Source organism: Nilaparvata lugens, chromosome 3 (assembly GCF_014356525.2).
Source record: "Nilaparvata lugens isolate BPH chromosome 3, ASM1435652v1, whole genome shotgun sequence".
In the NCBI taxonomy this organism is placed as follows: Eukaryota; Metazoa; Arthropoda; class Insecta; order Hemiptera; family Delphacidae; genus Nilaparvata; species Nilaparvata lugens.
The window spans coordinates 74,563,378-74,635,466 of record NC_052506.1 but is presented as its reverse complement, the minus strand read 5'-3'; the positions used below and the strand labels follow the sequence as shown (position 1 = coordinate 74,635,466).

Here is a 72,089-nt window from a genome sequence, read left to right as displayed (position 1 = left end):
CACACACACACACACACACACACACAGACACAATCTTATTGTAATAATCATTATTTGAAATTGATTTGTCTCCAATTTCCATATTCAATAGATCAGAATATCTCATACAAAGTGAAATAATTTTGATGCACAGTGGCGTAAATTCATCCCCTATAACCTAATGGCTATAATTATATAATAATAATTTACATATAAAATCAATATTATTATTGAGAGTATAACACAATTTCTATTCCTGCAATCATTGAAGGAGAGTATTATTATTTCTTCCCTTGAATTCCTGGGCAATGTGTTTAAAATGTAAGTAAGTATCAAGATTCTGGAAGCATTCCCCATTTTATTCAATTCACTGTTCTTTTTCAGTATCATTTTTTTTAATGATTAAGGAGAAATTACGGGGGCAGACGCGGGCCAGGGGCCCGGAAATGTTTTTGCGGGGGGTTGGTCGAGGAGCGTTAGATATACTATACTATATAGTTGAGGAGAGTTCAAAGAAGTAAGATCATAATAAATCAACTTATTTGTAAGTTATTTGAAATCCATTAGTGTGACAAAATTCTTTAGAATTTAACAAAATAATGTCAGATTTTTAATTTCCCCGCATTAGAGATCTACTACATGAGATAATAAACTTGAAAAATCAGGAATTTGACATTACGGTATGCAGTATTATTTTATCACTGTAGACTTCGCAACCTAGTACTGTACAATATGATTAGAAATATATAATTATATTATAATAATAAATAATATATAGAAATATAATATAATTGTTTTTCACTCACCTTGAATGCAGAAAATGAAGATATAAGTGTTCGGTGTTGAAAAAGAATGTTGAACAAATAATTAAAGTACTATTGGAGAATCGATAGCGCACTGTGACTAATCTGTGTAATATTCTGAACCGTAGACCATGAACGTGAAACATGGAATGAACCGTAACTTCTGGTGCATTCAAAACTATACCCTTCCATCTCCCCCCACCCTTGCTTCAAGAATTGTTCTATACCTATTATTGAAAAGTGGTGGTCAAAATCCCAGATATATATAGCAATACACGTGAATATATAATATATTCTCATACACTGCATGTATTATATAAACTTGTGTATGTATATTATATACATGTACCATGCTTATCAGCATTTATGTTCATGTTAACTTTTAATGTTTCAAATTGTTGTTATAGCCTTATTATAATGATGATAATATTTTTCTAGTGTAATGCATAATAAATCAATAAAAATTGAAATTCACTTGAAAATGACATAGAAAGGGTTAATTTCACTATTTATCGATTAAGTATACATTATTAGCCCTAAGGACCAAGTAAAATTCATGATATAGTTATGTGAATAGAGTTATGATGGCTAGAGCAGCGCAGCTAGAGCCGGGTAGCTCGAGCCGCGCGGGAATCGTACCTAACAAGGCGAAGTGAAAAAGGAAAGGATATCCTTGATACTCTTTCCCAAGAATGGACATATACATGACCAAACTTCACTTTTCCATTTAGTGACATTCTCGCATTGAGAAAACATGCAATTGTAATAATAATTATTGTTTTGCAATATTACTTCACAATAGTCTTCTTGATAAAATTACTTCAGTTGGACGCATGAAACCAATGGAAACTGGGAGATGGGAAACTGGAACAGCAGAGTCCCCTCTCTAATCACCCCCCCAAACCATATGTTGATATTTTACCAGGTGTGTTATGAAAATATAAATTGATTTATATCTATAATCAGTTTCATTGGCAACATTGCATCAAGTCTCACTGGACTAACTCTGGAGTAGCCTACAATCATGGCCAAACATGAAACATTATAGCTCATCCATTGTACAATGCACGGAAATAGTCTAATGAGACTTGATGCAACATTAACCGCCAGTCTCTGTTAATCGTCACCCCCCCCCAGCGATTTTTTTTTTTCTATTTTTCCCCGTAATTGCTGAAAAAATGACGAACTGTTTCGAAAATTAGATATACAATTATACTGTAGTTCATATTTCATTCTTTTCTTACTGAAATAATTTGTCTTATTCACTTGAAATTTGTTTGGTTTTGTATATTGCTCTTTTAAAATCATGTTATATCTGTTATCCGTCTATTCCGTCATCCGTCACAGTCCCGATCCCAAGGGTGACGGATAACCGAGGTTTTATAACAATCTACCTGGTTACAAGATAACATTCTATTAAATCAAGACACCTAGAGGCAGGTAGAATGCTTTTCCAGGAAGAAAAACAAGTTTTTGTGACTCGCGAATTTTTAGCTAGGACAAAAATAAGAGCCATTTCATTCTATGCCAGGAATAATGTTTTGTTGGAATTAGAAAGTTATGGCTCGGTCAATAGGCTGAATTTAGTATTCATTCAGGCATAAGATCAAGGGTTGCCGGCTGATACCTGCAGATTGGGGCAAACAATAAGCAAGATTCCTTGTTGACTCCACTGTTGAAAGAAAGCTTGAAGGCAGTGACAACGTGAAGAGGCCAAGTAGAAATAGGTAACAAAAATACCAAGTAGAAGTAACAAATAATTCCAAAATGGTAGAACAGAACAGACGAGAGAGAGCGATGAGAGGGGTGAGAGGGAAGAGATAGATTGAGGGTGAAAGAGAGTATAAGTGAGAGAGATAAGGCACGCTGGACTGTAAAAGACGGAGTGAGAGCGCTTGTATGAAAAGACAGTGAGTAGAAGGGGTAGAAGGGGATCGAGTGACAGAGCGAAAGTGAGAGAGACTGAGCTTGACTAAGGAATTCTTTTGTTAATAATTGTTTTCGCCACTAGATAAGATTCTCTGGAAACAGATGTCAGCCTATTATTACAATGCCTTTTGCCAGCACAATGTAACTTTTTCTTTACTTGTTCCTGGAACAATCTATTCTTTTTTTCCTGGAAATCTATTATTTATTTGAATATTTTCAGTTTCAAGGGGACGTTTCCTCATGTTGTCTGAAATTTGAAAGCAGTGTTATAAAAGATGGAGCAAGACCAATCACTGGGGGCGCTACTAATAGCGCTTGTAATAATAATATAGCCTATTATCAAATTTTCACATAGTATACCTGGTTCTGAACTGACTGGTATAAATAGGTAGAGGAACAGTTTAGGGCATGAGCCTGTTACACTCACCATGTGTATTTTAACCACATTATAAATTATTATCCAATATAATTGGAAGAGAAAGGGAGTGGGAGAGATGAAAAAATTACAAAAAGTAACTAGGCTACTGTACTTGGAATTGATGTTATAAAATCGCACACTGTAATACAGTATTGGATTAAATCATATCATATGGAATCAAAATAATTTAATCATTAAATAATTAATTATTTAGATGAGTCCATCCCAATTGATGTTGATAATAATAATAACAATGATTAAGTTTATAATAATAGGTAGGCTTGCATTATCTTAATGTAGTGAATATCTCTGATTGATATAATTGAAATAGCTTTAAAACGGTTTGACTTATCGATGTGTGATTTATGGCTATCAATTTAAAACTGCATCAGACTGCATCTGAGCATGATCATCTTCTCATTTGAAATAATAGTACATGAATAAAAAAAACTTTTATAAAAACAACGTTTTTCATATGCACTAAAAAGTAGAAAATAATTTTCCTATGAGCCTGGCAGAATTCCTGAATAAATTGGTCACATTATGGTAACATACTTTATAACAATTTCCAATTCTTATAAAACGAAAAACGTTGGGCGCATTTTGTATTATTATTATGAATGTTCATTTTATAATCATATAAATATGAGATTTATATGAGGTAATACTAAACTACTGTTTATTTCTGACAATATATTAATTCTATAAATTATCTATGATAATTATTAATATAATTTAACATATGATTATATTATTTATAAATCACTAATTGTGATTGTAAATTAATCATTTTCATAGTAACTTATGAATATATTTAATTCATTTAAAGTAAAATTTTATTTCTGCAAAATTATGTAACAATATGTATTTGAAGAATTATTGTAGAAATCATGATTTTAATGTTCATTTATATGAAAAATTTTGAATTCGTTAATGATGATTACTATTATTGCATATGATTATATCAAATGATTTCTAATGTTCACAATTCAATTCCGTGAAACTGTATTAACTGAATATTATGTCAACTGAATAAATATAAATAAATTTCATTTTATAGAAATGTGAGCGTATTAGAAAGATCTTGATGTTTGAGTACATGCGCCCAACGTTTTTCGTTTTATAAGAATTGGAAATTGTTATAAAGTATGTTACCATAATGTGACCAATTTATTCAGGAATTCTGCCAGGCTCATAGGAAAATTATTTTCTACTTTTTAGTGCATATGAAAAACGTTGTTTTTATAAAAGTTTTTTTATTCATGTACTATTATTTTCTACTTTTTAGTTTTGTTCGTTATAAATTTGTAATCGTAAAATTTTATTGAAGAACCTCGATGAACAATGCAGATATTCTTAAAATTTTGCGTTCGAGATTTAAAGACAAATCAAAGTGTACTCATTATCTAATGAAACTAGATGTCAATAACGTTCTTTTAATGCTTTTACAATAGTTATTTTGGATGCAAAATCATTAAATGTTTTGGTTGGCAATGAGACTCACCGAGGCAGAAATAGTTGAGTGGTTGAACGGGGAAAAATTGGGGGAAAATGACGGCATTCCTTGAAACAGCCTTAAGACTCCGAAACGATCCGATAGTAGAGTTTAACTATTAAGAGGTAGCCTACCGACTCTTTTCCTTTCTTGCATGTGGAGCATAACTTTATAAATAATAATGTTTAACTTTGAAATGATAACTGATCATCCTGTAAGCTACTATAATATTTTTGTAATAATTACCCGAGCTTACGCACAGGCCTATGTTGCCTATGTGAGCTCTTACATCCATCTGTAGGCTACAGGGAAATATATATGTGTAATAATTATAAATGAAGATTGTAGTCTAGTAATATAAATTAGTGTAATTCGATTCTGTAGAAATAAGTAAAGTATTCTGTAGAAAATATGTGGTAATAATATTGATTATGATGGAATGTATTTATAATAAGTGATTACAATAATTTCTTCTTCTTCTTTGCCTTTGCCTTTATCCCATTTAAATGGGGTCAGCATACCTTCTTCGTATTCTGCTTCTCCACAACACCCTGTCCAATGTTTCCTCTCTCCTCCAACCGTTCTCCTGCATGTATGCTGCTATTCTGTCTTTCCATCTCATCTTTGGTCTACCACGACCTCGCACTCCATCCAAAACCAAATCCTGCACCCTCCGCCCCACATAGGCTAATCTTCCTCCCTTCTCTGTACATGACCAAACCACCTCATCCTTGCCTCCTTCATCTTCTCACCCAGTGATTACAATTTAAATTATGTAAATTTATATCTGATGGATGAAATAAACTTGATTTGACTTGACTTGAACTTGATTTGACTCCTGGCAGACAGCCTTCCTGGCTATGCCAAGATTATGTCTTATTTTTATTAATTTTAAAATAATGTAATAATCTGATATTATTTTATTTTGTTTTGTTATTTTTTGTATAATAATTGCATTCATTGTAATATGTTTGGTGAATAAATGAAGACATTTTACTACTACAAAGGAAATGTTTTGTACCATTCCACTAACTGAGATAATAGCAATTCTTCATGGTCGGTAACCGATCTGACATGGCAAATCCATTTTGGGGTTAGCACTGTTACACATTTTACCATTGAATTGCTCACCCAAAACAAAATTTGGATTCAATTTCGTGTATCTGGGAGAGGATTGGGAATGTACGGCTCTACCCACATCTGAATTGCAGGCTTAATATTACCACATTTATATATAAGTTATGTATCAGCTCTATACAATTTTGCTTTAAATAGTTCACATCAATCCCATTATCTGTCCACATATTCTCTGCTGAGGCATATCGGAACTGTTTCTTCAGCTTTAGTAAATATACCCAATTGAATCTATCCTCCTTACCGCGCCAGTTGTGCTACCATAAAATCATAGGCCTAACACTTTTTTTGGTATCTTTCATTGGACATCTCCAGTTTTTTTAAAATTTATTGTTACAATTGCGACTTGATAGCAAGTATTTTAAGCAAAGGTGATGATGATGATGAGTGAGTGAATGATGATGTTTGATGTTTACCTACATTGTGAATATACGGATACAGTAGGCTATACGGATCAACCAATTATTCTCTGCCTTTTACAGAAAACAATAAGAGCCAGTTCAAACCTAGGGCTGCTTTCACATTGGTGTATTTTGTCGTTTTGTTGCATTATTAAGCCTCATGTTTTCAAATTCATCTTTATAATATCATATGCCCAATATTCAAGATTATAATAAACATATGTAGGGACAAAATTCAAAACATGAGGCTTAATACATTAATACATGCAACAAAACGACAAAATACAACAATATGAAAACAGCCTAGCTGTCTCAATACAAATTGCCAAGTCCGGAGTGATACAATATAGACTAATGAATATAGGCTACTTACGATTTCAGCTGTAAGATCATATTGTCAACTGAAAAAGGTTCAGCTCATGAAACTCTTATTTTTCTCATTCTTGTTAGATACCCTACCAGACTAACATAGATCTGCACATCATTGCTGATAAATAAAACTTTACTTTGTAATGATTATTAATAAATTTACTATTGACCATTGTTGGCCATTCATTTGTTGTTATATTATAGAAGATACATAGCAAATGAGATCAAATTTCCATTATAAATGTGGTCTTAATAGTGGATCAAATTGTTTCCTACAATTTTAGGTCAAATTGATAATTTTTGAAACAATATTGACCGAGCTTGAGTCAATTTCCCATCTTTCCAGAGGGTCTTCTTTGCTTGGACAGACTATGCCTATTTCACTGAATTTGATCCAAAGTCAAATTCAGGATCATGGTGATTAATGGGTGAATAAATGAAACGACATTGCCATTTTATTCATTATTATTTTATATTCTAGCTCTAGAATGGATAGATTATATTACAATGTTTACTAATTCACATTTTACTAATTCGCAGAGATTGAAACATAATAGATACTACTCTATTTTCACAAGAGTATATATATTGTTGATTTTTATTAGTATTCTACCTACCATATTTTAATCTTTAAACAAGACATCATCAAGTGTTTCTCGTGGACTGAAATTTCCAATATTTTAAACTACTGTAGCTTCAAATAATAATTAATGCATTTAATCTTCCATCAAGGCAGTTGAATAATTCTGAAATACAGTTCAAGCAGTCAACTTTGAAAATAATTATGATTCCCGCTTTTGAAAACAATACTGAAAATGTAGTACCAAAATGTCACCACATAAGTAGGTTAGTCTTGACCGTCCTGACATCTACCAGAAAATATCGGAATGTCAACTGTCATGGCGTCGAAGGAGTACCACTCATCAAGAAGGCATTGATGTTTTGCGCACCATAAACTATGCCACGAGAGCGCAGCACAGTAGTTGGGTCTAGTGGTAGGTTGGGTCAGATGTCAATTGGGTCAGATGGTTTTGTGATGTTTATAATATTGGGACAAATGGTATATTGGGTCAGATGTCTATTGGGTCAAGTGGTTTCGCGGCTTTTCTCGATCTAAAGAAATTGGGTCAAGTGGTAGGTTGGGTCAAATGGGAATTGGGTCAGTTGGTATGCACCCAACTAATGCTTTATCGCCTAACCAATGCTTTTTACATGACCCCAATACTAAACACGTCACGTGACCTTGGGAAGTTCCAATCCTGGTCTTCTGATTGGCTCGTAGCAGTAAACGAGATCAATTGATCCGGATCATTAAAGTGATCCGAACCTACCATCAATACTATTACAATGCGGCGCTTCCTAACAAGATGGCGGATTTTGGCGTCAGGGTATAGCCAAGTTTCCGTACTGTATGTATACTGTGGCCAAGGCATACGTGGAACGCGTCCACAAGGACGTACAACAGTATACATACAGTACGGAAACTTGGCTAGTACCCTGACGCTAAAATCCGCCATCTTGTTAGGAAGCGCCGCATTGTAATAGTATTGATGGTAGGTTCGGATCACTTTAATGATCCGGATCAATTGATCTCGTTTACTGCTACGAGCCAATCAGAAGACCAGGATTGGAACTTCCCAAGGTCACGTGACGTGTTTAGTATTGGGGTCATGTAAAAAGCATTGGTTAGGTAGGCGATTTATTACAAGATTCCATTCTGTACTTATTCTGTGCCTTGGCATTCAAAAAGCTATTCGATTTGCAGACGACACGATGATAAATTTTCCACACCATAAACAACCATGGCGTCTTTACATCGTCAAAGAAATTACAAGTTGCAGCTGCATCACTAATCTTAATGGGTAGTATTATGAAATCAAAAATAAAACGTAACAAACGACGTTGGTGGGTAAAAAGATTATATGAGAATAGATTTCAGTACGGAAATAAATTGCTACGTGACATCAGATATGAAATCGACGATCCAAACTTTATTAGGATGTCAAAAAAAGATTTTGATAATCTACTGAATTTAATTCAACCAGTTATAGATAAAAATGATACTGTAATGAGGGAAGCAATTACTTCACAAGAGCGGTTGGCCCTAACTTTGAGGCTCTTAGCATCAGGCGATTCATTTGTCATCTATTCCGAAACTCAAAACAGATTATTTCTTATATACCTAATACCAGAAGTTTGTGATGCTCTTATCAAAGCACTAAAGGACTTTAAAAAGGTGAGTACCACACTTCATAATAAGTATTGATTGTGTCCCAGTAGTAGAGCAGTCACTAGATCATGGGCGTAGATCCTTAGGGGACGCGTCCCCCCCCGCAATTTTCATGGTACGGTATAGGCTATGTCCCCCGGAAAAATTTATTGAAGTTTTCAATTATGATAGCACATTACTATTGGTTCATTTTTTGCACAAGAATTTAGTATGATCATATCATTTTAGGAGTTTGTCTATTATGTTAACCAAGTATTTTGTATCTGAAACTCTCTTCAAAGAAGGACAGTTACAAGAGTTACAATCAGAAAGATTTAAGACTTTGTTTTGAAAAATGTAATTACACATAAGAATTTATGTTGATCTTTGTAACACAGTTTTAACTATTAAGTAGAAAATGCAGCATTTTATGGTTTGTGAGTGGATAACTTTTTTATAATTATTTAGCTATCCTGCTTTGGTTGGTAATCAAAACAAACAATACAACTAATGCTGGTTTTTTAAAAAATAATTTGTATTTAGTAAAACTTAAAACCATTAACTCAGAATTTTATTTATTTACACACTAATTTACCACTGCCAAATAAGAGGATTTAAAACGGATTTGAAGTGAAATATGCTTGAAAAACATTTATTTTAATAAGCTATTTTCCAAAAAAATTTCTCGACTGGGAAGCAAGCCCCCAGACTCCCCCAATGTCAAACAGCTAACTACGCCAATGAGTCGCTACAAAGTGCTAGTGCATTATTCTGAGAGGCGCTCTGTTATTGAAAAAGTTAGCCTAAATATACATTGCAATATCCACTTTTCATTTTATGGTTACTGATTATTGAAAAACAAAAAAAATTATCAAGTATATATAATTTATTCTATTACAACACAACTATTGGTGAGTAGCTTGGAAAATAGGTTTCTTGTAATAATAAAATTAAGTATAAAGGCTATGCTAAATTTTTAAAAATTAATGTTACTTTTACATACTATTATAGTAATTCAAGTGACACTAATTATTTGAGAAAATAGAAAAATAGTTTGGACTTGATAGATTTTGGAACTGTAATTTGGACAACGAGTTTAGGAATGGTTTATTATTATGAAATCAGATCAGGCACCAAGATCATGAGCTATAAAATATTCCCTAATTCAGCATAATAAATGTTTATTTTATTTTCAGGAATAAGTCAATGATATAAAATTAAACTCAGAATAATAAATATTTATTTTTTCTCAAATAATATAATCAGATAAAATGTTTATATTCTCTATTGGCATCATTAACTTCTAATGAATTAATAAAGTAGAGTAAAACTACAATCATTTGCTGAAATACAGAAAAATGAAAGAAACATTCAGGAGAAGTTTCATTATAAAAAAATAATAAAAACAACAAAACGAAAATACAGTAATAATAATGTAATGGAAATTCAAAAAAAAAGAATAGTTTGTTTTCAGGTATGCATCATGTCACAGCCCCAAAATATCTTACTAATTTTTTTTTTTTTCAAAATGTTGTTTATTGACTTGGATAAACAACATTATATGATAATCCTATTGCGATATCAGATAGAGAATTTTCCATTATTAAACCTGCAAACTTGAAGCTGCGTTTACACCAAAGTTATTAACAAAATGTTAATAACTTAATCCTTATTGATTCTATTAGATTGAACATAACTTATCATACACATGATGAACATATATATATGTGTTTGTCAAGCAAGTTCCGTTCAATCGAATAGAATCTATAAGGATTAAGTTATCAACATTTTGTTAATAACTTTGGTGTAAACGCAGCTTCAGTCATGTAGACATAATGCACAATGGTACTGAATCAACAATATTCATATAAAACATGAAAATACTATTTATATAATACATCTATAACTATGATACAATAAAAAATACCTAGCCTATTAAAATTACAACTCCTCCTGATGGTCGATCATGAGCATTTCCTCATCAAGATCAAATGTAATTGTGTGAGGTGTTGTGGGAGAAGGAGGAGCAGACATCGTAGATGTTCTACAGTAGTTGTGGTGTAGGGTTGTAGTTGAGGTTGAGGGAGAGGGATTGTGGGATGTTAAAGGATGATTGATTGTGGAGAAAGTTGAGGGGATTGCGCAGGTTAGGAGCTTATAAGATGGTTGAACCCTCCAGTGTCAGCTTTGAATAGTACATTTAATATTTCTCTTTTCACATAAGGAAGAATGCGTTCATCATATTTTCTCATTTCATTTGCAACGTGCAGTGCAAATGAATTGAAAGCATCCTCAATAGGAACATTACTGCTTGATTTTTTCAATATTTTAAATGTCTCCATAAACATTTCATTCTGGGGGTCTGATGAAAGTTTTCTTTTTCTTTTTTGAGCTCCTTCTTCATCCATAGAATGAGACTCTTCAGTAGGCCTAATTTCAGGAGCTGGCTCTTCTACATCCAGTCTCTGAGATGCAGCTCCCTCTTCTGGATTTTCATCCTGTAAAAACAATATTACAATAATGTATTAATACAGCGATATATTTTTTTAAATTTCAGTTACCATCTTCAAGTGGAGAATGGGAATCGATATCAAAGGAGTTTGAAGAAAAATGGAATTTCCCCAATGTACTGGGGGCAACGGACGGGAAACATGTCCAGCTACGAGCACCATGGAACAGTGGCACTGAATACTACAATTACAAACATTTTTTTAGTATTGTGCTATTTGCCTTGGTTGATGCCAATTACAATTTTCTGTATGTAAATGTTGGCAGTCCTGAAAGATTCTCAGATGTGAGTGTTTTTAAAAATACTGAGCTGTATAGAAAACTAGAAAATAGGACACTTAATATCCCCAGTCCAAAACCATTACAAATTCCTTACAGAATGGAAGTTCCTTACTTCATCTTGGGTGATCAAGCTTTTGAACTTAATGACTACACTATGACACCATTTAGAGGAACTCCACATGCAGGTTCAATTGAACGAATATTCAATTATAGATTGTCCAGGGCATGCAGGGTAGTCGAAAATACCTTTGGAGTAGTCAGTTCAAAGTTTGAGGTTTTATTGAAGCCCATACGACTTGAAAAGGTCAAGATTGTAGTTTTAACTGTTGCATATTTACACAACTACCTACGAAAACAAACATCTTCAAATCAATTGTACATGCCCAGTGGAATGGTGGATAGAGAGGAAAGTGGAGAGTTAATCCCAGGAGCATGGAGACAAGGACAAATATCTGGTAGCTTTAAACCACTTGGACATACACCAAGAAGATCTGGCATTGCATCTAAAAACATTCAATTACATTTAGCCCAACACTTTTCTACAAATGGCTCAATCCCATGGCAAAACAACTATTTGTAATAAATATTGATTATAGCACAATAGCACTAATACTTAAGTAGTATGAGTACATATACTTGTTAAATATAAGTAAGTACTTGTTCAATATATTTGGATTTTTGTTAGATTTTGGATTTTACTAATACTGTAAGTTGAATTATTTTATAAATTATGGATTATTACAATACTATAGATACCATTCTTTATTCTTATGAATTAGGTACTGACAACCAACATTTGGACTCACTTTCCTCTATAGGACTAGGCTATATACCTACTAAAATTATTATTGAACAACAATAAAATTAATCAAGTAGCTTACCAATTTTTGATTTTATCAAAACACAACTAGTTTTATTAGAGCCATTTTCAAGTGGCACTAGTTGTATTTTGATAAATAATAAAAATGGTTGAATTTATTAACAAGTTATTTACTTGTTGAATTTTACTGTGTTCCAACATATCGACTAATTTAATGAAAATTAGTCCATGATTTATTACTGCATCTGAACCACAAATGAAATAAGCAAATTTTACTTGATTCCAACGTGTCCATTGTATCTTTTGGAATACTCTTGTCACCAAGAAACTGCTTGAAAAGATTGTATGCGAACTACATGCTTTTGTAAACGTCATCACCACCTGTAAATTTGAAAGATTAATGAAAATTATGTTTTATATGAGCTTTATAGTTTTTAATAATTTAATCAAATGTTATTGTAGTGCTGTGATTTTGTTGATATAAATGGAAAGAAATTAAGTGAAAAGACAAATAAAGATGAATTATTGTCCAGTTGCTGAGTATTTGGCTCAGTCTTTTTTTAGAAAATATAATAATAAAATGTATCATTATGAAAAAATGTGATGTCAGATTTTCAATACAATTAACTGTAAAATAAGTTTATATGAATTACATTTTAATGTTGTTTTGGACAAACATTCTACATTTCTATTATTTCCCTTAATTATACTTTGGATAAGAAATGTGAATTAAAGTTGTGAGTCTTTATATTCATGCATATTCATTAAATATTTCCTTGCATAAGGACAAAAGTTCATGTTGTATCACATTTTTATCAGTTTCAAAATTATAATACTTGAAAAAGTGAGTATGAAGTTGATGATTTTTTTCCTTCTCTGCATGAATGATGAAGAAATGGAAGAGTGGAGTGAAAGAGTGGAAGATTTCGTCTGAATTTCAGTTCCCCTGCTGAAACGAAGCCCCACTGGTATTTGTTGGCTGTTAATTAAGATGTACAATATAGTGTACTTTATGTAAAATTAAATGAAACAGTTTCCAGACCTTTAGCTAAAGTATATTTTTTTAAGATATGTGACAAAATACGCAAAACTTGGTTCCAAAAAACAAGTTCCCAAGGTTTGAAGCGGATTTACCATAATAAATGTACAATAAACACAACATTTTTTTTTAAAAGAAAAAAATAAATTCAGACAAAATCTTTCACTCTGTATAACTTGGTAAATAAGTATTTTTGGACCTATATTAATTGGAACGGGAACAAAAAATGGCGGATGTGAGTGCTGAGTCAAACTGCGGAGTCTGTTGTAAGATAGTTAAAGAAAATGAAAGTGCATTAAATTGTGAAGGTTTGTGTGCGAACTGGTATCATATTAAGTGTATCAACATTGTAACAATAGAATATCGAAAAATATGTGATCTTGGTGACAAAGCAGTGTGGTATTGTGAGGCGTGCAAGGGAAAGGTAAGAGATATCATATCTAAGCATGCAAAGTTTGTGTCTAAAAAGGATGAAACCAGCCGTTTGAACTCAAACAGTGACGATCATTTTATTTTAAGTGAAATTCTTGACGAGATGAGTAAAATGAATAAGGATTACTTGCAATTGAATAAGCATGTTGAACGAATTGAATCAAGTGAGGTTATGTGCAAACAGTTACATGAACATTCCCAAGTTTTACATGTTCAAGATGCGAATGAAAAAAGTGATGACGAAGTTATTTCAAACTCCCATGTTAACATTTTCTCAAGTAGAATGGAGTTGTGTGATTTGACTAATGATAATGAAGACGATGAACATACAAAATGGAAACTTGTAACTAAAGGAAAAAATAGTAATTCTAGAAAAAACACCTTATCTAAATCAATTCCAAATGTCTTTTTATCTTGTGACTCAGCTAATGTACAGGGATTGAAGAAAAATGACAGGCCTAGTGCGATCTCTACCAGGACGGACTCATATTGTGCTGCTTTATTAAAAAAGCCCAAGACTACTATTATTGGCTCCAGAAAAATTTCCCCCTCCAAACCTGGTATTCTACCCCTCAAGACAGTGGATAGGAGAAAATCAGTTTTCGTCTCTAGGCTGCACCCTGAGGTGGAGGTAGGGGAGCTTGTGAAATATCTGACTGAATCTGGTATGGATAAATCTGATTTTGACTGCTACAAACTGAACTCTAAATTCAATACCTATTCATCCTTCAAGATAGTGGTTACTGATAGGCTGCTTGAGTGTGTCATGGCTTCAGACTTCTGGACCGATGGAATTTTGGTGAAAAAATTCATTCCATCCAAGAAGCCTAGGGATCAATCAAGTGCTTTTTTAGGCCAACCAAGCCGGGCTGCCCGGGTCAAGTGACACTCATGAATGATGGGAGTAAGGCTGTTGATTCTACCATTGATGTTTCTTTCGATTTGCTTTTTTATAATGTCCAATGCCTTCGAAATAAGGTGAATGAGTTGGAATTGATTGTCAGCACGAGCAGGAGGTACAAAATACTGTGTTTGTCTGAACACTGGATGTGCCCTGAGGAGCTTAAACTTTTGAACATCTCTAACTATAAGTTAGCTGCTTTCTATAGTTGAAGTGAGTACCAGTGCGGTGGTGTGGCCATTTTCATTGATGTTGATTTGCATGCCCTATTTGCATGTGTTGATGTTACCACACATTGCATGGATAAGGCTCACGAATTTGCCTGTGTTTCTTATGAGCTTGCTAGACTGTATATTGTTCTGGTATACCGCTCCCCAGCTGGGAATTTTGAGAACTTCCTCCTCGCCCTTGAGAAACTTATTGCTGACCTTACCAGGGTAAACCCAAGCTTTGAGGTTGTGATCGGAGGTGACTTCAATGTGGATCTACTGAAGGCTGATAACAGGGCTAAAGATTTTATCAATCTCCTTCGATCCTTGGACATGTATCTGGCCAACTGGCAGCCCACTAGACTCGATGCTTGCCTGGACAATGTGGCTTCAACCCTGAGGATTGATGACTGCATTAGGTGCTCTCTCTTAAACCTTTTCCTCAGTGACCACCTGGCACTCGAATGCACAGTTGAGGTGTCCGGTCTGGTGTCTGAGCCTGTGAGGCATCAGCGGCATGTTTGGGTGAGGCCCATTACACAGTGTGGACAGCAACGTTTCCTCCAGCTCCTGGATAACATCAACTGGGACCTGCTGTTGGTTCACCCCTGTGCTGAGCTGAATTTTTCTTCATTCTTCAAAGAGTTCCTGTGCATATTCAATGGCTGTTTCCCTCTAAAGAGGATCCTCCAGGGACAAAGTAAGAGGCATGGAGTGGCCTGGGTCACAGATGGACTGCTTGATATGCGTGACCTGATGCTTGTGGCTTATGAGAAATTTCGAGCTGATAGACTTCCATCTTCAAGGAGAATCTACTCTGGCCTGAAAAAGTCTTACCAGCAGGCAGTTAGGATGGCCAGATTGCAGTTCAACTCTGCGCTTATTGACCGGTCTCCCAATAAGTGCAAGGCTGCCTGGAGTATTATCAGAGCAAGTACGGGTTCTTCAGTGCCGTCTACTATTCCTGTTTCTGCGGATGACCTGCATGACACCTGGACTGACTCGATTCATAGGATCCGTGGGGGGATCCAAGCTTCCTCCTCAGTGGCGGTGGACCTGCTGGCTGCCTCAGTTCGCCCTCCGGACTCTCAGCTCCTGACCTGGCGCCCTGTGACGTGTGAGGATGTTCTACGGATTGTGACTAGCTTGAGCAAATCTTCAAGTAAAGACATTTATTATATGTCTAGCTTATTATTAAGGACATCATACTGTCTATTATTGAGCCTTTAACTGCTTGTATTAATCAGTGTCTCTTACAGGCCGTTTTTCCTGATGAGCTGAAGGTTGCAAAGACGGTACCAGTCTTCAAGAAGGGAGATAAAACTGACCCATCCAACTATAGGCCCATTTCTATTCTGCCTATAATCTCGAAAATTTTTGAGATTGTGATTGCGGAGCAGCTCCTTGAATATTGTGAGCAGTGCAGCTTGTTTGCGGCCACCCAGTTTGGTTTTAGAAAAGGAAGATCGACTGCTGATGCTGTCGATTTCCTTCTGCGTAAAATTTATGAGTGCTTTGAGAGGCGTGAGCTTGCTGGGCTCACATTATGTGACCTCAGCAAGGCTTTTGACACGCTTGATCATTCAATCCTTCTGAGAAAACTCAAGCACTATGGGGTCAGTGGATCCCCTCTTAGATTGATTCAATCCTACCTGGGGGGCCGCAGGCAGGCTGTACTGGCTAATGGTGTGTTGTCTGATATAAGAAACTGTGTCAACTGTGGTGTGCCTCAGGGCTCTGTCCTGGGGCCACTTCTATTTTTGATTTCAGTAAACGATGTAGCTTGCATGGATGGCAGAAGTGTTGTTTGCTATGCAGACGACACCACTTTTTACGATCATGGTCATGGAGTTGATGTACTGAGGGCCGAGATGTTGGAGACCAGGTTGTTTGCTACGGACTGGTTTTCTGCAAACCTCTTTCTTCTCAACGATGATAAAACGCAGTCAATCATATTCAGCCTCAGAAATGGGGATGAGTATGATTTTTTCCCGGTGAAGCTGCTTGGGTTCGTTCTAGATAGAAAGCTCTCTTGGGCTGACCACATTGAGGCTGTCTGTTGCAGGCTGAGCAGAGTGGTTTTCCTGCTCAGGAAATTGAAATCCTGTATTCCTGCTTCTTATCTTAAGGTCTGCTATTTCTGTTTTTTCCAGAGCATTGTCCTGTATGGCCTCACGCTTTGGGGTGGAGCCACAGATGTTTCACGAGTGTTGCTCATTCAGAAGAGGGCCCTGAGGATCCTTTGTGGTGCTGAGCGTCTTGCCCATTGTCGTCCCCTCTTTGTGAGAGAGAGAATCCTCACAGTCTTCTCCCTCTATGTACTTCAGACCCTCTGCAGAACACATGCAAATGTGGGGGAGCTTGTAACAAGGCAGAATTTTCACTCACATGAGACTAGAGGGAGACAGAGGCTGGATGAGCCCTACCAAAGACTGAGCAGGACACGATCGAGCTATGGTCATCTATCTGTCAGGCTCTTCAACAAGCTGCCGGTGATGGCTAGGAATCTGCCTGCCGGCAAATTTCGGAGGGTCCTGAGAGACTTATTGCTGAATAATCCTTTGTACTCACTCCGTGAGTTTTTCATGTTGGACAGCAGCTTGGTAAGCGCCTATTTTAATTAATTTCTTTCCTCTGCTTGCTTTATTTGTTTTTCTTTTGGACTAGTAGGTCGACTGGCCTACTTGCTTCTTTGTGTTCTCATGACGTGTCCCTGGGGGTTTTTATGCCCACCTTATGGACTTAACATAAAATAACAAATAACAAAATAACAAATTGAAACTTTTTTCATCTTTTGATGTGAGGAATAACGCCCTGATTATGGGCACTTTTTTCAGAACACCCTGTTTAAACTAATAAGACAATCATGATCTTTAACTGAGGTTCTCGAAATTTCAGATAACTCTTTCCACGCATCCTCCCGCAAATTTCCGTTCATATACTTGGGATTTTTAGTGTCCCACAGAATAGGCAGTCTTCTGTACCCATCAATTAAATTAAATACTGCATTATTGTCCATTTTCAACTCTGCTAATAGGTACACAATGATAAATTACAATAAAATTCTCTAATCGATTAGCCTAAAAATCTAAAAAACTCAATCTAAAAATCACTCAAACTCTAATTCAATCAATGAAACTAAATTTATTCTAAATTCTAAAATCTAACCTTATAGAACTAATAAGGTTGAAGAAGAAGCTGGCGTCTGCTTTGTTTACGTTTTGCCTCACCCGTAAGGCAAAAATGCGTCCACACGTACATTCAATGCTCGCCCGAGGCGTCTTTGAGCACGCCAAAATACCGACAGGGTTCCAGTTCGCCCACATGCCTCAGCGTACAGTGTCCACACGTGCGAATGCAAGCCCATACACTTAAGCCTTGTACACACGTCCGTACAGATTCGCGCGAACAATCGTATGTACATATGCCTCAACATTCACTGTACGTCCTTGTGGACGCGATCCACGTATGCCTCGGCATTCAAAAAGCTATCTGATTTGCAGACGACACGAAGACATGGTAGATGTAGATTTTCCACATGACAACAATGGCGTCATTCCATCATTGAAGATAGTTATTACAAATTGCAGCAGTATCATTTTATTTGAATGACTTATATAATAAAATCAAAAATAAAACTTGACAAACGATGTTGGTGGGTTGAACGATTGTAGGTTGAAGTAAGGAAATAAATTGCTACATGACATAAGATTGACAGTTCAAACTTTATTAGGTTGTCAAAACATTATCTTGTTAATATACTGAATCTAATTCAACTAGTTATCTAAACAATAATGATATCATCATGAGGGAATCAATAACTCCACAAGAACGATTGGCTCTAACTTTGAGATTCTTGACATTGGGCGATTCATTTGTTGGTTTCCAATATCTATTCTGAATCTCAAACAAAGAAAATTTCTACAATAATTCCAGAAGTTTTGATGACCTAATCAAAGCACTTAACACTGTCTCGCAAAATTGACAGTCTTCTTTAAGGAAATTAGCCATAAATTGAATCAAATACTAAATTGCTGCTCATTTTAAACTAACTCTGCTCATACACATGACAAAACAAGATTCTCCAAAAGATTAGCTTCAAGATTTACCTTTAAGGGAATACTAGTTCAAAGTTTGAATAAATCTCTCTATAGAAAGCCTAGCTATCTAAAACGTATGATATCATATTGAAGATTACAATTTTAATTAACAACTCTGATTGATAACATGAAACAAACACAAGATGATTTGATAGCCACAGTAAAATAATATTTGAGCTATACTTTCTTGTAGGAACCCTTTAGATAAGCTTCTTTCACTTAAATTATGCAGTTCTAAATTTGTTAATCATAATACAAATTATATATTCCATGCATGTTTCTATTTAAATATTTGACAATCCACATATCCTACAAAATTACAAAAATCCTACAATTTACAATTAGTTATTGGATCACAATTTGATTTGTCATTCATTAACCTAATTCATTGGAATTAGGTTATGACGCCTTCAATGTTTACGTTTTGCCTCACCCGTATGGCAAAATCGCGTCCACACGTACATTCAATGCTCGCCCGAGGCGCCTTTGAGCACGCCAAAATACCGACAGGGTTCCGGTTCGCCCACATGCCTCAGCGAACAGTGTCCACACGTGCGAATGCAAGCCCATACACGTATGCTCACCCGAGGCAAACGTACGTGTGTACACCGTTTTACACGTATGCTCACCCGAGGCAAACTTGTGTACACCGTTTAACTGTACAAAATTTTCTCAGTTTATGGAAAAGACGATTGATTGATTTGATTATACAACATAAACAGTTCCTCGTTAATTTTTTTCTGAGAAGAATATGGGACCATAAAGAATTATATTTTATGAATATAAATTAATTTTTTTTTAATGAGGAAGTGGTCATGTGATACATGTTTGAGATACAGTCCCGGTTGCAAAAAAACGGTTAAATTTGAACAGTGATTATCCTCACGAGAATTAATCAGGGAAGGCCATTTTGATAATAAGGAATTAATCACAATTAAAACTTAACCGGCTCCTGTGCAACCGGCACACAGAGTTCTGAGAGAAAATGAATGGTGAGATCAAAGACCTTGAAGATGCAAAGACCTTATCTCTTTAAGGTCTTTGGGTGAGATCCGTACATTGATAACTCAACCCATGTCAGATTGTTGATATATAATATAACTCCTGTATTATTATACTCCATGTATACTAGTAGCTCTGTGAACAGTAGACCTCACGCAGTTATCTCATCAACAAGTACCTGATTCAAACACAGCAATAGACTGGCTTCTCCACACATCTGTGTAATCACTTGTCAGCTGATTAATGATGAATAATTTTACCTATTACCATAGGTAAGGAAAGTATTGCATTCCGAAAAAAATTAAGGTACCCCAATTTCTAAATTTCTATACGTTTTAAGCCTTGTACACACGTCCGTACAGATTCGCGCGAACAATCGTATGTACATATGCCTCAACATTCACTGTACGTCCTTGTGGACGCGATCCACGTTTGCCTCGGCATTCAAAAAGCTATCTGATTTGCAGACGACACGAAGCCATGATAGATGTAGATTTTCCACAACATGACAACAATGGCGTCATTCCATCATTGAAGATAGTTATCACAAATTGCAGCAGTATCAATTATTCCAATGACTTATATAATAAAATCAAAAATAAAACTTGACAAACGATGTTGGTGGGGTTGAACGATTGTAGGTTGAAGTAAGGAAATAAATTGCTACATGACATAAGATTGACAATTCAAACTTTATTAGGATGTCAAAACATTATCTTGTTAATATACTGAATCTAATTCAACTAGTTATCTAAACAAATGATATCATCATGAGGGAAGCAATAACTCCACAAGAACGATTGGCTCTAACTTTGAGATTCTTGGCATTAGGCGATTCATTTGTTGGTTTCCATTATCTATTCTGAATCTCAAAAAAAGAAAAATCTCTACAATAATAATTCCAGAAGTTTTGATGACCTAATCAAAGCACTCAACACTGTCTCACAAAATTGACAGTCTTCTTTAAGGAAATTAGCCATAAATTGAATCAAATACTAAATTGCTGCTCATTTTAAACTAACTCTGCTCATACACATGACAAAACAAGATTCTCCAAAAGATTAGCTTCAAGATTTACCTTTAAGGGAATACTAGTTCAAAGTTTGAATAAATCTCTCTATAGATAGCCTAGCTATCTAAAACGTATAATATCATATTGAAGATTACAATTTTAATTAACAACTCTGATTGATAACATGAAACAAACACAAGATGATTTGATAGCCACAGCAAAATAATATTTGAGCTATACTTTCTTGTAGGAACCCTGTAGAGAAGCTTTTTTCACTTAAATTATGCAGTTCTAATTTGTTAATCATGATACAAATTATATACTCCATGCATGTTTCTATTTAAATATTTGACAATCCACATATCCTACAAAATTACAAAAATCCTACAATTTACAATTAGTTATTGGATCACAATTTGATTTGTCATTCATCAACCTAATTCATTGGAATTAGGTTATGACACCTTCAATGTTTACGTTTTGCCTCACCCGTATGGCAAAATCGCGTCCACACGTACATTCAATGCTCGCCCGAGGCGCCTTTGAGCACGCCAAAATACCGACAGGGTTCCGGTTCGCCCACATGCCTCAGCGAACAGTGTCCACACGTGCGAATGCAAGCCCATACACATAAACGGTGTACACACGTACGTTTGCCTCGGGTGAGCATACGTGTATGGGCTTGCATTCGCACGTGTGGACACTGTTTGCTGAGGCATGTGGGCGAACCGGAACCCTGTCGGTATTTTGGCGTGCTCAAAGGCGCCTCGGGCGAGCATTGAATGTACGTGTGGACGCGATTTTGCCATACGGGTGAGGCAAAACGTAAACATTGAAGGCGTCATAACCTAATTCCAATGAATTAGGTTAATGAATGACAAATCAAATTGTGATCCAATAACTAATTGTAAATTGTAGGATATGTGGATTGTCAAATATTTAAATAGAAACATGCATGGAGTATATAATTCGTATCATGATTAACAAATTTAGAACTGCATAATTTAAGTGAAAAAAGCTTCTCTACAGGGTTCCTACAAGGAAGTATAGCTCAAATATTATTTTACTGTGGCTATCAAATCATCTTGTGTTTGTTTCATGTTATCAATCAGAGTTGTTAATTAAAATTGTAATCTTCAATATGATATTATACGTTTTAGATAGCTAGGCTATCTATAGAGAGATTTATACAAACTTTGAACTAGTATTCCCTTGAATGTAATCTTTTGGAGAATCTTGTTTTGTCATGTGTATGAGCATAGTTAGTTTAAAATGGGCAGCAATTTAGTATTTGATTCAATTTATGGCTAATTTTCTCAAAGAAGACTGTCAATTTTGTGAGACAGTGTTAAGTGCTTTGATTAGGTCATCAAAACTTCTGGAATTATTGTAGAATTTTTCTTTTTTTGAGATTCTGAATAGATATTGGAAACCAACAAATGAATCGCCTAATGCCAAGAATCTCAAAGTTAGAGCCAATCGTTCTTGTGGAGTTATTGCTCCCCTCATGATGATATCATTTTTTGTTTAGATAACTAGTTGAATTAGATTCAGTATATTAACAACATAATGCTTTGACAACCTAAGAAAGATTGAATTGTCAATATTATGTCATGTAGCAATTTATTTCCTTACTTCAACCTACAATCGTTCAACCCACCAACATCGTTTGTCAAGTTTTATTTTTGATTTTATTATATAAGTCATTGAAATAAAACGATACTGCTGCAATTTGTGATAACTATCTTCAATGATGGAATGACGCCATTGTTGTCATGTTGTGGAAAATCTACATTGACCATTGTCTTCGTGTCGTCTGCAAATGGGTCGCCTGAATTGGGAATATCTGGAACTCAAAATATCTTGCAGCTGGCCGGAATTGGAAATATATGGAACTCCGAATATGTTGACAGGCGGAACTCCGAATATCGTGCAGGCCGGAGGAACTCAAAATATCTTGTCAGCTGGTGGAATTGAAAGTATGTGGAATTGGAAATATATCGAACTCACAGTATCGATCGTTATTAGCGAGACTGTGTAGATGTGTGATGAAACAAATTTATCGCAAAACAAAATATGAAGGGTTCTATAGTGAGGTCCACGTTATAATGACTATTAGATCAACTTTGGTTTTGCTATCCTTGTCTATCATTCGACAAAGCCGGTGGTATTATCCTTTTCTAGGTCCACAACGATGCCAATTATGTTTATGACAGTGTAGAAATATAATTAATTAATTCAGAGAATTGGCATCGCTATTCTTCTATCTTTATCCACTGCCATTATAACGTGGACCTCACTATATATAGTTAACCTAGAATAAATTCATCAACAGTCGTCAGTCTTGTTTGAAACAGATAACAGAGTTTCGAAAATTTGCATAATATGTACATGACTATTATTTTATAAACCACTATAATTTTAATTCGTGTTTTTACTGTTGGTTATGGTATTAGTTATAAAATGAAGTAGCAATAATGTAGCATACCTAATAAAAAAATCTTTATTATAACAAGAGAGAAACTGACTTATATGTTTGGTAAGTATTTCATTATTTAGGATTTGAATTTTCCTATTGAAATATTATGTTGCTATTTATCCATGATAACAATTAATGTTTATTTTTCAAGGTTGTTGGTCATTAACTTAGTTACATAGGTACAGTATTTCCTAATACATTTAGAGTTAAAAAATAAGCAAGTTTCACTGTGAATCAATGAGATTGGTTGATCAACATTGTTTCATTGTTTATCACTTTATTTTATAATCATGGGTATCACATAAAGTAATACAATAAGAAAGACAACTTTATATTTTCAATGTTTTTAATTAAAAACATCAAACTTAAAACTAGAGTAGCATACCATATTTTATTGATTTAACTTATTTTGGCTATTTAGTTTTATTCTGATGATAATTCACTTAGCCTATATTTATTTAATTTTTGCTAGGCCTAATTGGGAACTATTTTTCAGATAACAATAGCATTAGGCTACTACTGCCTATATCGTACCTATATTTTGAGTTTTCTGTGGAGAACAAATGGCTCAAGTTAATGAAGCTAATGAAATATCAAAAACCTACCAAGTAAGTTTTCTTTTAATATCAACCTATTAAAACTAGATGTAAGTTACTTAAGTTTTGTGAAATGGTTTATTTACTTCTTTATGATTTAACTTCTTCAGCCCTTGCCAGTAATGCCAGGTCTTCAGGAACATTAAAAACTAGAAACTTTATAAAAGCTATAAAATATAAGTTGATGTGTTCCAATAATCTAATGAAATTAATTAACATTTGCAATAAGTAAAGGTAGGTAGGCTACTGAGGCACCCATACTTGCTATGTTTTCATATAGAAAATAAAGTTTTCCTGTACGGTAACTGTTTTCCTATTATCACAGATAGCTTAGCCCCTTATCCTGTCTCGCTTTCTGTGTTTTATTGGGTGCACTACAAGCTTTTTTGTGAATCTATAGCAATGATTCTTTTATTTGATATTTTTCCTATTAACTTATCATTAAGTTAATACAATAATAAAAAAGAACTCTACATAACCTCATTTATTACAACTCTACTTATATTGTATCATTTTTCATCACCTAGGCTTAAGATACTTCTAGAATGTCGCCTTTGTAAAATACCGGGGTGACTCGTCGACCGGGGTGACTTTGACCCACGTCGCGGAAAAAGATTCAAATCATTTATCTCCGATATCTGTTATCCGAAATCGATGTTTAACATTTATATCCTTAGCCTTAATCATTATCTAGGTTTTACAATCAATATCTTGTCGAATCTCGGTATATTACTTGAATTATCGACATAAAATCTAGCTTCTTGCTTCATCTTGTGATTTTGTTGTCTGAAAACTTCGTAGCCTATTAGAAAACTCATTTCTAAAAGACTTATAATATCGGCGAGTAGCCTACATTTATTTTTGTTTTTAATTATATTTTAATTGTTATACATAGTGATCATTTAGAAAGTCATTTTAGGTTAAAATTATGGTGACTTTGTCCCAGTATAAAAATTGTGGTTTCCATTTACCATTTTTTGGTTTCTCGCATAAAACTCAAAATATGTATCTTAAGGACTTACCATAACTATCATATATAACAAATTAAAGCTTACATGATCTCCTACATATTCATTCTACAACTTTTTTTATCTCCTCTAGTTTTCGAGATATCCGCTCTTGAAGGTGTGACATTAAAAAAAACACATTTGCCACCAATTTTTTTCTATTTTTGCTTTTATAACTTTTTAAAAATCGATGGGAAAAATCCATGTTGATTATGAGCTTATAGAGCATTAAATTCTCCTCAATTTGATGTATAAATTCACACTTTTACAAATTTCTCAACACCTTTTGCAGCAGCTTTAGTGTTGAGTGTGAAATATCCATTTTTGCAACAATAGACCAATTGACAAAGGAATTTGGAGGGAATGTTTTAAACAACATTTTTGACTTATCAGCTATGTTGAAACTAGTTAGGAGGAGAACATATCAAAAGTCCCCATTTTATGATGCATTTTTGGAGAGCTATGACCCATGAAAGAGCAAAACATTGGATAAAAACCTGCTATTTTAAGAATTACACACCTTCAAGAGCGAATATCTGGGGAACTGTTGGGAATATCACAAAATTTCACTAAACAAAAAGTGTAGAGAATGTATCAAGCTTCATTTTTGAATAGTTAGTTATATCGGTTGAATGCATTGTTTTCAAGATATGAGCGTGGAAGCAAAACGCTGAAAAATGCAACTTTTAACCTTTTTTAGGTGGTTTGGTTTGAATCATCATGACTGGCTTTCTGAACCTATGCGACGCCATTAAGGAATGGCTTACTACTGTATGGTCGACTGGATCTGTACTTCCTGTATTTACTGATCCGGAGACCACTGAATAGTATCGTGTTGCACAGAGGTTAAGAGTGCGTTGCAAGCATCTGTATGCTTTAACCAGTCGTCCGAAACAACCATAATCTTTTAGGGGTGTAAATGGAGATCGAAGTGTAAAATTCGCCTTGCTTTTCTGGACGATATTCCAAGTGGAGCTGGATGTTTCCACACAGAGTGCGATAAAGATTGTTCAATGGACGCCCTCACTGCCGCGATATTTTCAGGTACCCCACCTTTTTTAGGTTGCCCAGCTTGTTTTCTAGGAAGTGCAGATCCTTTCGACCAGATCTTAACCAAACCGCCTACAAAAAGCATCTGCGTCGCTACCACATTGTCATTGTTTTTAAAGAACGTTCCAACAATAAAGCCTCGATGCTCACCTTAACACTGCATGATGAACATGAATACTTAAAATGACATAGTTTCCGCCATATAACACCACCACTCTTATTCCACTATTCACCTGCGCACTCTTCACTGATTTGAAAGTAGGGAGTCCATTCTGACCAAACTTTTAGGCTTATCAAAACAGGGAATATGTCGGCCATGATAGCTAAGACAAGTAAGGCTGCACTCTTTAGTCAGCTAGTGCTCTATACGATACGTGCAAAATGGATGCAACCCTTAGAAATAAAAATCAATATAAATTTCATGTGGATTGAGAGTAGATTAATCAATCTTTTTAATTATTACTTCTTCTACTTTTCTACTTTCTACTTTTCCAAATAAAGCATGATTACAATACTAAATTACACTATAATCTGATTTCTGATTTTGTCCCTTATTTTGATTCCAGGTGAACCTATTGTACTGCATCATAAAAGCGGAAGAAGGAGGTGAAATCAACTTGCCGACTGTTTAGCTGTGGTAAAAGCTATCAAATCCATGAATCCAGGAACCTATTCAATTCTCAAGAACATCTCTGTCATAATGTGGTCGGACCCGTTCACCAAGGAAGGTCGCAGTAATCAAAGCATTCATTTTACTCCTATTATCAAGTAATTGAAAAGCTTTGAGGATCGAAATAAATTCTTGAAATATGTTAACTATTTCATGATTCAATGTGATTTCTTGACTATTGACATTTTAAATTATGGGACATCATGCAATTTTAGGCATTTGCCTGATGCAAATGGTTGAGCATTGCCCATATATTGTGATGAAGAAAAATTTGTTTCAAATCACTTCAATGAATATTAAGATTCAAGCATTCTGATTATACAGATTCAAGCATGGGAAGCGGTAATTTTTGTCTCAAGTTACATATTATACATAATTTAAGATTTTTTATTCTTTCCTGTTTCATTATTATGTAAGTTCTGCTGAAATTAACACGTGAGGTTTATTGGCTAAAATTACTTCCCACTATTTTACATTAATTTCTTCCAATTTATCGAATTTCAAAGTTTTTTAGCTTCCTCAACAACCTGTCAACTCAAATTTTACTTGAATTTTTATTGCAATCTCTAGGCTTTTAAATTTCTAATAATGTATACAAATAGGTTTGAATGATAAATCATTCTATTCAAAAATTACATATCACTATACTGAGATTTGCTTTGCTTTAACTTGCTTTGCTTTTTCAAACTGGTTGTACTGACATTAGGACAGAAAATTTGTGCATCGCACATTAGCGAAAACTTTTGCATTATAGATAATAGAATAGAATAAATAGAAAGAATGCTTTATTATTCAAGATTACACAATACTATATATATATATATATATATATATATATATATATATATATATATATATATATATATATATATATTGTAATAGAACTACATAATTTTTATTATTTGCCATGAATTTTCACAATGAATAGATAAATTGCTGACGACGGTGAAAATTCATGACAAGTAAAATTATGGAAAAAATGAGAAGCGAGCAGTCGGTGGTAAGGACGGGACCTGGAAACATCTACAGCAGATCAACCAGCCCGACTTCTCCCTACTGAGAGGGTCTCCCATTTGGGTAGAGTGAGTGCCAAATTAATTATATTATTTTTATCTGAAGGTATATCTTGTCAATATTATTTGAAATCATATTTTATCTTTTGAAAATATTTCTTTTTAAATTATCAATAAATATTATATTATTCATTCTACATTTAATTATTTTACAATTAAAACCTTTCTCATGAGATAAAGAGTAAGATCCAAATTTAACCTCTCGTTAGCCAAGCGATATTTAACCCCTCATTTATTTGATCAGTACATCTTATTTATCAATTATAATATAACAGCATTATCTTTTATTAATTTCTGTATCCAACTCCTAGAGAGTTAGGACCTGTAATTCTTGTTGAATACAATCAATATTAATTATTTTGTTACAATTTTAAATTACATCATAAATCTAATTAGTTCAACCATCAATGTAATCAATACCATTACAATATATATATATATATATATATATATATATATATATATATATATATATATAATATATATATATATGAAAACTCATACAATTTACAGCTTGATTGAACAATTGCTAGCCGGAAAAATTCAATAATAATTTTTTTTTCAGTCAAACACAAATCTTAAAAATGCGTAGAACAAATTATTATCTAAAAATCAAATTTTATTAATTCCGAACAAAAGCTCATATATATTAATCAAATAAAATAACCAACACAATGTTCTCCCATGAAAATCATACCTAATGCGATAGTAACAACTCAGAGAATACAAATAAAAGGAACTTAAACAAATTACAAACATCTTATCTCAAATAAATTAATCATTTCCATCAAATAAGGTATTTTGTCCTGCCTTACCAGTTTGAACCATGAGCCTAAAAATAACCTAGTAACTTACATTGTAATATGCCTGTAATCCCATACCTGAGCTCCGTGACACAGTACAGCCCTTTCGCAAGCTTTAAACCATTTACATTTAGCTGGAAAGTCTACCTTAGCATTATTAAAAATGCCTCTCCATGCCAAGTTCAACCCCAGATTCGCCTTCTCAGATTTATCCTTCACTTGAGCTTCAAAATTCAGTTTTGATGTCAGCACTACTAATACCCAATGAAAATAATATTGTTACTTATACTATTTTATAAAAATAGCTCATTCAGCAATAAATACAAACTTATTTTATTAAATGATTTCTTAATGTTTTGCAGGACAAATTCTGACATTTTACAACATTTTACAGGCACATAGAAGACTGGCTTATGATGGCGAAAGACTTTTGAAGGCGGTTACCTTGATTGGGATCATATCTATTAAACCTTCGAATCCTGCACTCAAAAGTAAATGTGATACCATTCAAATGGAATAAGATTGATTTGAATTGGAATTTGTTATTCCTGTATCATAGTGCATTTTTCTACTAGTTACCCTACGTATTGTACATTATTGTAATAAAGCACTAGCTGTTCCATAGTAGAAGTCTTTGAAATAAAAGGTTTCTTTTTCAAGTTAGTGTCACATTTTATATTTTTTATCCATTGTATACGGTATATTCATTTAGTTTTAGAACATTGTATTAACACTACTATTGTTTCAAAAAGAGTCTGAATGTAATTTAGAAGATGATTCTATCGTATGATTCTTCAACGAATCCATCATAACTTACAAAAAACTACAGCATTTGTTCTATTTACTTGTCAATAATCGTAGTTGCAGAAGCATTTGTATTTCCAAAACCAAATTTGGTATTTAATTATGAAGTATGAGTAAAGACATATTCGCCTACAAGACATAATTATTATTCGTTGAGCATTGTTCTGATGCTTCACTCCAACTGTACTTCTTCCACTACGAACTACTATACTCGCGTACTTACTAATAATAGTAAAGAGAAATAGAATAACATTTATTATCAGGCCTACATCTTTCTATTGTACTACCATAGAGGATAGAACAGAAAATATTTTTATTTCCTACTACGGTACGGTACTCATCAAGCTAAATTTCAACCAATAAAATACAGTACAACCCACAATCACGTACAAACATAGAAAAATGCGACTCCAATTAGAACGTATATTTTATTCTATATTCGATATATGGCCATACATAAATTTCCGATTTTCATTGGGCCATAGTGACGAATATGTTGGTCTTGATCGAAATTAGCCTTGTTAATTAAAGCTACTGGATGTTACTTTAGTTTACAACCAAAATTAAAGCATTCTCAGCCTCTATAGCTGGATAATTAATCGTTGAATAAAATATTAAGGAAATATAGAAAGTAAAATAATTAAGAGAAATAAGGAATGCTTTAAGCTCCGTTCACACCAAAGTTAATAACTTAATCCTTACCGGTATAGATTCTATTAGATTGAAACTGAACTTAACAAAACTTGACTTCACTTATAATGTTCATCATGTGTATGATAAGTTATGTTCAATCTAATAGAATCTATAAGGATTAAGTTAATAACTTTGGTGTAAACGCATTTTTAAGTTACTTCTGACACAGTGTTTGATGAGATGTAGAAATATCGATTACCTATCATAATGAAAATACAAAGGTGCTGTAGTCAACATCATAATGTTGATAGTTGACAATTTTTATGTGTTACCGAGTTGCCTATGCTTACCATAGTTGACCAAATAGAGTTAGGGCCAAGCCTAACGAAGCGTTTGAAACAAGTCGGCAAGGCAGAAATATCTCCGATTGGCTGATTATCAGGCCAATCCCGAACGCAAACCCTATCTGCCAATCGGACAGCTTCCTGTCTGTCGTGCCGTCTGAAAATATTACTCATGTGGCTTGGCCCTTAGTTGTGTTTATTAAGCATAGGATTACTGTACCATATTGTTCGGGTCAAAAACAGGCACTGGTCAACGTCGGGGAAGGGGGGTGTATTCCATACGCCCAGACCTCATTTTTTGTTGAGATGATTTTAGAAGATGAAAGAGATTAAAGTTGATCCTTTTTATTGGAGATGATAAATTTATTATATCTCCTGTGAAGTTGATCAAAAACGACGTATTAGATTGAAAAGAGCAATTAACCATATTATTTGAAACCAAAAATGGTTTGGAATCAGTCGAGCGGTCCTTTTCATTAATTAACGTAGGTACCGTACTTACATAAACTGTCATGTAATCATTTTTTGTGGAATTACCCATAACATATTTTTTCTGCTCGCCTGCAGACTTGAAAACCCATATATAATTCAGGAATATAAATGATGGGAAGTTTTGAATTGTAGGCTACACCATTATTACATATTTGCACATTTGAAATTTCATTGGATAAAAAGTTAGCGCGAAGTAGCGCTATTGGGTGGACTGGAATGAGCGGGAAGTTTCAAACTAGCGTATTCTATTTTTCATAGCGACGACAGTTCAATCACTCATGTGAAAGCCCAATCAAAGTTCAATCACTTTCATGAAAGCCCATATGACTTGATAAATCTTCTAATTTCACATCACCAGTGCAATTTTCTAAATCAATTATATTCAGTCCTAAGGACTTGCGCAAGAATATTGAAATATTTTGCACAAAATTGGCAATACAGATATTTAGTCAAGTCTCAACTTGTTTTATTCAGAGTATTGTACATAATGTAAATTTCATGCCCAGATATCATAATAATCCTATACAGCAACTTCTGTTCACATGTTTAGATGTTTATATGTTTGTATTTCACTGGATCTCGAAAACGGCTCTAACGATTCTCACGAAATTCAGAAGATAGTAGGTTTATAATATAAAGATTCGATTGCACTAGGTCTCATCCCTGGGAAAACTCACTGAAGGACATTAAAAGGATAATTATTATTCATCCTTGGAAAATAGCTGATAATAGTTATTTCGTCGTCTGTTGGTGATGGAAGTTAGTGAGTGAGCGAGTTCATGCACTACCTACCCTCCGTAAAGAAAGCCGTAGTGCATTCGTGTGACGTCAGCACAGGTAGGGCTCCTACACCAATAAAAACACTAGCTGATATAGATCAGCTGAAATCAACGAATTTTTATTGGTGTAGGAGCCCTACCTGTGCTGACGTCACACGAATGCACTATGGCTTTGTTTACGGAGGTAGTGGTTCATGTGTGTGGGACTGTGTCAAAACTATGACTCAGCTGTTGAACTTTTGTAATCATTCAATCAGGTACTTAGTGCCGGTTGCAAAAAAGCCGGGCTATCAGTAGATCCATCTTTTTGAAATGGTCTTCTCTGATTTGGTTCACATGAAGTTAATCAGGATTAAAACTTAACCGGCTTTTGTGCAAATGGGCCTTTGTGAGGGAAATTTTTGCATTCCTCTGGGAATTAATCTCAATTTACTGTGATTGGATAGAACATTTCTGTATGAATGTTATTATAATTTATTTTTTCGTAATACATCTTATATGCTTTTGTACTCCAGAGCGAAGCTCGGTCCCCGATATTTATAGTACACTGATAACCAAACTTGTTTGCAACCTTTTGTATTTCATCTTGCCATATGTGTTAAGGCAAACGCACGGAGCAGCAGGCAGTCATAGAAAAAAGCAAACGCCTGTGTGCAGACATAAGGCCGGTACAAATATAACCGCACCGAGACCGCGCCGACGTACGGCCGAGCTAAGCCCACGACACGGGAATGGCGGTGGGAGAGCACACATATCCGGGCGACAGCAGTGTCTCAATTCTGTAGTGCTACTGCGGTCTGATTTCTGAATGTGTTAAACTAATGTTGATAATATAACACTGTTAAAATCTTGTTACATCTGAATTGAATTTATAATTTCAATAAGTTTTTTACTCTCTATATTAAGGCTGTTCGGTAAACCTTTTTATTTTTATTTAAATTGAATAATCTTTTTCAATATAATTGTTAAGATCATTATAAGAGTGAGAAAAAGTGGCAACTGAAATTTTTGAGTGGTCTAATGAGCGAGTTATGGGTTGTTGAAGTGCTAAACTCTGTTTTCTCTCCAGATCATAAACGGTTTTGAATTTTCCATTGGAGTTTTTTTATACATTCAGTATATCATTGGCTTTGTTCTAATATGCGTTTTTTCGCGATTAATGCCAAAATAAACAAGTTATTGAATTTGCAAAAAATGTTACTTTTTTATTTATGAACGAAATGGGGAATAAAATGTTTTAGTTTGGAAAGAATAATTTTTTAAAATTTCAAGAGAAGTTCTAATAATACAGTCGAAACCGTTTATGATCTGGAAAGAAAACGGAATCTGGAAAGTTAGCACTTCTACAACCCATAACTCGCTTATTATACCACTTAAAAATTTCAGTTGCCACTTTTTCTCACTCTTATAATGATCTTAACAATTATATTGAAAAAATATTATCCATTTCAAATAATAAAAAGTGTACCGAACAGCCTTGAACGAGGCCGCACCTTCACCGTCAAAAAGTAATCTGAACTAGTCGGTGACGGCGCGGGCAACAAACACGGCGACGGTGCTGGCGTGGTGCGGTAGTATGTGTCCCTGTAAAAAGTAACTGATCTGTAACATGACCTGTAAAAAGGTTTGAAAAATTTGAAACTGATTGATCAATTCTTTCTAAAGTTATTGCAGAGCATACAAACAGACGGACGACTTTGGCCCTCAGTAAGTCAAAAGTGAGAACTCGCTAACGCTCGTTCAATAAAAACCAACAATAATAATTTAACATTATATTTATTTTTAATGTATTATTATCAATTATACATGAGCAAAAAACATTACGGTACATCAACATTAATACCAGTAGGCCTATCACATGAATTTATACAGAACATGGATATTAATGAGTCATACACAGTCGATAAGAACTTCTATTGCTTATTAAGGATATTGGGGTGGCTTATTGGAGTAGGTGATAACGCGCTTAAAGGCAGAGGTGACGAACGATGCAGTCTGTGGTGCTTTGATCAATCGAGAAACTGTAACAGAAAAAAATAAGTGGAAACAACAGAAAGATAATTATGTAAGAAAGAAATAATCTATATATATATATATATATATATATATATAATATATATATATATATATATATAAAATGACTATGTGTTAATTTGTTACTTTGTTTGTTCCCTATAGACTTAAAAACTACTTGACAGAACGGCATGAAACTTTAGGAATATGTTGTGTGATGAATATTGGGGATGGTTTCTGAATAGAAATTTTGATAGGGGGACTAATAACAATTATTTATTAATCCATTCTACAGACCTATGTTTCCAAAATTGTCGGCCCAGCGGCTACCGATGAACGGGAAGATGATCATGATTGAAGATAATGTTGTGATAATATGATTTAGCATCTAAAGTTAACAGCTGTAATAGACTTATAAATTGTATACTGATATTAATACGGTGGTTTGGAGTTGAAGTTTAGTTGATTGGTACCAGCTGAAGATAATGGTTCCTTAGAAGACCTATACAAATAATTATAACTCCCCTATCATTGAGAAACTGGAAAATGTTGGAAAAAATGATTCACCTCATGAAAGAGAGTTGTTCATATTGCATTCATTAATTACTGAAGAATGGCAGAATAATTTACAATTTTTTGAATTTAGCTCAGCTTATATTCATCCTAAAATGGAAGATGGAAATAATATGGAATTCTGTGTGATTCATCGTATATCGCGTATTTTCTGGACCATCTACTGACAATCAACAACTATGAACGCATTAAATTCATCCTTGGAACACTGATTTACCTATCTATTTTATTTAATCCAACACTTTAATGATAGATATTACTACTAATTGATTGAGAAGGAATATGTTTTCGGAATAATAAATGCTGCATGACTAAGCACATAGGAAGTCCTTATTGAGATATAAATGAAAATATTGATTGTCAGATATATTTAATGATTCAAAAAATAAAGTTAAGTGTGACATGCCTGATACCAATTACCTAGTGGAATATTTAACGCTCAACTATAACAATAATCTTACTGAATTAATTTTTCATGATGAGCTGTGAGAATTGAAATAGGCTTATAGGATGCAAGATTAGTATTAAAAATATAAATACGTGTTAGCTTACTTGCATGATAATATGTTGGCTAATTTAAGTTTTTTTTTGTTTTGCTGTTTACTTGCTTTATTCATCAAAATATGACAAATTCAGAAAGAAATAGTCTGACTGCAGACTTTAGTGTAATGGATGGTTTAATGTGGGTTGACGAATTCAAATTTCGAAAAAGCTACGTATCCCAGAAGGGACAAATCTCATATAGATGTACAAATAAGTTGTGTTCAATGACCATTATGACGGATGCTAGTGGACGAATTGTTTCCAGGAGTAGCGGTAAACACTCCCACCATCCTCCCAAAGAGAAAAATAGTAGAACTCCTGTTTTATTTATTTTTCATTTTATTTAAGGTTTAATGGCCTGTATCCGATTATACGGTAATGAATTTATACAGTGAAATATTTATTGGTAATGATCAGATATATAAAAATTTAGTTTATTCAATTTCCTGGATGGATAAAAAATATATTAATATTATGAGTAAGAGTAATTCAAACCTACAATTTATAAAGAGATAATTTACGATTCAATACAGTTTAATACAGCTAAGTTGGTTGATTATGGTTACTGATGAATGAATTCGCAACTAATAAGTTCAAATAGAGAGACAAGTACTAAATACTTTAGTAGACTTTAAGAGGTACAATACCGATTTTATTACTGATGTTTTAATGATGAGTTATTATTAGAAAGATTATTACGTATTAATTGAAAGAATAAATTAATAAAGTAAGTTATTAGGTTATGGACAAGATCTACGATGAAAAAAGATTTCTAAAGGCATAAACAAGAAACGGTTTATCTTATGTGCGCTCCTCGAAACACGACCGTCCGCTACCACTGCTCCGACTCGACTCCTGTCGGTGATAGTACTGTTGTAGTTTAAAAGAAAGAAACCTGTGCCTTTGTTATTCTGAGTAGAACCAGGCGCAGTTAATTGATACAAATAATTGAAAATTATAGTCTGATCGAATGTTTACTTACATGATTAAAGCTATAATGGCTGTCACAAATATCAGCTTGATGTGAACAGCTCAGATTTGTGAGCTAAGTGGCCGTTCTCCAGGTTTTCACTAAATCTCTCCCAAGTTCTTATTACGGGATATCAGTAGGTGCATTACCCCTCCAAAGATAGCTGCGCTTGTTCGTAATCATCTGAAACCATTTCTTCAATTATTTTGTGGATTCAATCTGTAATAATAAAAGTATGATTAATATTATAATCCCAGCATTCAATATTTTAAAATATATATATTATTATCCTATTATTTGCTGCCAGCAGTAGGAACATGCTCATATGCAAATGTTAGGCTGTCAAAGTATGATTTTCTTCACATTTCACGATTCAAGTTTACATTTTTGAGCTAGAAAAACATCAATTTCTCTATATATCTCTTTTAGAATGCTCTTAAAAACACATTAAATATCAATATTAAACTTGCGAACATAAAATATTAAATTATTTTGATGTTGCATACAAAATATTTTATGAGTTGATAAGCATAATAGCTAGACATGTTAAAATTGTTATAGTTAATCTATCAAAGATAAAATTATGGTAGTTTTAGTCTTATCTAAGTGAAAATTGGTACAAAATTATAATAAATAAACGTAGGCTCAAGTAGACGAAGTACACCTAATATGAATGTGATGTTTTTGAACCTGCTTTGTGCTTAGGCAATAAGTTAGTTTATGCTAGTCGGTATTCATAAATATATTCAGTGGAGTCACTTGAGCAAGACGTCAACAGTTTAGTGGGAGTGGCAGGTGCATGTTTGATAAGAATGATAACTTAAGGTTGTGCATCACGCTTTTGAAAACTTTTTATGGTAACATTTTTCAAAGAAGGCTATTCCGATTTGGATACCATCGGTCTCACTAAATGAAGCACATTACAAGGGAAAACTCAATTCATAATTTTTACTTTTTGCGATATATAGTTTAAATCTTGGGTGAGATCCGATCCATTGCTGAATTGGGAGCAAATAAATTCATGAAACTTCGAGGATTCATTATTCAAGATAGTTGCTCATTGTAGACCACTATTTCAACCTTTGTGGCCTCATTTTGACTCTGCCTGCAATGTTTATCCTGGAATCAGCCTTAATGGTGGAATGGAAACCACAAATGTTCACAATAAATGAAGAAACTCATCACTATAAAAAGATCTACAAGCAAAATTGATCCATGTAGTGGAAGTGACTTCAACCTTGGCCAGGAATGGGCCTGGATTATTGAGCAAAAGAATATTGAACAAGGTTGCAGCTACTGTACGAAGCATAGAAAGAGGACAAGTTGAAGAAGACCCTGAAAAGTTAGCGGGTAGACAGACCCACATCATGACCACCACTCTGTCGACGAGGCTTATTCTGCACAGTGAGGCTTACACGCTTCACACGCATTCGGTTCGGTTCGTTACCGAAAACAAATGAGGCTTTCATACATGTCAGTTTTTAATTCGTACGGTTCTAATTAGGTATTTTCTTCTCAAAAACAGCTGTGTTTGGATTTTCACAGGTCACAGGTCATCATATTTAAATATAACAGCTGGTGTTAAATTGTAAGATGTTATTTCTTGAACAACAAAAATTTAGGGCCGGTTTCCGAGCTCGGGATTTAGCCAAGTTATAGACTTTGACTGGCTTTAAACTCTGGAGTCAGATTCAAAATAAGATGTAGTCAATTGGTTTTCTGAGTCAGAGCGTTAACGTAGTCGAGGACTCAAATAGACCCTGGAGTTTAGACATCACGTTAGACCCTGGAGTTTATAATTTCGCTTTCTGAGTGAAGGGCTTATAAGTCCAGGACTTGAATTAGATTCTCGCCTCTTTCCAAGTCAAGGATTTATCAAAAATCGTCCAGGACTTAAAACAGCGTGATTTTAAACCCTCGACTGGGGTAGGGTATAAATTCAAGTTCTAGACTTAGGGCCGGTTTCCGAGCTCGGGATCTATAAGTTCTGGACTTACAGAGTCTAGGACTAAAATAAGCTCTCGGGTCTAAATTGACTTTCTGAGTCACGATTTTATCTTCTAAACTCCGGATTCTATCAAGTTCTCGACTTATTTGAGTCCAGGACTTTAACGCAGTAAACATGAGGGAAATTCACAATATTTTGCTGTTGTATTGTTGGCATTATAGCAAAACGGAAACAGCTGATTGCAGCGGGACGATTCAAATGAGCATGCTCTCCAAACTATTTTGTGAAAATACGTTTCGATTTCTTTGTAGGCCTATTCAAAGCAAAACCTTTGAAAGGTGAATGAATAAACATTTCATTTTACGTTATGCTATTATTGATCATTGATCCTAACCACTGATTATGAATGAAAATTTAACTAGGCTACTGAGTTTGGAAACGTATTTGTTTTGAAAAAAAAACTGTATTCCATGACAATTATTTGGCTTTTTATCTTCTCCAAAACAATAACTGAATTGTGTTTGCTCAGTTAAGTCTAGAACTTGAATTTAAACCCTACCCCAATCGAGGGTTTAAAATCACACTGTTTTAAGTCCAGGACTTAAAAGCCCTTCACTCAGAAAGCGAAATCACATACTCCAGGGTCTAACGTGATCTCTAAACTACACAGCCTATTTAAGTCCTCGACTACGTCAACGCTCTGACTCGGAAAGCCAATTTTCTGACTCCAGAGTTTAAAGCCAGTTAAAGTCTAGAACTTAGCTAAATCCCGAGCTCGGAAACCGACCCTAAAAGTTAATTAAAAATTGTGAATTATTTGAATAGTTTCTTTTTGGTTATGTTAATTTTGGATGTTTAGAGATAATTTTTTTAAATTGAAAATTTGTTCCTTGTTTTGACACATGGTATTATATAAACTTCATCTCTTCTCTCCATTGATGAAATCATATAATATTCGTGGAAAAAAATTCTCCCTGAGTTTTAATTTATATCTTTCATATTTTTTTGGCAAACTATTCATTGAGAAAAAAATGTTCCTGTGAACTAACAGAATTGAATTGACCATATGATTTTGACTTGGGAAATTTTGAAACAGATAATCACGATATCAGGTTAAAATAAAAACAAAAAAGGCCAGCGTGTGTAGAAGACTTTGTTTCTTCCTGTTTCCCTAGCAACAAATTCGAATATGATAAAACCTATTCGTGTCGAGGGGGCGTTCGGTGCTATGCGGTTGCTATTCTGTACCGAATTCAAACCGAATCATCGCTTCACACTTATAGGAATTCGCCAAAAACGAAACGAACCGAACCGAAAGTGTGTGAAAGTAGCCTCTCGCTAGCAACGAATTGAAACCTGATGGAATTTATTAGAGTCAAGTGTAAAATAGGTGTTCGGTTCTATGCGGTTTCTATTCGGTACTGAATTCAAACCGTATTACCGTTTCACACTTATCGGGATTTGCCGAAAACGAAACGAACCGAATGAGTGTAAAACTAGCCTGACGACCACAATGCAGCAGCGTTTCCAGAGGGATGAAAACAAGTATAAAGTGATCAAGAAAGTATTGCCTGTCTCAATACATATTTGATTTCTCAGAATATCAATTCTAAGTAAATTAAATCGATTTTTTAAAATTATCATATTCAAGTTGATTTTGATAGTATCCAAATCGAAACAGTACAAAAATGTCACCTGTAAAATGTTTTCCAAGTGGGTGGCGCACAATATTTATAAAACTTTGTGGCTTGGACACACACACAGCGATCTGCAGACAGGAATCAGAGAGGTCTTAGCAGGTTATAGACATGAATATCTAAAATATAGATGAAGGCCATTCTGACCGCTTCCCGCAGATTGTTCTCTGTGTGTCCCAGCCCATACTGATTTGGAGCAAAAGGAAAAATTCCATTTCATGGTGAATTGTTTACTTACTTGGTCAAAAATAATTATTGCAACAACCGTATCAGTTACTGAATCACATCTTGAACGTTCCATTAGGATGCAGTTGATCAGTTTGGCACTGTAAAATATAAATAATAAGTTCAAGTTAATTTATAAGGAAAACTTTTGTATAATATATTAAATTTAACATTAGCATGAAAAAAGTTGGCGATCAAATGAAAACTACTCATTCAAAGAGGGTAAATAAATATAGCAATACTTAAGTACAGCTGATTATACGAGTCACACTGGCAAACAAGGAATCTTCCTTCTGCAGGTATTTTTGCCTCACCTACTGTACTCATGCATGTGAGCATAAATTTAATCTTAATTTATTAATACTATTATCATAAATAAGGATATCATTTTGTTATAATTTCTAATTAAATAGATTAACATTTCCTTAATTTTTATGTTTGTATCTTGTTTTTGGCAAATAAATTCATTCATTCAAGTAGGCTTATAGTTAGGTCAATGCTATAATGCCAGTAGAAAAGATAGGACAACTGCGTTGCCGATTTCCTGTATTGCCACTGGCTCCTATAATAGTGAATAGCTGATTCGGAATAACATATCTGATGTAACCTAATATTAAATGTGCATTCTATTTAATAATAATAATATAATAATAATAATAATAATAATAATATTTTATTCGTCAAGAAAATATATTATTCAATTAGTAATTCATAAATTTTCATGATTTAAATTAAATCTTTTTGTAAGGTCTAATTAATTAGGTATATTTTTACATTGTAAAAAACAATCATGTGAAGCAACATGAGGATAGAGCAAAACTTATTTTAATTTCCAAAGCAATTTGATTTGTCTAATGATAGAGAAGAATAGCAACACCAATGTTTATCAAATGCTGCCATTAGGTGGACCTCATAGTACCAGAGTTATTATATTTATATTGAGTTACCATAAAGCAAAAATACCAGCGGCTTGAGTTAACAGTGAAATTTACAACATAAGAGCCCTATACTAAACCATTAAATTAAACACCATGAGATGTTTTTTATGCTATTGTTTCTCTATGATGCTACAAATTACAGTAGTCTGAGTACCGTATATAAATTATCTTCAAACAACCAATCCAATCAGCTCTAGGGCTTCAGTGAGTCTGGTTGAATTTCATTCAGTTTATAATTTGGTTAATGGAAAACTTTTTATAAAATACTGAAAAACTTTATTTTATAAAACAATCCACATTTGGCTAAACCACTCTAAGCTTAATCTTGAATCATTTCTCTAAATGGATTTTCCAACAAGTAGCCTGACTGCAGTAGGCCTACATGAAAATCACTTATGTTAGCAAATCCTTTTTTATTTAATTTATTGAATAAATGATGCAGTAACCTAACTACAGTATTTAAAAGAAGATGAAATTCATAAATATCTCACAATAGGGAATTAGGTCTAAATATATTTAGCCTATTCAGTACCCCTACTTCTAATATTATTCAAGTATTCTAATGATAGAACAAAGAAATTAATAAAAGTTGCTAGCCTATTATTAATAAATTAAATTTGCTATTTCAAAATAATATTTTCAATCTTAGTAACTTAGTCCACATTAAACTTACCTCAGGATGAGAATTATTGAGAAACCAAATTCTGTCACAATGTAATAGATATCACTAAGTAAAAAGTATATTTTTGTATTATCCCAATCCTAATTATAATTACATTTGAATACATTACATAAAAAAAGATTAGCCTGTAAAACAATACTCTATAAAAAGCTGTTTCTGTTGCAAAATGCAAAATGTACGTTACACCTACCTTAATATTATTATTATTATTATTATTATGTATAACATAACCTATAAACTTGATGCTATTATATTGAAGACATATTAAATTTTCTAAAAAATAATAGATATGTACGTATTATTATTTTATTATAAAATATTATATTATCTGGAAAATATTAAATTACTTCTACTTATTTTTTGGTACAATCGCAAATCATATGAATAGTCTATAATTGAAAAAGAACGACAAACCAGGTCCAAAAGTCCATATCATTCTAGAAAATAAGTCAGACTTGAACCATTTCTCAATGACAAACACATTACAAGTATTCCCACTTCGGCACCGATATTTTGAGATCCAGATATTTCCAATTCCGCCATCTGCCAAACAAGTAATTTGAGTTCCAGATACTCCCAATTCCGCCTAGCAACATATTTCGAGTTCCGGATATTTCCAATTCCGCTGTCTGACAAATATTCGGAGTTCCACCCAGCAACAGTTTTCAAGCATAGGACATTTAACATTGATATTTTGAGTTCCAGATATTCCCAATTCCGCGGCCCCCTGCAAATCAGTTAAACGGTGTACACACGTACGTTTGCCTCGGGTGAGCATACGTGTATGGGCTTGCATTCGCACGTGTGGACACTGTTCGCTGAGGCATGTGGGCGAACCGGATCCCTGTCGGTATTTTGGCGTGCTCAAAGGCGCCTCGGGCGAGCATTGAATGTACGTGTGGACGCGATTTTGCCATACGGGTGAGGCAAAACGTAAACATTGAAGGCGTCATAACCTAATTCCAATGAATTAGGTTAATGAATGACAAATCAAATTGTGATCCAATAACTAATTGTAAATTGTAGGATTTTTGTAATTTTGTAGGATATGTGGATTGTCAAATATTTAAATAGAAACATGCATGGAGTATATAACTCGTATCATGATTAACAAATTTAGAACTGCATAATTTAAGTGAAAAAAGCTTCTCTACAGGGTTCCTACAAGAAAGTATAGCTCAAATATTATTTTACTGTGGCTATCAAATCATCTTGTGTTTGTTTCATGTTATCAATCAGAGTTGTTAATTAAAATTGTAATCTTCAATATGATATTATACGTTTTAGATAGCTAGGCTATCTATAGAGAGATTTATTCAAACTTTGAACTAGTATTCCCTTGAAGGTAAATCTTGAAGCTAATCTTTTGGAGAATCTTGTTTTGTCATGTGTATGAGCATAGTTAGTTTAAAATGGGCAGCAATTGAGTATTTGATTCAATTTATGGCTAATTTCCTTGAAGAAGACTGTCAATTTTGTGAGACAGTGTTAAGTGCTTTGATTAGGTCATCAAAACTTCTGGAATTATTGTGGAATTTTTCTTTTTTTGAGATTCTGGATAGATATTGGAAACCAACAAATGAATCGCCTAATGCCAAGAATCTCAAAGTTGGAGCCAATCGTTCTTGTGGAGTTATTGCTTCCCTCATGATGATATCATTTTTTGTTTAGATAACTAGTTGAATTAGATTCAGTATATTAACAACATAATGTTTTGACAACCTAAGAAAGATTGAATTGTCAATATTATGTCATGTAGCAATTTATTTCCTTACTTCAACCTACAATCGTTCAACCCACCAACATCGTTTGTCAAGTTTTATTTTTGATTTTATTATATAAGTCATTGAAATAAAATGATACTGCTGCAATTTGTGATAACTATCTTCAATGATGGAATGACGCCATTGTTGTCATGTTGTGGAAAATCTACATCTACCATGTCTTCGTGTCGTCTGCAAATCAGATAGCTTTTTGAATGCTGAGGCATACGTGGATCGCGTCCACAAGGACGTACAGTGAATGTTGAGGCATATGTACATACGATTGTTCGCGCGAATCTGTACGGACGTGTGTACAAGGCTTTAGCTTTTTGAATGCTGAGGCATACGTGGATCGCGTCCACAAGGACGTACAGTGAATGTTGAGGCATATGTACATACGATTGTTCGCGCGAATCTGTACGGACGTGTGTACAAGGCTGTATGCTCACCCGAGGCAAACGTACGTGTGTACACCGTTTCAAGGTCCCCTGAGTCCAAAAAAGTGGTTTTTGGTATTGGTCTGTGTGTGTGTGTGTGTGTGTTTGTGTGTGTGTGTGTGTGTGTGTGTGAGTCTGTGTACACGATATCTCATCACCCAATTAATCAATTATTAATGGAACGACTTGAAATTTGGAACCTAAGGTCCTTACAATATAAGGATTCGACACGAACAATTTCGATCAAATGCAATTCAAGATGGCGGCTAAAATGGCGAGAATGTTGTCAAAAACAGGGGTTTTCACGATTTTCTCGAAAACAGCTCCAACGATTTTGATCAAATTGATACCTGAAAAGCTCTATCAACTGCCACTCTATCTAAAGCTCTATTGATAAGCTCTATCAACTGCCACAAATCCCATATCTGTGAAAATTTCAGGAGCTCCGCCCCATCTCTGCAAAGTTTGATTTTAGATTCCCAATTATCAGGCTTCAGATACAATTTAAACAAAAAAAATTGAGTGGAAAAGATTGAGCATGAAAATCTCTACAATTAATGCTCAGTAACATTCTCAAAATAAGAATTGAAAATTAGCTCGAAATTCGAGAAAATGTGATTATCCAATAATTGCAAACCAACTGTTGGCAACACTGTCGATTCTATTAAATGATTCACTATGAAGAGATAGCAGACCTCGTAGTCTGTCTCCAGCGTTATTGTCCTGTCACCAGCTGACTCAGATCTTTGTTTTTAAGTAGACTTGGGATGCGTGTGAACACTAGCGTCATGTGATCAATTCTCATATCAGCAAGGAAAGTTGTGTGAGTGCGCCACACCAGATTTTTTACTCTAATATTGACGGAAGAAGGAGGCTCCTTTTTCCTTATATATTATCCTTGAAATGCAAAATTATTGCTAAAAACCTTGTATATACGTCAATGCGCAATCAAAAAAGGAACATACCTGTCAAATTTCATGATAAATAAATAAATTTTATTGTCATAAACCAACATTGGTAATTGACAAAGTCACACAGTAAACAAAATCTAGAACACAAAATCAAAATATAGAACACAAAATACATTCATTCAGGTACTATCAAAAAATTCGTTCAAACAATAAAACGGTCTTCCAACAAGCCAATTAAATAGTAATTTCTTGAAATGAACAATGTTAACACAACATTTGATCTCTGTAGGTAACTTATTATAGATTCTTAGTCCTATGCTGTCATAATGCTTCATGCTTGTGGAGAGACGTTGATATGGTATGTCAATTTGATGTTTATATCTTGTATCATGAGCATGAATTTTGCATCTTGTCTTCAAATTAGGTAAGTTTTTCATTGTATAAATAGTTACATTGTAGATATACAAATTTATGACTGTCAATAGTTTAAGTTTCTTAAAAAGAGGTCGACAGTGGCTCAGATAGTCTGCACCAGACAAAACTCTGACTGCTTTTTTTTGCAATAATAATACTTTGTTCATGTGGCTGCTATTCCCATATATTAAGATACCATAGGCAATTATGCTTTGAAAAAATGCAAAGTATGAGTTCCTGAGATATTGTTCTGGAACTAAAGTTTTCAATTGTCTCAGTAAATAAATAACTCTAGCTAGCCTACCAGTAATGAAATTTATGTGGGGTTCCCAAGTCAACTTGGGGTCAAACATTAATCCAAGGAATTTGATACTATTGCTGTTGTTTAGTGTGTGATCTCTCTGGCTAAATGTCAGAAACTGAGTTTTGTCTTCATTTAATTTGAAGCCATTCGCTCTGAACCATTTGGAAGCTTCTATTAACGTATTAGCTGTCATATTCTTTAGTGTGTGTGCATCTGAGTGAGAATGAAGAAAAGTGGTATCATCAGCGTACAACACAGTCTTACTATTGAGTGAGAGAGGGAGATCATTAATCATAATCACAAATAAGAGAGGTCCCAAAATTGATCCTTGGGGGACACCATACTTCACTCTGGCAAGATCTGATTTATTATTGCCCACACATACAACCTGTTTGCGTTCACTAAGGTAGGACCTAAAGAGACTGAGACTCTTCCCAGTGATTCCATAAAATGCCAATTTATTCAGCAGGATATTGTGTTCCACGCAGTCAAATGCTTTGCTCAGGTCACAGAATGCGGCCTGAGCAAAACACTTACTCTCAAATGATTCAATCACAAATTTTATCAGGGAATCAAAGGCGTCATTGGTAGATCTTCCCTTCACAAAACCAAATTGATGTTCTGATAACACTCTAATATTTATCAAATATTCGTATACCTGTATGTACATGACAATCTCTAGCACTTTTGAAAACACAGGCACTATCTGAATAGGTCTGAAGCTAGACGGTTCTTCTTTAGAACCTTTCTTATAAACCGGAACGACCTTGGACACTTTTAACACATTAGGAAAAATACCTTTTGAAATGCAGATGTTTATACATCGAGTCAGTGCTGGTACCACTGCACCTGCAATACTTTTAAGAAGGCAACTGGATAGGCCATAGAAATCCTCGCTTTTAGATGGCTTTAGATTATGAACCACTCTAGAGATAACTTCTTGACTGACCTCATGAAAACTAAAAGTGGCATTATGCTCTTTATCAACACTTCCATTTAGCATTTCGATGGCTGATATGGATGGCTTCACTATCTTTTCATGAACATCATCAACCGACTGTATGAAATATTCATTCAAGATATTTGGCATTGGAGTAGTGAAATCTTGAACACTATTACTTGAAGATATCGTTTTGATTATTTGCCATGCTTTCCTGCAACTGTTATTCGAGGACTCTATAATTGAAACAATAGACTCTCTCTTGGCCTCATCTAATGATTTTTTGTAAAGTGCTCTACATCTTTGATATACAGTTTTAGCATGTTCGGTATTTACTTTTTTAAAGTTTTCATGAGAGATAGTCAATAAAATCCTCATCCTTCCAAGCTCAGGTGTATACCAGTCAGCCTTACGTTTGGTTCTCTTTCTATTCTTAACTAAGGATTTATTTTTCCTGCAGGTCATTTTGGGAATAGTCAGATTGAAATAATACAAAACTACATTTAGAAAGGATTCGAACATGACGCTGGCATCTGGCTTATCCAAGACAGCCTTCCAGTCTACCAAAGTCAGAGCCTGGTTAAATTGTAACATTTTATCGATAGTGACAGGTCTTGAAATAATTGTAACAAATTTGTTAATACTGGCCTTAATAGTACAATCTGGTACACATATCATCACACAGTCATGATCTGAATATGGGAATTCCATGACACTTGAAATTGTCGTATCAGGTTGAGTATTTGAAAAAACGTTATCAAGACATGCTTGATTTCTTGTAGGCAGAGTATTAAAAAGTCTAAGATTGAATTGTCTCAATAAATTTTTTAAATTATATAAATGACAAGTTTCTTGATTTATATCAAAAGCAGAATTTAAGTCACCTCCAAATACAAGAGTATAGCCATTATAGCAACTTCTTGACATGTATATAAGAAGTTCCTCCAATTTATCTAGAAATAGTTTTGGATCTCCACAAGGTGATCTGTACAAAGATACAATAATAAGTTTTTTGGCTTTAATAACGGTACAGGTGTACTCAAATTCACGTTCAATGCATGGGAAGTCCAAACATAATTCCCGACTTTGAGAGTTGAGATCCTGTCTTACAAAGATAGCAACTCCACCATTCTTATGTAATGATCTACAATAACTACTAGTTACAATATAATCCTCCAATTTACAGAACTCAATTTCATCAGCATGCAACCAGTGCTCACTTACACCGATGACATCAATATCCTCATTCAATAGAAAATCATTTAGAACATTTAATTTGCCCCTCAAACATTGAACATTTAGGTAAGCAATCCTAACATGAGGCTTTGCAACTTTAGTTGAAACTAATCCACACCCACTTGATCCTGGGTTAGTGAGTTTAAATCGTGCACAATACCAGTATCCGTCATAGAGTCTAGAAATGTTGAAGGACTGCGGGGAACGTTACGAGAGTTTAGTGACTTGTGGGCGTCTGATAGAGTTGTAGAATTCATTTCAGGGGAGGGAATGTGGGCAGGAGAAATAGTTATAGGAGTATCTGGACAATCTGAAGGCAGAGATACCCTAGCGTGAATGGGAGAGGCAGGAAAAGGTTTTATAACTGGCGAAACTGCTGCAACGGGGCTATCAATGATAGTTTCACTCATCTGAGCTCCCTTCATGTCAGTCACAGAAAAATCACAAATAGATTGCTTAATGAACCCTATTAAGTGATTGACTAAAGTCTTTTTACCCCGTCGATTGAGGTGAAGGCCATGTCTGGTAAAATGAGACCTTCCCAGAGAAGTGTTCACATCACTGTAGTGCAGTTTAAGACCCCTTTTGTAGCCTCTCACTGCTCTTGATAAGGACGCATTAGAATGACCTATGTTTACATTCATGTAAATCATGGAAATCTATTACCGCGTTTCGCCATAAATACGAAACACATAAACATTTGAACATTCAAACATCTAAACATTAAGATAAATGCCGAACCGTCGACTTGAATCTTAGACCTCACTTTGCTCGGTCAATAATTTGCTTCCATTAACGTCTGTCTGCCTGTCTATTGTTTGTCTAATTACACACCTTCAAGAGCGAATATATCGGGAACTGTTGGGAATATCACAAAATTCTACTGAGCAAAAAGTGTAGAGAATTTATTAAGATTCATTTTTGAACAGTTGTGTCAGTTAAACCTATGACTATAGAAAGAAGGTTAAACTCATTATTCTCAAGATATGAGCGTGGAAGCAAAACGCTGAAAAATGCAACTTTTAAACCACACTCATCACCTTAGCACATGAGTTAGGAATGGGGACTTTTGATATGTTCTCTAAACTAGTCTCAACAAAGCTGCAAAGTCAAAAATTTTGTTTAATACATTCCCTCCAAATTCCTTTGTCAATTGGTCTATTGTTACAAAAATGGAGATTTCCCACTCAACACAAAAGGTGTAGGGAAATCTGTAAAAGTGTGAAATTATACATCAAATTGAAGAGAATTTATAATGCTCTATAAGCTGATAATCAGCATGGACTCTTCCCGTCGATTTTGAAAACGTTATAGAAGCAAAAATAGAAAAAAAATTGTGGCAAATGTGTTTTTATCAAAAATGTCACACCTTTAAGAGCGGATATCTCAAAAACTAGAGGAGATATAAAAAAGTTGCAAAATTAATATTGTAGGAAATTATGTGAGCTTCAATTTTTTATATGACAGTCATGTCCTTAGGATAGGTACATAGTTTTTGAGTTTTATGCAAGAAACCAAAAAATCCTACAGTACCTACCTTTAAACCACTCTCACCCTCTTAGCACAGTGGGTAGGGATGGGGTCTTTTGATATGTTTAGCTCCTTACTACCCTAAACAGAACTTCATGGTCAAAAATTTTATTGTCTTCCCAACTTTTCCCTCTATACCCTTTTTTGAGCATTCATCACCTGGGCAATCTTTAAATGTTGAGATCATAGAAACTGTTTTGAGATATTGATGTGTGGGTTACACCATCAATTTTCATTATAAATTCTGTAACGAAATCATGTATCACATGGCCTCGTTCCCATTTGAAAAAATTAAGTTAGATTCAAAATGGATCTGGATTCAAAATGTTGTTGGATCCTTATGACAGAAAAAAGTTTTGAAGCGAAGTTTATTTTCCATTCGAATAGGATCTCCATGGAACCCACTGTCTTATTATCATAATTGTAAAAGAAATATTCCATAATAATTTTCATCAACTCTGTACAATTCTAAGTTGTGGATGTCAGAGTTTTTGAGCGAGTTCTTCAAATCAGGGGGTCACTAATATAATCATAGGTTTGTAATAGATGGATGGTAGTGGAAACGGCAACATTGCACTCCAATAATTTCAATTAACTTCATAATGGTATACATGGTATATTGTATAATAGTTAGAACTTGTTCTACACCAGTGAGTATTTCATTATAATAATAATTATTATCAGTGGGGAAGATAGGGACAACAGTTTTGTCAAATCTCTGGGCTAAAGTGTACGTCTAGTGCCAAAATACCTGTAATCAAATTTTTGGTTGGGATCGATTTAATATGTTATTTTGAGCACAAAATCACAAGAATTAAACGGCGGTCATCATTATTGTTTTTAGAATAAACTAAGTTCAAAGTAGCACAATTTTACATGCATTTAACCTATAAGTAGCAGCCATGAGTAGCTAAGGTTAAGAAGAGCTTCAGGTTAAAAAAGTTTTGGTTAGGAAAAGCTTTGGGTTAGGAAAAGCTTTGGGTTAGGAAAACTTAGATTAGAAATATCATAATTTGATGATTTTGATAATCAGAATGGCTGCTACTCATAGGTTAATGCATGTAAAATTGTGCTACTTTGAACTTAGTTTATTTTAAAAACAATAGTGAACGCCGTTTAATGTTTGTGATTTTGTGCTCAAAATAACATACTATATCGATCCCAACCAAAAATTTGATGACAGGTATGTTGGCACTGGACCTACACTTACACCAAAGAATCTCTGTCTTGCCACTGCTTTCTATTATAAATCAAGAGTTCTCCTCTATAGAAGATATCTGATATAATATTAATAATTGTTCTCTCTTGTTGAAAATATTTAACATTTTTCAAAAAATATAATTATTTATAATGATTCAATAATGCATTTTCATAACCGTCATTAGATATTCTGTTAATTAATTATCATATTTCCACTTTGTTGAAATTTTTTTTTGGAATCGTCGCAGAGCTGGAACAAATATTGCTGTCATAACGTGAACCTCACTATTTGAGTACACTTTTCGGTTAACTGATTAACGTCTACTCTCTACTCGAGAAGTTTTTTATGCACAGAATGTAATACCACAATTATAGGACGCGCTGAGATTCAGACGTTAGTAAAAGCATCTCTATTATGCTCATGAAACCATGAAGAAACACCACATGAGCTGAAAAACTTGTTCACTGTCCTTGTTCTTGTTCCTTCTTTTCTCGTTCTCGTTCAGTTTTGGTAATTATCTTGTACTTAATTTTGGTTAGGTGGTGTAATATTCTGTCAAAAAAGCTTGTGGTAAGTAAAACTTATAAATTTATAATTGTCTCTATATTTTTGAAAACTTTTCTTAGCATTTAACTGAGCAATTCTTATATTATGTGAATGATGTAATGTCTACCGCATCGGCACAATCATTATAAACCGCACGCTCTAGACAAGAATAAATCATAATATAATTTTATACATACAGTTTGCATTTGAGATTTACAAAATAAATTTCGTTGTCATCGTTGTTAATATATCGTGAAATTCTATGTTGGAACTTGTTTCATAACTTTGTATCAGCTAATAGATAGTACTAGCTAGTCATGATTCAACTTAACCTACAATGTAAAGAAATAGCTGTGATCCTTGTGTATGCAGTTTCTGACAGATAGCCTACTCATCAAATTTTTAATGAGTATTTAGGTCAAACTAAGTAGGATGCTAATTCCTCCCTTTTCAGTACCCTTTCTTTCAATCTTTTTGAACACATTTTACTCATTGGTTAAATGACAGACCCAGTGGTGTGAGCTCACAATGCGTTTGAAAATTACAGTAACAATATTAGTGTTCATGAGACACACTGCATTCACTCATCTTATATTATATCATATTTATATTTTAAGAGATAAGAGCATGGACAGGTTTTAATTTTTGATCTCTTGTGTATTATCTACATTCTTGTTTTATTCTATACCGTACTAATATTTTCTACCATGTGTTTTTCTATAATTAGCCTACCATACCTGATAAATCCAGTACCGTATTTTCCATTTCAGACCTAAGATTCATCGTGAATTTTAATCAGTGTATGTTAGACACTGCATACAATCTGGCCAAGGAAAATGTAGCCTAGCATACACATAAAGGGTTAAATCACTTTTTAATTAAAAAATAAAACAGTCAAATTATTTTAAGTTTTAATTTGGTTTGATTTATGTTATTTTGAAACTTTCATATGTGTGAACATCATCAATAAAGTGAGATTAGTGAATCAATCACAAGTAGGCCTAACTTGACATTTGTCAAAATAATATTGATTTGTTGGAAGAATAATTTTTTTCTCATTTTCTATACAGGCTTCCTGTTGATTACGTTACTATGGCTGCTGTTCAAATTTTCAACAGAATAGGCCAAATTGGCTTGGGTATAGCTCTGGCTGGAGGGGTTATAAACTCTGCTCTGTACAATGGTAAGCTATGAATTATCAATAATCTCTTTTAAATTAATTAGGCTAATTTTTGAAACGTTAATTTTTTTTTAATTTTACATCTCTATGTGCCGGTTGCACAAAAGCCGGTTAAATTTTAATTGTGATTAATTCCACGAGAACCAATCAGAGAAGCTGTCTAAGGGCCTTCTCTGATTGGTTCCCATGAAATTAACAATTTTAATTGTGATTAATTCCACGAGAACCAATCAGAGAAGCTGTCTAAGGGCCTTCTCTGATTGGTTCCCATGAAATTAACCGCGGTTAAAATTTAATCGGCTTTTGTGCAACCGGGCCTATACTTGATTTGAATCCTTCGTCGTTGGCTGTGATGACCAGACAGACAGTGTCAAGGAAGACTAGGGGTAACTCCCCTCAGATTCTGGTGTTGAGGTCATGGACCTCATTGGAGAATAAAGGCTCATCCTCCAGTTCTGTCAGCGAATAGATGGGCCGCTCCAGTCGCTGAGTTGAAACTTCACAGACTTGGGGAGCTGATTGAACAATTTAAGTGCCGCTATGTGGAAGCTCCTTTGAGTCCCTGTCAGTCTGCTACGGGGTATATCCAAATTCCCTGCACCTCGGGTCTGGTGAACTTGCACGTTACTCCTCTTCTTTAGACTATCCACCTTGTTTTTTACATATTATATTGAGCAATATATGTACTGGCTGAATATTGTCAGGATTCTCAGTTCTCTGAAGAGTGGCCTGCAATGTTCCAGATTGCCTTTTTTGAAGCAGCAACACGTCCGATGCAGTCGAAGCATGCCCCCAAATCAAAACCCCATAGGTTATATGGCTGTGGAACAGTGAATGGTACGATGTCAGCGTACTGCTAAACGAATAAAATGTTGATGACTCAAATTGCATCTATTAATTTTCCTTATTATTAATAATCGCTGATATACTTTGTTAACTCATTAATTAATAAAATCTTATCATATTGTATTTAAACAGTTTTTCGTAGAACATATGATATGTTCGTAAAGAATTAGAGTCTATCCAATTCGAAAATATTTTCACTGACTATGGAATTGATGCAATCAACTTGGTGAACAACAGGGATAGCATTCTTAGTAGTTATCTGAGATATGTAAAAGAGGAGGAAATAAATCGTGCGTTTTTGTCCCAAAGATGCCCTCTCTATAAATTTATCAATCCTAACTTTGTAAGAGGAGAACAGCTAGATTTTGATCTTCCAATAAAATTAATCCGCTGTATATCACAATTGAGAACATCATCAGTGTCATCTACTTTCTTTTATATTGATGGAAAGGAAGTAACAGACAACTAGACAATTTTCTTTCCTATCTGAATGGATTATATCAGAGTATAAAAATCACTGTACAGGTAGAACAGGATTGTGTATTGAATTTTCTAGATTTAAGAATAGATCATAGCACTGGTTTTCACAAGTTTTCCATTTTCAGAAAACCAACCCATACTGATGTTATCATTCCTCTTCATTCGTGTCATCCTATTTCTCACATACTTGTTGCTTTCAATAGCATGGTCTATAGAGCACTAACAATACCTATGAGCAATCATGATTTGATGTTGAGATCACTAAAATTAAACATATAGCTGTCACAAATGGGTATGAAGGAAGTACGGCGTTGCAACAAAGTACCCTCTCAGCATTGTTTTGAAAACCCTCTGGTCTATCATAGATTTGAGTTCAGTTGGCAACAAATTGAAGTACGGTAGTAGGCTCCCGCATAATCTGGTGATTTGCTAAATTTTTCAAGTCTATGTTGAGGCAGGTCCACTCATCATGAAATAGTTTTTACCTCCACCTACTGTCTGAAGTACTTACTTTACTCCCTGAAACATAATACTAAAGTATCACTTTTTCGCTCTCGGTAGTAAAAAACAGAAAAACTCCCTAGGGAAGAAAAGTGACTCCATTTAAATAACATGGGAAGCATCTCTATTTTAAAACTTATATTGTAATAGGTTAGAAGGTCTAAGCTCAGATGAGAAAGCATAATAGAGGTGTCTGTCATTGAGTCAACTGAATTCAATACGACAACCAGAAATTTGATCAACTCATGAAATATATGTTTGTATGATATTATATTCTTAATATTAGTAGACGATAAAAATTTATACAATTTTAAAAATATTTTATTCTATTCAAAATACCAGCCAACAAATATTTTTGATCTGCAATTCAAATCTGAACCGCGTGATCTGGAGTCAGCCATTTTTTGGTAGACGCCCATCTGATATAATTGTTACAACTTTTGCCGATAGATAGCGCAATCGGCAGTGTCAATCAGACGACCGGTTTTTAGGTTTCAGACTTTAGGTTATGTTGTTAGGAAACGTTGTCACCAATACGTAAGTTATTAAAATGATATTATTTGCAGTTTCTATAAAAAAATGTAGATGGAGGGAAATGTTGTGTACATCACGAGCGAAAAATACGTTTTCTCCCTCGGGAAAAATGTTGCCCTCGGCTTCGCCTCGGGCTTCAAACTTTTTCCCACAGGGAGAAAAAGTCGTACTTTTCACTCTAGATATACAAATAACTATTTCTATAGGCTATCTAGAGTGAAAAATACAGTTTTTCTCCCTGAGGGGAACGTTTGATGCCCGTTTGATTGGGATTAAATATTTTTTGATTGTCTCTCTACATTATTAAAAACTGAACGTTGCAGAGCTAGAAAAGAATAGCGCTATCAGCTTTGTTGAATGATAGACAAGGATATATAGTTACACAAATGTATAACAAATACTGCCATTATAAAGTGGACCTCACTATAGCTAGGGAGGGTAGCTATCAAAACTAACTCTAAGTTAGTAACGATCAATTTGTTAGGAAGGGTTTGACAATTTGGTTTTAGATCGACTCAGGATGTAAATTTTTCAATCCGATAACCTAAAACAGAGTGAATCTGAAAAACAATTCAAAAGGGCTCTTAAAAAGTATCTGACAGAGAACCCTCTTTATTCAGTACAAGAATTCATGGAGCTGAACACTCAGCGGATTTTCCGCTGATACACTCCTACCTTACCTACGTGCCCCAAATCTCAACGATATAGGTGATACAAAGAAAAGTGAAAGTGGATTAATATCTGTATTATTACCTATGTTAAACTTAATGTGGTCATTATTTGAATGCTTATTTATTTGTATTTATCTCGGAATGCCTGTTTTGTTATGAGTCTTGCATGCCATTCTTGATAAGAGGACGTTTGTAAACCTACACTAGTTTTGAGTTGAGTAGTGTGTAGTGAAAACTATTTCAATTTTAATAGTTATTTTAGTAATAATGGATTTCTTTGCAGTTGATGGAGGACACAGAGCAGTAATTTTCGACCGATTCGCGGGAATCAAAAATCAGGTTGTTGGAGAAGGCACACATTTCATCATTCCTTGGATTCAGCGGCCCATTGTCTTCGACATTCGATCCCGTCCCAGGAATGTGCCAGTAATCACTGGAAGTAAAGGTACATTTATATTTTTAATACATTTTGAAAATGATACAGCATTAATATCTGTTACAGTACCGTAATTATTTTTGTGGCATAACATTTTTCAGGCTTTTCAATTTTTTCTACCAATTAATATATTTTGGAGTGTAAATAATTTTTCTGCAATCAAAATTAACCCAGATTTCAAATTTTTATAGTTTATGTACCGTATTTCGTGTAAATTTTTGTTACAATTTAAAGAATTTACATAATAATTTCATTTAGACCCATAAATCCAAACTCGGGACAGAAACAGTTCCGGATTAATTCTGTTGTTTCTCTCCCAATAATTGTTCTGATTTTGTGCTAAATGTCTGGAATACTATGACCTTTATTCAATTCCAGCAAATTATTCTTTGTACTGAATTTCCAAAGCGTGAATGAATGAATAAATTTTCCTCGATGATTATCTAATTTTCTTATGGAATATAAATATATATCACAAACAATGCCTTGCAAAATTTTCAATCATTGATTATTGACGATGACCACTGTATTGCATAATGAAAATTTCTATTTGTAAATACTTTTTTTTCGCTGATAAAATTTTTCAATTTTTAAAAGTTGTTTTTTTTTAATAAATTTTATTCTCAAATTAGTCAATGAAAATTGACTAATAGCGACGATATTGAAACTTCTCTTTGTAAAGTTCGACTATCAATTTGTTAGAATAATATTAATCAAGGTATTCATAATCTTGTTCATGAAGAATCCTCTCCCACCCATAGTATTCTGAAGGATTGATAAATTTATACAATTGAAGTCTTGAAAATGTTATATTTCGTATTGTAACTTTCAGATCTCCAGAATGTGAACATCACATTGCGTATCCTATTCAGACCGTTGCCTGATCAATTACCGAAGATTTACACAATTCTTGGAGTAGATTATGATGAAAGAGTGCTGCCGTCTATCACAACTGAAGTTCTCAAAGCTGTTGTAGTGAGTTTCTTGATCTCCCAATGATAGAAAAATAGTATTGTAATGATTCTAAATTTCATGGCAATTGAAAAAAATGAACTCGTTGAAAGATAGCCTATTCTTAACTTTGTAAAGATTGAATCTTAAGTCAGTTGAGTAAATATGGAAATGAATACCGTAGTAATGAATGATTGCAATCAACTTGGATGAAAACTGTACAAAATAAATATTTATTTTACAGTTTTGAGATCTAAGTAAAAGGAATTTTGTTATTAATTTTGATCTTAACCTTTCTAAATTCAAAATTTATTGTTTCAATTGTTGGTTTAGAATATTAGACAAACTTTTATTAAGTGAAGAAAACATAACCTATTTTCTGGACTATTTTAATGAATCAAATTCGGGGAGGAACAGTTTTGGGCTGTGCCTGTTGAACCTCCCCCAAATTATTTTACATAATAATTTTGTATCATAGAATCAATAAAATCTTTTTAATCTGCTATAATATGAAACTGTACATAGTATGAATATTATGTTAAGTTATAATAACTGCTATAATATGAATATCTGCTCTGAAGAATCTTGTTCCTGGAATTAATCTACTAAATTTAATTTTTAAATTGAAATTCACCACCGTACAACTATACATAGTAACTTGGTAATACCATAGAGAAACAATAGCGTAAGTAGATATCCCATGGTATAGGGAATTTATGTCGCAACTTCTACTGTTATCTCAAGCGGATTACTGTCGATTATTGACAATTTTTACTGTTTTGTTAGGGTGATAGTGTATGAACAGCACAATTTGAGAGACTACCAGCGTCACACAGCTGCATAGGAAAGAACTATGTGAACTATCGGCTTGGGATAACAGTAAAACTTGCGACATAAACGGCCTATACCATGGGATATCTACTTATGCTATCGTTTCTCTATGGTAATACTGTAGTCTGTAGTGCATCTTGTTCATTGGGATCTTATCTCTTCACCTCAAATATTGTAAATGTGTCATTTACTGGTACAGAATAATTTCGTAATGCTGTTTATTATAGTTGATCTTGAATGAGGGAAGTTGTTTGTTGCAAAATCTAATATCAATGAGAGATCATAAATATTATTCATTTTCTTGACTTGTTTTTTAAAAGTGTTTGTTAAAATTCAATATCTTAACTACTTGAATGCTTCAGTGGCAGGCATAATAATTCAGCTATGTTCAATTGTTGTTTAATATCTTGAATAATTAGAAATATTGATTTTATAATAGACTCTAATGTCTTATTTTTGAACGTTTTCAGGCGCAATTTGATGCCGGCGAGTTGATCACACAGAGAGAACTGGTGTCGCAGAAAGTCAGTGAAGATTTGGTAGCACGTGCGGCTCAGTTTGGAGTCATTCTAGACGATATTTCAATTGTAAGTTTTTCGATTTCTATTCTCTATCCATGAATGATTTCACTTTGATGTTCCTACAGTCCTACAGTAATGCATTACTTGTATTTATACACATATTGCTTATTCAAATCAATCTCTCCATTGTATTTATACACATATTGCTTATTCAAATCAATCTCTCCATTCATATTCATAAGAACTCTAATGTCTTATATCAGCGTGATTGTGTACCAATCACATCATTTTTCCAAATGTTTATTTCGAATATTTTCCATCATCTTCGTTCCTAAAAGTTGTGCCATCAAGTATTTATTTACTTCATTGACAATCACAAATCATAATTATAATATATAATATGATTGTGAGAAGACAACAGGCACCCCAAAACTGTCTCCTCACAAATTTTTACAAATAAAAGTTTCAAAAAAGAATGAGGTTAAGATTTCACTTTCCACTTCAAAAAGTCCAATTTCCACTTCAAAACTAATAACTAAACTAAAAATTTTCAATTTTGATATTAAAAACTAATTAAAAACAAAAATATTTCACTCAAATCTCTACAAATTGGAAATTTTAAAGTAATTTTGCAAAATTTTGAGCCAGAAAAGAAACACAACTTCATATTAATCAAACACAACTTAATCATCCTTTTTTTGCAGACTCACCTGACATTCGGCAAGGAATTCACGCAAGCTGTTGAACTGAAGCAAGTAGCTCAGCAAGATGCTGAACGTGCCAGGTTCCTTGTAGAAAAAGTAAGTGACATTTTATGTGGATTACTAGAATTTGTTCAATTAAGTAAAGTAGACGTATCAATATTAATGATACAAGTTTTGTGCCTTAGAAAATAGCATTTTTTAAATGGCAAAACTTCATGATCTATGTTGCTTCTGGGGAGCACAGGTTGCTCTGCATTCTTGAATGAGTCTAACATTGTATGCTAGATATGTTTTTGGTACAATCCCTCAATAGTCAGCAGTCTTAATAAACAGAACGAGTAATAATTTTAATTATGAAAACCAATTCTACTAAATCTTTGAGAACACAACTGCTTTATGGTGTTTAAAAACTCATTGAGTACTACTTAGGGCCAAGCCACTCGAAGCGTTTTTTTCAGGCGTTTTCAAACGAGTCGGCAGGCAGGAAGTTCTCGGATTGGCTGATTATCAGTTGATTCCCGAACGCCAATCCAATCACCCAATCGGAGAATTTCCTACCTTGCGGACACGTCTGAAAATGCCTGAAAAAATGCTTCATGTGGCTTGCCCACACAGACCTTTCAAATGTGATTATTGACTATGTGATAATTTATTGGCATGATATAATCATTGATAATCACAGGCTCAAAAATTACGGGATTTGCTGATAATTTTCCTGAGAAATGTGATTATTACTTTCAATTTTTCTGCATAAGATATATTTGAACTATTAGGTTCTATAACTGGAGTGGGTAATATTACTCAGGTTTTCTATTCTCTAAGCTCGAAATGAATAAGCTCAAAATTGGGATTTTTTCAATTTTTGGTTGGAAAATTAGACTTGAATTTTTAAAATGAAAGTTACAACATATCATTTGGAAATGTCACTATTCATAGAATTTTTGGAAAAGAGCATTTTTGGGGTAAGTCTGTTGTTCTCTCCCAGTCATAACATTATGATTTGTGATCTTATTAATAAATAAATTTATGAAATGAGTATAGCTCATCAATATAGGCTAGCTGATTGGGAAATTATGGTTATGATAAATTATTCTGCTGTTACTGTCCCTAATATTCATTTTTTTATTTTGAGGGTGGCTATTAGAATTTATTCCTAGCAGCCATCCTCTTCCTTCCAATAATTATTTAATGTTTTGTATAATCAACCCAATCCAATGTAATAAAAATGTGGGTACCTACCTTGTATTCTTCAAAACGCAAATACATTTTTTTAGGATATACCTATAAAAGTGATAGTAGGTACTATTTAATAGTTATGGAAACAAATTTTAATTCTAGATTCTCACTTATTTCGGATTTCAAGAACTTTTGAAATTGGGTTCATCCTTTCTAATGAACTACTCACTTTTTCTGTGATTGAAACCCTCAAAGTTGATTAGCTGTGAAGTTGTCCCAGATTCTTTAACTCAGTATAGTAAAAATCATTTCAAACTGTTAGCATTCATTATTATAGCCTAATCACTGATTCTTGTCTGTGTAATATAACATCAATGCTTCATTCAACCAATGCTGACTGTTTTAAGTAAAGAGGATAAGGGAAAGGATTCTAAGTCATATCTACCTGTCTAGTCCTGTCTATTATTTGGACAGTTCCGAAATAATTTAACCACTCCAATTCTACTACCACCTTATCTTCTTCCTCTTCTAGCGTTGTTTGGCAGAGAGGACCTAGAGTCCCAACTCCGTTCTTAATAATAGCCATTATCCAATTAATTTCCTCTTATATTCCGTTTATAATTAATTTTATCGTAGAACATTTATTTTGTGGACGGTTATAAGCAAGTGGCATTGTGTTTGCTCAGGCTGAGCAGCAGAAGAAGGCGGCTGTAATCGCAGCCGAGGGAGACGCGACGGCAGCCGAGCTGTTGGCCAAGTCGTTCGGAGACGCTGGTGAGGGACTCGTCGAGCTCAGGCGAATCGAGGCCGCCGAAGACATTGCCTACCAACTGTCGCGCTCTCGCCAAGTCTCTTATCTTCCCAGTGGCCAAAGCGTATTATTAAACCTTCCTTCACAATAGAACTAGCCCTCTGTAGTAAATCGAATAGAATAAAGTGATTGCATTTTCAAACGTTACAAGATGGGCTGTTGGCAGATCATTTTGACTTATGAAGTTCTAAAAAGAATTTCGAAATATTATGAGTGGAAGAACTTTCGTAACAAATCAGCTTTACCGACTGTACCTCAAAAATTGCTGTCGAGTGAAAGGACTTTCAAAAATCAAATTATTAAAATTATTGATGTTTCGAAGTCAATGCTCCAGAAAATGAGTAGTTCTTATAGTTATTCTTTATGCAATTATGTTTTGTTACTGTAATATATTTTGTATCCGACTAGTTATTAAATTTAAGAATTATATGCAATGCCATTGAACTCGTTGTTTTTATGAAACCTTTTTCATAATTAAGTTAAAAGTCGACCAAAAATTGAGCGATTATATTATAAGATATTTTTCTTCCGTAAACCAATTTGAATATCATATTTCCAATGTATATGCTAACTCTAGTTAGAATATGATACTCTAGTTACTCGAATATGATTTCTATAATCAACAATATTGATCGAATACTATTCAATCATCTGTTTCTGATATTAGCCCATTCAATAGACATTGATGCGCAACATTAGCGGATAGCTGCATTTTTAAACGCTGTGGCTACAGTTACGGTAACCGTAACTCCAGTTCGCGTTCCGGTAAACATTTGCGCATGCGCGGCTACCGCCATTTACATGTGCATTGTGGTGTTGGTGGTTTTTGGTCACATGGTTATGATTTCTAAGTAACCTATCGTTTCAATGAAGATTACATCCTTCCAAGATTTAAAAAAATATAGTAGTGAAAAAGAAAAAAAATTGAAGGATGAGCTTGTATTATGAATTGAAGTGCAAATGTACTAATGGTGGTGTAATGAAAAGTAAGTCCAAGTGACATCGACCAAAAAAACATTGACAAAAGTTTAAGGAAAAAGCTATGCGAAGAGCCTTCAAGCGAATCATTATAGACCTAAGACCTAAGCTATTTATTACCTAAACTCCCGATTTTTTTGGTGGGGTGTAGGGGGTTTTGTACCCGAAAGATAGATTAGGAAACAAGTTCAGAAGTGATACTTTCAGTTTCAGTTGGTGTTCAATTTTCAGTTGCTCTAATATAATTATGCTCTATTCAGATATGCTACACCATACATCCGCTTATATACGCACTAAGCTTACCTTGTCTAAATACAGCATTGTAATGCGTATATGGATATATATAGGCATTACAATGCTGTATTATTTAGACAAGGTAAGCTCCGGTAATGAGTGATGTGACAAAACGAAGATTGTTGGCGCATGCGCAAACGAAGTCATAACTTTTCCGGAACGCGAACTGGAGCTACGGTTACTGTAACTGTAGCCATTGTGTTTTCTAAAAGCCGAAGATTCCAAGAAAGCTATCATCTTTCCTCAGTTCAAGCCATTTTTCAATTAAACTGAGTAGCTGAAGACCAATTTGAAAACAGGGCTTTATAGAGAATAACATTTCCTACAATTCTATACCAATTAGGCTACTTGTATTTTTTTGCATTAATTTCTAGTTAGTGGGTGATAAGAGGAAAAATAATTAAAAAAACAGGAATTTTTGATCGTGAGTCAAAATTTTATTCTTGATGAAATTTATTGAAGCTTGAAGATAAATTTTCCTACAGACTAGCATTATTAAAACAAAAATTATCTTGCTATAAAACAGAAGCATGTTCAACTATAGTTGATAAAGACCAGAATATCGTACGTAACTAGAAAATGAAGGAGTGATGTCCGAATGTACAGCTTTCCTATGATCCAGTTTTTGCAATTAGTATAAGTAGGTAGAACTTCCACCTTCGATAAGATATTTTCAGAGATTCATTTGCCCCAGAAAACTGGTTGGATATTTCCACCTTATATTACCATCAAAATATTATGTGTTACTTTCTTGCTCATCATCTTACAAAAAAGCTGTCGAAGTAGAATGAAAATAAACATTATGCTACTTATTGCTATTATAGTGGCAAATTCTATTCAGAGACGATGGAACATATTCATCGTCAAAGCTGACGATGTAGGAGGGGGGATAGCAACTTGCTATTTATGCGTAAGGCTGCTCCATGTTTTAAGCTTATTTGCAAAAAGTTGAGTTACTTAAGTTTGTAACAATTATAATTTCAAAGAACTCTTCAAAAGCATTTTTGTGCGCTGAACTCAGTTATCCCATGCATGTAGCAATGCTTCCCTAGCCCACAATACTATCACAATAAAATTCATAAAACAAGTGGAAAAGAAAAAAAAACATTTTATTCATCATATATTATAACTTCAACCTTGCCATATAAGAAACATCAATGGCGTCTATAATTTAAAAAAAAATTATTCATAATATTATATGAATACCAACATTTCATACAACTGACTGATGTGAGTCTGGTGTCTTTTATATGAATTCCGATCCTACGATCATACAAGGCCTTATAAGACTAATACTGTACTTATTATAACTTCAACCTTGCCATATGAGAAACATCAATGGCGTCTTTAATTTTTTTTTCAACGAATTCCCTTGGATGGCTTCCTACTGTATTTAGTCCAGTCAAATGGTAATTTTCCAGGAAACAGCCCCGAAAGAATTTTTCTCGACGGTTTTGAATGTATTATGGGGCGCTTGATTCGAATCTAAAATTTGCTGATTCGTCAGAGGGCGTGGATTTACTAGGACATACTGAAATTAAGTGCATCTAACGAGTGATTCTGATAGAACATAACACTTGTACTGTATAACATTATGAGCCAAAATATTGATATGTTTTATTAGAAAGGCCTTGGAAAGGTCCTACAATGAAAAACTATTGTTTGGCTGTAGGACATGATTTTCTATTTTTACGAGTATTTCCCTCCCACCAGTACTTAATTTTGAGGAATCTTGCTTGTTCAGAATTAATTGTATTCTCACATGATAAGTGATTTATCACCATTACTTCATAATACTAATGAGTTGTGTAGGGTAGAAGCTGTAGGTCTACAGAATTTGAAAAAAATTGAAAATTTATCCCTTTTTGAAAGGCTGTAGGTAGCCTTTCCAAACCAGAAATCATGGAATCCTGCGCGATCACTCAATTTATTTGCATTTTTTGTTTCCTATCTTGTAGAGAATGCTTTTTTCTTGATAGAGTGGAAAAAATTGAAAAATGTACCAAAATGTAGGGTTTTTTAGGGGTGGAGCAGCCATTTCAGAATCATATTTGGATTCAGCCCACCAAAATATATGTAAAACCTCCGATAAAAATCTTACAGAACTGTTTCCTGAAAAATGACTATATGACTGGACTAATAATTATTATTAAAATCTGTGTTTCAGATTCCTCATTGATCGCTGCAATCTCGACTGGGATATTGTGGATTTCATGTGGTTTGCATTTTTTGTCGAATTGTGAACACCTAGCCTATGATTCGAGATAGCTTTGTTGAAAAATCGCAATGAGGAAAGAATTAGCGATCAATGAGGAATTTCCAACATATAATATACAGCTTTCAAGAATGTATGTTGTTGTGTTGGAGGAAGCCATTCCTGAAGGAAGTAGGCTAATTTTCAAGAAAAATAATGAAATGTTATCCAAGTTTCTTGAATGGCGAGTTTTGAAGTTTCAATTATCATGAAAAATAGTTATTTTTTGCATCACACTTTTGTTTTAAACCTTTAATTTTTTTTTCAACGAATTCCCTTGGATGGCTTCCTACTGTATTTAGTCCAGTCAAATGGTAATTTTTCAGAAAACAGCCCCGAAAGAATTTTTCTCGACGGTTTTGAATGTAGGCTATATTATGGGGCGCTTGATTCGAATCTAAAATTTGCTGACACGCCAGAGGGCGTGGATTCACTAGGACATACTGAAATAAGTGCATCTAACGAGTGATTCTGATAGAACATAACACTTGTACTGTATAACATTATGAGCCAAAATATTGATATGTTTTATTAGAAAGGCCTTGGAAAGGTCCTACAATGAAAAACTATTGTTTGGCTGTAGGACATGATTTTCTATTTTTACGAGTATTTCCCTCCCACCAGTACTTAATTTTGAGGAATCTTGCTTGTTCAGAATTAATTGTATTCTCACATGATAAGTGATTTATCACCATTACTTCATAATACTAATGAGTTGTGTAGGGTAGAAGCTGTAGGTCTACAGAATTTGAAAAAAATTGAAAATTTATCCCTTTTTGAAAGGCTGTAGGTAGCCTTTCCAAACCAGAAATCATGGAATCCTGCGCGATCACTCAATTTATTTGCATTTTTTGTTTCCTATCTTGTAGAGAATGCTTTTTTCTTGATAGAGTGGAAAAAATTGAAAAATGTACCAAAATGTAGGGTTTTTTAGGGGTGGAGCAGCCATTTCAGAATCATATTTGGATTCAGCCCACCAAAATATATGTAAAACCTCCGATAAAAATCTTACAGAACTGTTTCCTGAAAAATGACTATATGACTGGACTAATAATTATTATTAAAATCTGTGTTTCAGATTCCTCATTGATCGCTGCAATCTCGACTGGGATATTGTGGATTTCATGTGGTTTGCATTTTTTGTCGAATTGTGAACACCTAGCCTATGATTCGAGATAGCTTTGTTGAAAAATCGCAATGAGGAAAGAATTAGCGATCAATGAGGAATTTCCAACATATAATATACAGCTTTCAAGAATGTATGTTGTTGTGTTGGAGGAAGCCATTCCTGAAGGAAGTAGGCTAATTTTCAAGAAAAATAATGAAATGTTATCCAAGTTTCTTGAATGGCGAGTTTTGAAGTTTCAATTATCATGAAAAATAGTTATTTTTTGCATCACACTTTTGTTTTAAACCTTTGATTTTTTTTAAACTTCTCGTAATTTTGGGTCAATTTGTACCTGGTGTAAAATCATCACTAAATACTGTCCACTTTCTCCTAATTTATCTTATTATCACTTTAGGATATCCCCTAGTTGTATTAAAACTATTTCATAGTTGGGTAGTTTTATAATAGGATATAAAACCATTTCATAGTTGGGTAGTTCTATACTAGGATATAGGCCTAAATATTTATGTTATTTAATATTTATAGAATAATTTATTGTTCGAACAAATTATCAGCCGCCTAAATGTATACAGTGAACCCCGTAAAAACGAATTCTTATAACTTTACCTATTTATTTTGAATTATGCCTACAGGAATGAAAATTAGTTTTGAAAACGACGTTCCACGGTAAAACTGTGAGCGAAAGTGAAGAAATAAACAATCATTTTTCAAAGTTGAATGTGTAGTTTGTAATATGAATGATCACGCGGAATAGGGCAGGTTGCAGGTAGAAGGTTTTGGGTTGTGGGAACAAAAGGTCTGAGAGCCCCTCAAGTTTCGAAGAATTCGTCACCGCCTAAAAAAAGGTCTGGCTTTGCAGACGGCTCTGTCCACCTGTTCCCCCCCAACGATGAAATTGAAATCTGATTGGACAGCATTTTTGTACCATTTTTGTACCTTTTTGTACCACCAACCAAAAATTTTGTACCCTAACCATAACCAAGATACAAACAAAATAAAAAGGGGGGAACAGGTGGACACTTTTCCCCCCCCCTACATCAAACTTGAAATGTGACTATACCATATTTTTGTACTATTTTTGTACCTTTTTGTACCACCAAAAAAAAATTTTGTACCTCAACCATAACCGAAATATATGCAAAATAAGAGGGGGGGAACACGTGGACACTTTTGCCCCCCCACCACATCAAAAATGAAATTTGACTATACCATATGTACCCTCCAAAACTATAGAGAAAAAATTTCCCCTAAAAAGTACCCTCACCCTAACCTAGATATAATCAATATCAAATGGGGGGGAACAGGTGGACACTTTCCCCCCCCTCACATCAAAAATGAAATTTGACCATACCACATCAGCAGTGACCATGAGTGGGTAGTAGTAGTTGGCCATAATGGAATGATGTCCCATAAGATCGAACTTTATTTCAATGCAAAACATGCACTTATTCATTTGAAACTCATCACATCTACAAGTCAACACGTCTTCTTGAAACAAGTAATATTCCAATGAATCATTCAATGTAACTGGGCATTGGCTTTCTCAAATTTCAAATATTTGTTTCAAAATTTATGAAGTTTAAAACTTGCATAAGTTTTTTTTCGCTGTGATTTTATTGAAGTTATATTTTTATTGAGAAACTAAAAAGCAGATGGCCTGTAGAATAATATATTTCCAATGATACATCAAACGTAATTTTATGTACAGAAATAAGGGTGCTACATCTTTCAAAAGATTAAATTGGATCTTATGGGATATTTCCAATATGATCGACTGCCACAGCCCACTCTCAATGTGGAATGCATCTTTTTAAACATCACGCTGTTGTATATTCTAGTTATAAAATGCATTTATTAAAAAATTTCTATTATTGAATGCTGGAATTTATTTTTGTTGAAACAACTTATCTTTGAATAAAGCAATGCATAGAAGACACAATTCATTTTTCAGTTAGTTTTTTAACAATTGTAACCAGTATTTGTACAATAATTGAAAAGCAAAAGGCAACATTTTCCCACTTCAAATATTCATTTATTACTGTTTAAGATGATTTACAAAAAGTTCTAAAATATATTTTATGATTACAAAATACTAAATATATATGATACCAATAATAAGGGGCAATGTAAAAAGAGTATAGTAATAATTTTGATACAATTTTTATTCATTTTTTTGTCTGTTCACAATTTGTTGTACTCAACAATCTTTTGAGGCAAGATGAAGAAGACGCCTTATAATTTACATGGGTTCTAACAATAATTGCATTTGACAAAAAAAATATGTAGCCTACAGTTTAAAACAAAGAAATAGGATATCTTGAATGTTGAGATAATATATAATTACTATTCATCATACCTCTTGTTTATTCTTATTCAAATTATCGAAAAAAAAGTGTTATTTATAAATTATTTTTGACTAATACTCTTCATAATATTTCTATATTGAGCAAAAGCTGTTTCATACTAATGACAAATATAGTTAATATATCACAGCTATTGAAACGAAAAGCATCATATAAATTATTCATGTGACTGAAATAGAACCAAACCAATAATAGAATAAGGAATAGCAACTTATTTAATTATGTTTGTACATTTTCATAGAAGATATAAAAAACTAGTATATTATATAACTTTTGTAACAAAATTTTTTTTTGGTGGTACAAAAAGGTACAAAAATGGTACAAAAATATGGTATAGTCAGATTTCAATTTTGTTGTGGGGGGGAAAAGTGTCCACATGTTCCCCCCCTCTTATTTTGCATATATTTCGGTTATGGTTGAGGTACAAAATTTTTTTTTGGTGGTACAAAAAGGTACAAAAATAGTACAAAAATATGGTATAGTCACATTTCAAGTTTGATGTAGGGGGGGAAAAAGTGTCCACCTGTTCCCCCCTTTTTATTTTGTTTGTATCTTGGTTATGGTTAGGGTACAAAATTTTTGGTTGGTGGTACAAAAAGGTACAAAAATGGTACAAAAATGCTGTCCAATCAGATTTCAATTTCATCGTTGGGGGGGAACAGGTGGACAGAGCCAGGATTTCAAGGTCGGCTTTCCTTCCAATAACGTTCCGTTCTCTAACTGCACTACTGTTCTCCTTCAAGTCCCCCACTGTACTTCTTTGGTCTTCAGTAGCTTTGTCTTCAAATTCCATCAGTTTCCAAAATCTACAGTATTCAATATTATTCGATATTAGTATTCGATATTGATTATATCTCGGTTAGGGTGGGGGTACAAAATTTTTCTCTACAGTTTTGGAAGGTACAAAAATGGTACAAAAATATGGTATAGTCAGATTTCAATTTTGTTGTGGGGGGGAAAAGTGTCCACATGTTCCCCCCCTCTTATTTTGCATATATTTCGGTTATGGTTGAGGTACAAAATTTTTTTTTGGTGGTACAAAAAGGTACAAAAATAGTACAAAAATATGGTATAGTCACATTTCAAGTTTGATGTAGGGGGGGAAAAAGTGTCCACCTGTTCCCCCCTTTTTATTTTGTTTGTATCTTGGTTATGGTTAGGGTACAAAATTTTTGGTTGGTGGTACAAAAAGGTACAAAAATGGTACAAAAATGCTGTCCAATCAGATTTCAATTTCATCGTTGGGGGGGAACAGGTGGACAGAGCCAGGATTTCAAGGTCGGCTTTCCTTCCAATAACGTTCCGTTCTCTAACTGCACTACTGTTCTCCTTCAAGTCCCCCACTGTACTTCTTTGGTCTTCAGTAGCTTTGTCTTCAAATTCCATCAGTTTCCAAAATCTACAGTATTCAATATTATTCGATATTAGTATTCGATATTGATTATATCTCGGTTAGGGTGGGGGTACAAAAATTTTTCTCTACAGTTTTGGAGGGTACAAAAATGGTACAATGATATGGTATAGTCAAATTTCATTTTTGATGTGGGGGGGAAAAGTGTCCACCTGTTCCCCCCCTCTTATTTTGCATATATTTCGGTTATGGTTGAGGTACAAAATTTTTTTTTGGTGGTACAAAAAGGTACAAAAATAGTACAAAAATATGGTATAGTCACATTTCAAGTTTGATGTAGGGGGGGAAAAGTGTCCACCTGTTCCCCCCTTTTTATTTTGTTTGTATCTTGGTTATGGTTAGGGTACAAAATTTTTGGTTGGTGGTACAAAAAGGTACAAAAATGGTACAAAAATGCTGTCCAATCAGATTTCAATTTCATCGTTGGGGGGGAACAGGTGGACAGAGCCAGGATTTCAAGGTCGGCTTTCCTTCCAATAACGTTCCGTTCTCTAACTGCACTACTGTTCTCCTTCAAGTCCCCCACTGTACTTCTTTGGTCTTCAGTAGCTTTGTCTTCAAATTCCATCAGTTTCCAAAATCTACAGTATTCAATATTATTCGATATTAGTATTCGATATTGATTATATCTCGGTTAGGGTGGGGGTACAAAAATTTTTCTCTACAGTTTTGGAGGGTACAAAAATGGTACAATGATATGGTATAGTCAAATTTCATTTTTGATGTGGGGGGGGAAAAGTGTCCACCTGTTCCCCCCCTCTTATTTTGCATATATTTCGGTTATGGTTGAGGTACAAAATGTTTTTTTGGTGGTACAAAAAGGTACAAAAATAGTACAAAAATATGGTATAGTCACATTTCAAGTTTGATGTAGGGGGGGAAAAAGTGTCCACCTGTTCCCCCCTTTTTATTTTGTTTGTATCTTGGTTATGGTTAGGGTACAAAATTTTTGGTTGGTGGTACAAAAAGGTACAAAAATGGTACAAAAATGCTGTCCAATCAGATTTCAATTTCATCGTTGGGGGGGAACAGGTGGACAGAGCCTTTGCAGACTGTTACTAACGCCACCTGTTGCGGTTCCGGTGCGTTCTACAGGTGACGTCACTTTGTCAGGTGGGTGTGTGAGAGAGAGAGAGTGAGTGTGTGTGAGAGAGAGTACACCGGTTGAAGAGGTGAGTTCGTGGAGTGAAGCTGATATTGTATCGTGTATCGGCTCTCCTATAGAATCCCAAGTCAGGCTTGGCCTCTACCACTTCCCCCACCAACAGCAAATACCTGACAGCAATCGAGTCAAAGCCAAAAGAGAAAACAGAAACCTGGTAAAGCATTGTTCAGCTCTTCAGTAGTGGTGGGTGGGGACTGTGACTGCTACAGCGAATAGCTCAGTGTTGGCTTTGGAGTGTCACGTCACAAGCTTTCCTTCATCTTAAAAACCATGTGGTCCATGAATTATAATTACAGGTAAGTTCAACATTATTATTAATTTATCATTATTAAATCAGTTTACACAATAATTGAAGAATTAGTTATTTCAAGGCTGAGACTGGTTACTGGTAAGTAGTTAATGGTTACTCTCACTGTAAAAGCAGAATCTGACATATATGAACAGTTGGTATTTATCTATGAAAGCATGCTAATCAACAGGTATGACTATTATTGTAAACATTAGTGTACACACATAATAGAATATTAATTTTTAATTTATAGCCCTGGTTCGGTATATGGTTTTAGTATAATGGTCGCTGACAATTACACCATTAGCATGGTATTTACTGCTTGGTATTTTTTAGCTGGTATGTCAAATAGAAGTTCCTCGTTAGGAGATACCACGTCCAATTGGGTTTTTCGTTTTCAACATTTCTATAATAAACATATTTTTTATTATTTTAAGAAAAGCAATTAATCAATATTAATTTTTTATTATGTTCACTTTGAAAAATGTTCTTCATTTTTTGATTCACTGAGTAAGTTTATGTGAAGTAACTACGATAATATCGTAGTTGAAATAATGCAAATTTTAATACGGTAATAACATTCAGCCATGACATTTACATATTAAAATTTACATTCAATAAATTTAACAAAAATCCAAAGTACCTAGCGCTAAAACGCCTGAAGACATCTGCACAGCAAATATATTAATAAGTAATAGTGAAATTAGCGGAAGTACTGGAAGTCAAAAACAAATCAATATTTACTATAATGTAGAGTCTATTTCTATGTGGTATAGTTCATAAGCTTACAAAGATTATTAAAATTGATGCATTTATCTTGAGAACATCACAAGGCCACTTGAAAAAAAATCCATTTGTCCAGGATAAACAGAATTATAATACATAAAAGACTATAATAGATTCAATTCAATTCAATTTGAAGATTATAGGTAGTAGAAATAAATATTTCATATTTAATAGAATAATAAAGTATTCATATTTAGATTGATGAACCATTGAATTAGATTTGTATAATTTAATTGAAGAGAAACATTTGGAAAAGTCAAAGCATGAAAGCCTTGGAAACCGCAGATATAGCTAAATAATGTGTTTAAGTTCAATATCATGGTCATCATTCATTCATCATTCTTTCATTGACAAAATTCGATCATCCTTTTCTAAAAAAATCGGAAAAAACTATTTTCTCAATGAACCAAAACTTTTAACTCTAAAATAATTTTGTGTGGATGTGGATGTAAATTATTGTGGTATGTGGTTGCACAATATTCATCTGAATCAGCAGTCGGCCCTTTAGAATTCCGACATACTAACGCCACCTGTTGCGGTTCCGGTGCGTTCTACAGGTGACGTCACTTTGTCAGGTGGGTGTGTGAGAGAGAGAGAGTGAGTGTGTGTGAGAGAGAGTACACCGGTTGAAGAGGTGAGTTCGTGGAGTGAAGCTGATATTGTATCGTGTATCGGCTCTCCTATAGAATCCCAAGTCAGGCTTGGCCTCTACCACTTCCCCCACCAACAGCAAATACCTGACAGCAATCGAGTCAAAGCCAAAAGAGAAAACAGAAACCTGGTAAAGCATTGTTCAGCTCTTCAGTAGTGGTGGGTGGGGACTGTGACTGCTACAGCGAATAGCTCAGTGTTGGCTTTGGAGTGTCACGTCACAAGCTTTCCTTCATCTTAAAAACCATGTGGTCCATGAATTATAATTACAGGTAAGTTCAACATTATTATTAATTTATCATTATTAAATCAGTTTACACAATAATTGAAGAATTAGTTATTTCAAGGCTGAGACTGGTTACTGGTAAGTAGTTAATGGTTACTCTCACTGTAAAAGCAGAATCTGACATATATGAACAGTTGGTATTTATCTATGAAAGCATGCTAATCAACAGGTATGACTATTATTGTAAACATTAGTGTA

General features: G+C 34.1%; 5 protein-coding genes and 1 long non-coding RNA gene across 13 annotated transcripts in view; 4 read left to right on the top strand and 2 right to left on the bottom strand.

The window, feature by feature from the left end:
- Positions 1–4,979, bottom strand: part of LOC111064172 — a 17,111-nt gene extending 12,132 nt beyond the window's left edge. Inside the window, exon 1 of the mRNA XM_039424542.1 lies at positions 4,634–4,979. The gene's annotated coding sequence lies outside the window, so the exon portion shown is untranslated. The remainder of the gene's footprint in view (positions 1–4,633) is intronic.
- A 3,430-nt stretch (positions 4,980–8,409) lies between these two features.
- LOC111060496 lies at positions 8,410–12,817 on the top strand. The gene is made up of 3 exons (XM_039422892.1): positions 8,410–8,764; positions 11,295–11,712; positions 12,810–12,817. Exons 1-3 carry the CDS (start codon positions 8,528–8,530, stop codon positions 12,815–12,817), a joined length of 663 nt encoding a protein of 220 aa, XP_039278826.1. The 5' UTR covers positions 8,410–8,527.
- Positions 12,818–13,608: 791 nt separating this feature from the next.
- On the top strand, positions 13,609–17,693 carry LOC120350577. 2 transcript variants are annotated; one of them, XR_005570905.1, is made up of 2 exons: positions 13,609–14,932; positions 17,082–17,173. XR_005570905.1 is itself a non-coding variant. In XM_039424540.1 (2 exons), the coding sequence occupies exons 1-2, from the start codon at positions 15,019–15,021 to the stop codon at positions 17,180–17,182; spliced, it is 1,173 nt and encodes a 390-aa protein (XP_039280474.1). In that variant the 5' UTR covers positions 13,609–15,018; the 3' UTR covers positions 17,183–17,693. The 2 variants fall into 2 exon arrangements, 1 of the variants encoding a protein (XP_039280474.1); XM_039424540.1 differs by having other exon boundaries at positions 13,609–16,090; positions 17,082–17,693.
- Positions 17,694–33,529: 15,836 nt separating this feature from the next.
- Positions 33,530–41,792, bottom strand: LOC120350576. 6 transcript variants are annotated; one of them, XR_005570901.1, is made up of 4 exons: positions 41,776–41,792; positions 39,755–39,842; positions 35,884–36,090; positions 33,530–33,793 (listed from the first exon to the last, which is right to left on the bottom strand). It is a non-coding gene; the product is annotated as an uncharacterized LOC120350576 (long non-coding RNA). The 6 variants fall into 6 exon arrangements; XR_005570904.1 differs by having other exon boundaries at positions 35,884–36,054; positions 41,776–41,790; XR_005570902.1 differs by lacking the exon at positions 41,776–41,792 and adding an exon at positions 41,709–41,725.
- An 8,558-nt stretch (positions 41,793–50,350) lies between these two features.
- Positions 50,351–60,729, top strand: LOC111054819 (protein l(2)37Cc). Its single transcript, XM_022341921.2, has 7 exons — positions 50,351–50,667; positions 51,714–51,826; positions 55,139–55,300; positions 56,124–56,266; positions 57,544–57,660; positions 58,299–58,394; positions 60,161–60,729. The coding sequence occupies exons 2-7, from the start codon at positions 51,736–51,738 to the stop codon at positions 60,374–60,376; spliced, it is 825 nt and encodes a 274-aa protein (XP_022197613.2). The 5' UTR covers positions 50,351–50,667; positions 51,714–51,735; the 3' UTR covers positions 60,377–60,729.
- A 9,287-nt stretch (positions 60,730–70,016) lies between these two features.
- LOC111054820 (protein grindelwald) overlaps positions 70,017–72,089 on the top strand; it is a 20,009-nt gene continuing 17,936 nt past the window's right edge. The window contains exon 1 of one of the 2 annotated variants that reach the window (XM_039424538.1): positions 70,017–70,175. The gene's annotated coding sequence lies outside the window, so the exon portion shown is untranslated. Of the gene's footprint in view, positions 70,176–71,719; positions 71,878–72,089 lie in introns of those variants that run through there. The other variant, XM_022341923.2, reaches the window with a different exon arrangement.

What these genes read in the sequence shown, in the direction of transcription:
- LOC111060496 (XM_039422892.1), top strand. Translation starts at nt 8,528, where the DNA reads ATGTCAAAAAAAGATTTTGATAATCTACTGAATTTAATTCAACCAGTT. An exon ending in CACTAAAGGACTTTAAAAAG is followed by an intron (nt 8,765 to 11,294) that starts GTGAGTACCACA and finishes TTTAAATTTCAG; the next exon opens with TTACCATCTTCAAGTGGAGA.
- LOC120350577 (XM_039424540.1), top strand. Translation starts at nt 15,019, where the DNA reads ATGGATAAGGCTCACGAATTTGCCTGTGTTTCTTATGAGCTTGCTAGA. An exon ending in TAGCTTGAGCAAATCTTCAA is followed by an intron (nt 16,091 to 17,081) that starts GTAAAGACATTT and finishes TGTTTTTTCCAG; the next exon opens with AGCATTGTCCTGTATGGCCT.
- LOC111054819 (XM_022341921.2), top strand. Translation starts at nt 51,736, where the DNA reads ATGGCTGCTGTTCAAATTTTCAACAGAATAGGCCAAATTGGCTTGGGT. An exon ending in AAGTTCTCAAAGCTGTTGTA is followed by an intron (nt 56,267 to 57,543) that starts GTGAGTTTCTTG and finishes GAACGTTTTCAG; the next exon opens with GCGCAATTTGATGCCGGCGA. An exon ending in CCAGGTTCCTTGTAGAAAAA is followed by an intron (nt 58,395 to 60,160) that starts GTAAGTGACATT and finishes GTGTTTGCTCAG; the next exon opens with GCTGAGCAGCAGAAGAAGGC.